Source organism: Podarcis filfolensis (genome assembly GCF_964270895.1).
Source record: "Podarcis filfolensis genome assembly, chromosome: 10".
In the NCBI taxonomy this organism is placed as follows: Eukaryota; Metazoa; Chordata; class Lepidosauria; order Squamata; family Lacertidae; genus Podarcis; species Podarcis filfolensis.
Window position 1 is genome coordinate 65,174,072 of NC_139612.1, and position 72,089 is coordinate 65,246,160.

Sequence of the window (72,089 nt, forward strand, 5' to 3'; positions counted from 1 at the left end):
AATCAATAGTGAGCTTGATGGAACATTTGACTCTTTATAAGACAGCTTCCTATGTCTCTAGTTGCAGCTTACCCCTTAGTCCCCTGGGAATTTAGGATCTTTATGTAATAATCTCTCACTCCTGGCCATCCATACAAATCTGCCCAACCCTTGAGATCATCTGCTGAGGCCCTGCTCCATGTCCCCCAGTGCCTGAAATAAAACTGGGATGCATAAGAGGCAGGGTCTTTTTGGTGGTGGCAAAATGACAGTAGAGCATACTGTTGAAGCAGGCTCAAAAGACTCCAGGAGCTGGTGGTGAGTCCCTTAGTAGGGTGCGGGTCTTGGTGGGTGTACAACACTGCTAACCTGTTTAGACTATTGGAGTGCACTCCATGTGGGGCTGCCCTTGAAAACTGTTCCATGGCTGAACAGAAGGAAAGTCTTGCTAGATCTAGCCCATCTAGTCCAGCATGGCTTGAGAGCAGTACATGTGAAAAGGATCTAGGAGTCTTGGTTGACCACAAACTTGACATGAGCCAACAGTGTGACGCGGCAGCTAAAAAAGCCAATGCAATTCTGGGCTGCATCAATAGGAGTATAGCATCTAGATCAAGGGAAGTAATAGTGCCACTGTATTCTGCTCTGGTCAGACCTCACCTGGAGTACTGTGTCCAGTTCTGGGCACCACAGTTCAAGAAGGACACTGACAAACTGGAACGTGTCCAGAGGAGGGCAACCAAAATGGTCAAAGGCCTGGAAACGATGCCTTATGAGGAACGGCTAAGGGAGCTGGGCATGTTTAACCTGGAGAAGAGGAGGTTAAGGGGTGATATGATAGCCATGTTCAAATATATAAAAGGATGTCATATAGAGGAGGGAGAAAGGTTGTTTTCTGCTGCTCCAGAGAAGCGGACACGGAGCAATGGATCCAAACTACAAGAAAGAAGATTCCACCTAAACATTAAGAAGAACTTCCTGACAGTAAGAGCTGTTCAACAGTGGAATTTGCTGCCAAGGAGTGTGGTGGAGTCTCCTTCTTTGGAGGTCTTTAAGCAGAGGCTCGACAACCATAAGTCAGGAGTGCTCTGATGGTGTTTCCTGCTTGGCAGGGGTTGGACTCGATGGCCCTTGTGGTCTATTCCAACTCTATGATTCTATGATTCTATGATCCTGTTCTCACAGTGGTCAACTGGATGACCACCAGAAGCCACCAAGCAGTGCCCTGAGCCCAACAGCATTCTCCCCATTTGTGAGTCACAGAAACTGGTAGTCAGAGGCACTGGTAGTCAGAGTGGAGGTGCAACTTAGCCACTTTGGCTTGTTGCAGGTACTGCAAAGTGCATTGTGGTTGCAGCTGGTGAATAACGCAGCTTCCAAGGTCTTGAACAGTGGCCATGGAACATGGGCCTTCTAAGATCTTCACTGGCTGTCTATCTTCAACCAGGCAAATTCAGGTCTTTGGTCTTGACACATGAAGTCCTTATTGGCTAGGGAACAAGTTCCCTGAGGCAGTGCCTTCTCCCACACTGCCCCATGCCGAAATTGAGATCTGCTGGGATTGTTCCAGTGAGAAGTTGAAGGGTGCACTTCTCAACCATTGTGCCCCAGTTGGGCGTTTAACTGGCACCAGTGTTGTCTAACTTAAAGTGCTAATGAAGACTTGCCTTTTTAAAAAATCCAGGCCCTTTAACAATGGGAAACTTTCTTGTACATTAGAAAACAGGCAGCTTTCTGACATGTTACTGTGTTTTATTATTTATCGTTAAAGGTATTTATTGTTGTGACACCGCCAGATATTTTCTGAAGGGCAGGCAAGAAGAAGAAGAAGAAGAAGAAGAAGAAGAAGAAGAAGAAGAAGAAGAAGAAGAAGAAGAAGGAGAAGAAGAAGAAGGAGAAGAAGAAATAGCCCCTAATGGGAGATCTGAATTGAATGGACCAAACTGAAAACCTCAGCACAATTCTCCCTCCTCCAATTTTCAAATCATTTCAGACATTTTCTAGCATGAAACAGAATCCAGAAAGCCCAGTATGCAGAGCACACTGGAGGAATGATAACGACACCCAACAGGGGAATTCCCCTTATCTCTAAAACGGGGTCGTTCCAATCCATCTTGGCACACATGCAACAATATTATAAGATTGGCTATGTATTTAATTCACATAAATTTAGAGGGTATGGCCACGAAAGAAAAGAAGGAAGAGATTGACACTACTCCAAATTATGTGAGACAAAAATCTTTAGGCAGCGCCTCTCCTCATTTATCTCTTGTAACTTAGCACGTTGTCAACACTTAATAAATAATGTTGAAAGACATGCTTGTTTTCACAAGTCCCTTTTGCAGTGCCGGCCAGGACTTGGAAGATGGTGGATCCTTTCCAAATGAAAGCAGAAGGATGAATGCCAACTCAACTCAACCGTGTTGCAGATCATGCAAGGCAGCCAACTTGAGTAACACCATGCAGGTGAGTTTCATAACTCATAAGGCTTAGCTGTGGCATTTTCCACCGAGCACTATTGTTTGAACTTCGCCGGATAGAAAATGCCAAGAGTATCTCTGAACCCATGTCCACATACTAAACTGCAGGGATCTGGCTATCCCTGTCCAAGAATGGCCACAGCTGGCAAAACAGATAGATTGATAGAATCCTAGAATTGTAGAGTTGGAAGGGACCTCGGGGGTCATCTAGTCCAACCCCCTGCAATGCAGGAAAGTCAGCTAAAACATCCATGACAGACGGCCATCCAACCTCTGCTTATTTTATTTTTTTATTAAAAAAATTGTTAGTTTTTTAACATATCATTTTGAAATAATTAAACATACTTTTAGATCTTATACATTATTTTTGGGCTTCCATCAATCACATCTGAAAAATTTCCAATCTAATCACTTAGTATACATTTCTTACTTTCATTATAACCTTTAAATCTCATAACTAATCTCTCTTCTTTCTCTATTTTGCAATATTTCATATATTTCTCCTTACAAAACTTCTTGTAGTACTACTAGTGTAATTTGTTGATTACAGTCACTCTTCAAATAGCTCATATATTTCTTCCAACCTTCTGTAAATCTCTGGTCCTGCTGGTTTCGAATCCTTCCAGTCATTTTGTCTAATTCTGCGTAGTCCATTAATTTTATATGCCATTCTTCTTTCGTTGGGATTTCTTCTTGCTTCCATTTCTAGGCTAACAATACTCTTGCCGCTGTTGTTGCATATAGAAACAATTTAACGGGGTGAAGATTTGACGTTTTCTCCCCCCCCCCCAAAACAGTTTTTGATCTGGGCTTCCACTGAAATGAGGCTGCATTTTAAGTTGTATTTTAATCAATTGTTTTTATACTTGATGTTAGCCGCCCTGAGGAGGTCTTGGCCAGGGAGGTCAGGGTATAAATAAAATTAAACAAACAAACAAACAAATACAATAAGCAATTGGTTCGAGTCCTACTCTCCAGATAAAGTGAAAACAGGCTTTCTCCCTCTTCCATGTGACAGCCCTTGAGATATTAGAAGATGGCTATCGTATCTCCTCTCCCTCTCCTCGTTTCCAGGCTAAACATACCCAGCTCCTTCAACCATTCCTCATAATGGTTGCTTTCCAGACTTGTGATCATCTTTGTTGACCTCCTTTCCACACATTCCAGCTTGTCAACCAGATGAAGCTGGTAAAAGGCACTTGTGGCCATGGAGGACTTTTGTGCCTTCTCGGTAGTGGTACCCAGCCTGTGGAACGCCCTCCCACCAGATGTAAAGGAAATAAACAACCACCTGACTTTTAGAAGATATCTGAAGGCAGCCCTGTTTAGGGAAGTTTTAAATGTTTGATGTTTTATTGTGTTTTAACTATCCTGTTGGAAGCCGCACAGAGTGGCTGGGAAGGCCCAGCCAGATGGGCAGGGTATAAGTAATAAATTATTATTATTATTATTATTATTATTATTATTATTATTTAATGTTGATGTATTCTCCTTCAGAGGTACAGAACAGGTAACTTGCCTATTTCCCAAGCATGGAAACCACTTACTCATTGAGCCTTCATCTTTACAGGATTCAAGCAGTTTATTGGGCCTCATCCTATCCACCACTACATTCAGACATTGGTCCAGAGCTTTCACAGCATCTCCTGATTCAGATGTTGTGGAGAAGGAGAGCTTCTCTTTTACTCAAGTATATGCATTTTTGAAAACACAACATGAATGGAGAACTGCCTTGCAAAATTCAAACAGTAGGGTACGCTTGTCCTCAAATGAGAACTAGATTTAAATTCTTCCCCCGTCCACACTCACAAAGAGGGTGTTGCCTATAATTGAGATGCTTTTTAAATGAAAATTAAGAACAATTTAAGTTACCTCATCTCAACTGTAAAGGGCTCCTCCTCTGTTCCATTGTGAGAAAGACAGCAGAACCTGAAGGCATTTAATAACGCATTCTAAAGAAAAATAATAATAATCTAAGAAAATACAGTAGCACTTGACATTTCGAAAGCATTGTACAAAGATTAACTAATTAATCCTCACAATATCTATTTGAGGTAGACAATTAAGTACTAGAGATGGAGAAAATGAGATAAAAGGGAAAGCTACAGGCAAATGTTCAGAAGCGGTCTCTCATTTGGGCTGGCTGGGTTGGTGGCTGAATGATGTAGATGGAACAAACGCTTAATTTGGCAAAAATAATCTCAGGGAAAACTGAATTTTGGCTTGCATGAGGGAATCTCAGCTTAAGAACATTGCTGCCTTGAAACAACCTGAGGGAAGGGTGGGCAAAAAGTAGCTGTGCATCTCCTGGAAGATCTCTGCATGATTTGCAGCAGAACGCCAAGAAATTTCTGACTCCTGATTAACAACAGCGAGAAAATAACTTTCCCGCTGCCCTAAACTATGCTGCTGAAATGAAGGGAGGAAGAAAACTTGGGCTAACCAGGAGTGGATATTTGCATACAAATGCTGTGAACTTGGTTCAGTTCTGGTACTTGAAATTCCTGGGCTCAGAAAACTTCAATTCAAGTGTGCCTCTTTTGCACCAGGCTGTGGCTGTTGGATTTCAGGGGCCTAGTATTTTTTTAAACAGCCAAAGTAGATTTAAAGTCTGTCCCCCATTGCCCTGGTTTTAGGAATTCACAGCAAGCTTCCAATCTGACCTGCTAGCTTGTGTATCTTGTGTGTCCAGCGAGTGTTTATACTGAGTGATATAGTGCGTGTCACTCAGTCACTCAGTATAAACTCTCGCTGGACAGACAATAGTGCGTGTTGGACCCGGGTGGCGCTGTGGGTTAAACCACAGAGCCTAGGACTTGCCGATCAGAAGGTCGATGATTCGAATCCCTGCAACGGGCTGAGCTCCCATTGCTCGGTCCCTGCTCCTGCCAACCTAGCAGTTCCAAAGCACGTCAAAGTGCAAGTAGATAAATAGGTACCGCTCCGGCAGGAAGGTAAACGGTGTTTCCGTGAGCTGCTCTGGTTCAACAGAAGCAGCTTAGTCATGCTGGCCACATGACCCAGAAGCTGTATGTCGGCTCCCTTGGCCAATAAAGTGAGATGAGCGCCGCAACCCCAGAGTCGGCCATGGCTGGACCTAATGGTCAGGGGTCCCTTTACCTTTATAGTGTGTGTCTGGATGAGCCCTTAGAATTGCCACCAAATTTTGCCTGAGGAAAACGTCTCAGGTTTGGAGAGAAGCTCAAAGCATTTCAATATGGCTAGCAAAATGGGAGTGGGCATTATCTGCTCCTTCTTGCTTCACATTTTGTTCACACCAGGACTGAGGTGGTGCAGAGCAAAGTGATTTCCATTGTTATGTACTAAGCTTGGATCCTAGAACAATAGGCAGGTAGGGTCCTAAGAATGCAACAACCTGATTGGCCTGCAGGAGCAACCCAATCAGACCCCAGGAGGAAGTTAAGCAACCTATTGGGCTGGTAGGATCCTAGAATGCAACAACTGATTGGCCTGCAGGAACAGCCCAATCAGGCTCCAGGGGGGAAGCAGAATCAGCCAATCAGACGGGACTCATTGTGTAAATAATGTATATAAAGCCTGAGGTTTTGGGGAAAATTCATTCACTGTTTTACGAGCTGCAATAAAGAGCATGAAATCACTACGCAACTGCAAGTATATTTCATCCATCTTGGTGCACTCCCTCAGTAAGCTTGCCAGGCGTGGGCAAAGACATTCCACTATCAGCTGCTATGTGTCAACTAAGGGAGAAAGAGAAGTCCCAGCCTGACCTTTGGGTGCTGGGTGGTGATGGAGGAGGGAGGAGAGAAGTCCAGTTTCAAGGCTGAGGCAACCCATGACATAGTGGGGTCCACTGAGTCCACTTTTCAATGACTTACATTGATCTTCCCTAGTATTAATATAGAGCCCTAAAGGAGCTTTTGCTGTACATCGACAGATCCAGGAGCCAGCCGTTTCTCCTCTCCACAATGCCCTGGAAATTTAACATCCATTCTGGGAAAACTGGTGCAAAACATCATTAAAGATAGACTTGCTAGATAGAGAGATTTGGTCTCCTTTTTTCTCTTTGACTGAAGAAGGACAGGATTTTTTAATGTCCTCATCATAGAGGAGGTGTTTTTGGAGGGGATATATTAACTGAAAATTAATCAGATCAGTACTGGGTATTGGTACTATTGAGGGTACTTGGCGAGCCAAAATGACAGTGATGAGGGATTGAGGACTGGAGTGATCAATCTGTGATATTCTAGCAGTGGACAAAGCTGTACTGTAACATTTGAATAAATGTATTTTAATAAAAATAAATAATAAATAAATAAATAAATACTTTCTAAGCCTATAGAGGACAAATCTTGCTCAAGAAGGGCCAGCTAATGAGTTTTCCACAACCAGAGGGATTAGATGGTTTTTTCCCCCAACCTGGTTCCCTCCCCCCAGAAGTTGTAGACTATACTCAGGGCTGGTGCTATCATTAGGTTGGTGCTATCATCTAGGGCACTGATTCCTTTTTGTTATATCTTATAAATTTCTGCTAAGAGTTTACTTCCATATTTTGAATGCAGGTTCTCAAACTTATAAGAGCTTACTTAAGCTCTGGAGATGCTGGACCTTGAATCTTGAGATCTGAACTTTGGACGTTCTGCATACATGGCAAGTTCCTTGCCACTGAGCTCCATCCGCTCAAAGTTCTGCTGCATCTCTCTTTTTTGGTGTGATTGAATTATTCCGCCACTTCTGCTGCAAAGAGGATGCCGCTTGTGTGTCTCTACACAAGTCTTCGTCGCTGTGCTTTACTCCTTCCAGTCAGAAGGTTCAAAACAGTGACTCACGAGGAAAGGACCATAGGGTGTTGGTTGTCATAAAGTTTTTAATCCACCCTGAGCCCTCAGGGAATAGGACATGTAGTAAATAAAGCAAAGCAAAGCAAAAGCCGACCAAAATCTATTTTAGGGATGCATCTTGGTTCCCAATTCAATGCAAATCTATCGACTGTACAATTCCCAAAAGGAAACTGAAATGCAGCCATCTTTCCAAGCCCACACTTGTCTGAACCTTGCAGGGCAGTTCTCCAACCCCAAAATATGTACAGTGGTACCTCTGGTTACGTACTTAATTCGTTCTGGAGGTCCGTACTTAACCTGAAACTGTTCTTAACCTGAAGCACCACTTTAGCTAATGGGGCCTCCCGCTGCTGCCGCGCAATTTCTGTTCTCATCCTGAAGCAAAGTTCTTAACCCGAGGTACTATTTCTGGGTTAGCGGAGTCTGTAACCTGAAGCGTATGTAACCTGAAGCGTATGTAACCCGAGGTACCACTGTAAAAAGATGCATGGGCTGGAGGGACAGTGCGAGTAAAAATGCACAGAGATTTCAACATCCAAAAATGCATTTATTTGGGGGGCATTTTTATATTATTATTATTATTATTATTATTATTATTATTATTATTATTATTATTATTATTATTAATATTATTACTGAGTCATTTTTTCATTTTTTCAGACTGTGAAATCAAACACAAACACTAAAGCAAATATAAACAACAAGAATGAAACAACATAAAATATGTCTATCAGGCAAAATTGTGTAATGATGTGTGCATATCAATATCAGTGTGTCTATCTGTCTGACAGTCTCTCTATCTATTCCACATGCTAAAATGATGACTGCTTTTGGAGAGGGCTTATTCGAACAAAAGAAAACATGAACACTGATGCAGAAATATGCCAAACTGAAATTATGCCGGCAAAATGAGAAACTTAAACTCTGATGGGAGCCTCTGCGACCCACTAACTCAAACAGAGCATGCCAATTTAGTATAGGGGCCACCCCATACAACTTCCATGAGGACCCCTGAAACAGCAGCGAGGCCCATGACTGGAGATTGGGAAGAAAGAAAGCAATAGGCTTCTCCCAGCCAGAGTCCTTGGACTTTTAGAGGGCAGGTTCCAGAGGCAGAAAATGCAAACATGACTAAAGAGCTGGGAATTCTGAGTTGGCCATCCACAATGGGCTGCCTGCTATTGGGTCAGGAGGAGGCCATTCCTGGTGGAAGGATCTCAATGGCTGGCGAGCCACATCTACCTGGTTTGGTGGACCGCTTGTGTAGATCTGAACCCCTTTCTCCCTCCAAACTTGAGTTTCTAGTGTTGCTACACCTTTTATTTTTATTTTTTTTGCAGAACCCGCCGCAAATGCCTCATGCTATTTCCAAATCTTAGTCATTCGTCACTGGGTGTGTGCATTTCCCAGTGAGTTCTGGAGAAGTTAGGAGGAGGGTTGGGGAGAGAAGAAAACGAGGGGGGAAGGAGGGGGAAGATGAGAAGCATACATAAAAGGATTGTTCTTACTAAAACAATGAGGGTTTTGAGCCTAAATTGCACCAAGCGAGAGATGCAGCCCAAAGCAATGTAGAGAAAGTGCATGTGTGTGTTGCAAAACACTACTGTGCCCAGAATATGTGTGTTTTTTGGCAAAGGGGAGGCAGTAAATTTTGTAGCTGCGATAAGCCAGTAAGCAATATAAACCATGCATGCATTTTAGAGCAGAAACGTTCCTACATTAATCTTCTTCAGAATCTTCTTCATTTTATTATGGTACAGGTGGATGCTTAATCATAACAGGAGATAAGTATGTGATGTCATTATATGAAGATGTAGAGATAAATCCAGGGGGTTTATCCAATGTGGTAAATTGGTTAGAGTGTTGGTCTAGGCAAACCCCCCCCCCCTTTGGTCGTCCCTAATTGAAGCCGGCTTTTTGAAAAAAACTAAACGTGAGGGAGAAATCGGGCACATAAAGAGATTTATTATGCTTCAAGGGGGCTGGATGTAAAATGAAAAGTCAACAAGAGACACAAGAATAGATATCAGACTGGTTTCAATATCAAGTGTATGGTACAAAAAAAGGGGTTTTTTTGGGGGGGGGTCGGATTTTGAAAGGGAATTACTGCGTGGGAATGAGAAATTGATTCCTAAGGTGTATAAAATGTTTTGTAGGAAGGCGAAAGCTTTCCTGTCTTCCACTGCCTCCCGCAGTTTGGTCAAACTCATGCTGGTAGCTGCGAGAACACTGTCCAACCATTTCGTCCTCTGTTGTCCCCTTCTCCTTGTGCCCTCCATCTTTCCCAACATCAGGGTCTTTTCCAGGGAGTCTTCTCTTCTCATGAGGTGGCCAAAGTATGGTGGACTCTCCTTCCTTGGAGGTTTTGAAGCAGAGGTTGGATGGCTATCTGTCATGGATGCTTTAAGCCGAGATTCCTGTATTGCAGGATATTAGACCAAATGACCCCTGAGGTCCTGTCTATGCCTACAGTTCTAGTTTAAGGAGGATAAAAAGAAAAACGGTTTTGATGCAGAAAGATCTAGGTTGGAGATAGATTTATTGGATGAAAAGAGGAAAATATTATTGAAACTGTATAAATTATTATTGGAATGGCACACTAAAGATGAAGAGGTTAAAGAGGTGATGATACAATGGGCTAAAGATCTTGGATAAAACATTCGGTTAGAATCTTGGGAAAGGTTGTGGAAGGAAGGTCTTAATTTTACTGCATGCAGTGCACTCAAAGAAAATGATATGAAAATGACGTATAGATGGTACCTAACACCAGCTCAACTTGCTAAAATGTATAAGACAAGAACTAAGGAGTGCTGGAAATGTAAAGAAAAGGAAGGTATCTTTCACCACATGGGGTGGACTTGCAAAGAGGTAAAGGCTTTCTGGGAAATGATATATAATGAGTTAAAGAAAATGTTTAAAAATACTTTTGTTAAAAAACCAGAAGCCTTTTTATTGGGTATAGTGGGTGAAGAGATACCAAGGGAAGATAAAAGACTATTCATGCATGCAACAGCAGCGGCAAGAACTCTTTTAGCCCCCAAATGGAAACAACAAGAAGTGCCAACGAAAGAAGAGTGGCAGATGAAGATGATGGACTTTGCAGAATTGGCAAAGCTGACAGGAAAAATCCGAAACCAGCACAATCAAGTATTCCATAAAGACTGGAGTAAATTTACATGATATCAGAAAGATCAATGTAAGCAAATAACATCACTGGCAGGGTTGTCTGAAGACCTGTAATGAGGAATTTTTTTCCTTTCTATATTTATTTCAGTTTTGAAGGATTTTGTAATGAGTGTAATTAGAACTGGAAAAAGTATAAAATGCAATGATATAAAGGTTAATTTTGAAAGCCACAGGGTGGGAGGGAAGGAAGCGGACAGGCGCTAAAGCAGGGGTCAGCAAACTTTTTCAGCAGGGGGCCGGTCCACTGTCCCTCAGGCCTTGTGGGGGACCAGACTATATTCGGGGGGGGGGGATGAATGAATTCCTATGCCCCACAAATAACCCAGAGATGCATTTTAAATAAAAGCACACATTCTACTCATGTAGAAACACCAGGCAGGCCCCACAAATAGCCCAGAGATGCATTTTCAATAAAAGGACACATTCTACTCATGTAAAAACATGCTGATTCCCGGACCGTCCGCGGGCCGGATTGAGAAGGCGTTTGGGCCAGATCCGGCGCCCGGGCCTTAGTTTGCCTACCCATGCTCTAAAGAGCCAAAGAGGTATAGTGAATACCAATGATGTGATTGTATATTATTAAATGGGAAACTTATAAAAATAATAAAAACAAGTTTACAGTTCTGTGTCTATCCACAAGGCTGGGCTAGAGATGAGCTCCTCAGCCGGGGCCTCCCTGCGTTTCTTATGTTTTACTGGGCTTGGAAGCAACTAGTAGGACTTGCCTCACATGCGTTGAAGGTTTCATTTGCCTGCCAGCACCTTGCAGCAAGACTTTCACTCCGGTCTGGCTCTCGTTATGCAATGCGCATCGTTATGCACGCCTGACTCATTGGCACAGAGTGGCAATGGAGCAATCTACCACTGAAGCAGCATCTGAAGGCACAGTCATTGCCTCAATTACTTTACTAAGCATGACCAGACCTGGGTAGGGGAGAATATTAGCAAGGAGGGCATTCCCCTGGCCTCCACCCTCTTGAGAACGGTTTCGAAGCATTTCACAAACGGGCGTGGAGCATAAATGAAAGGAAGGGTGCACAGTTTGAATAGGGATGGGGAAAGAATTCGACAGAAGCAAAGTATGATACGGAGTCGGTGAATGGACTGGACTAGTGATAGATACAATATGATAATCTTTATTGTCATTGTCCCATACAGAACAACGAAATTGGGGAAAAAAATATCTACATAAGACATTCAAAAACCAACAAGCCTGCTATCCCAGCTATCCCAACCTGGTTAGCCCCCTAAAAACTCTGATACCCCATTTTTAAAATACAGTACACTCCCATAGAGACTCTTTACACTGCATTTAAAACCCAAATCGCATTTGGATAGAAACTGTTTCTCAGGTGGCTAGTCCTAGTCTTTATAACCCTGTCCCTTTTTCCAGAAGGCAAAAGCTGAAAGAGATAATTTCCGGGGTGCGCACTATCCTGCGCTATCTCTGCAGCTTTCTTATGGCACATGGAAGCATAGATTTGATCCAAAGTGGGAAGAGTGCACCCAATTATTCACTCCGCAGTCTTTACAACCCTGGACAGCATTGTTTTTCCCCTGACCATGCAGCTCCCAAACCACACACTCAGCAACCTGCACATTGCCTGATCCCTTAGTTACTTTGCAGATGACTGCCTCTCTCCCGGGAAGACTTGGTGCTATTTTTTTTTAATTGCTTTCTGTGGACAGCAGTTAGCAGTTTGCAAGTTCCTCTTCATGCACCCTTTCCGAGGGAGATACAAAGGATGGCAACGCAGGAACCAGGAACGTGCTTTTTCCATGGTGGCTCTCCCCAGGGAAGCATGCCTAGTACCGTAGCTGTCCATTTTTAGGCTCCAGGCAAAAAGTTTCTAATTTACTGAGGCTTATGATTTCTAATTGGAAGGGTAGAAAGATGCGCTAGTGGCCTTCAGTGTGCCAAGGAAGGTAGGACTTGTTCCTTTCGAACATAATGTCCGATCAGCATTTTCGTTTTTGTGCATTGCCCCTTGTTAACTGATTTTAATGCCTCTGTTGTTTTATTTTACCGCATCAGTTGCTTTGAGGCACCTGAGTGCAAAAATGCAAAACAACAACAACAACAATAATAACCACAACAACATTTATTGAGGGACAACTCCAAGAGACTTACAACTAAACAAACAAACAGAAAAACAAAACCCACACAGATACATTTAAAGCAAGAGGAAAAGGAAAAACATTATTTAAAGGCCTGGTTATAGAGGAAAGCTTTTGTCTGGCACTTAAAGATATATATAAAGATGGTGCCAGGTGAGGCTACCTGGGGACAGCCTTACAGAAATGGGCTGCCACCACAGAAAGCAGGATATTATTATCAAAGTTTATTTACATTTTAAAAGCTAGCATGAGGTGACAGAGAGGCAGAGTGAACCAACTCATAAATGGCTAAAAAAAACCACCCAAAAACCCTCTGTGCATTTTTAAAAGATAAATGCAGATTCCTTCATTTTTCCCCCCATTTTTTTTTAAGCCACATAGAACAAGGACATTATTCTAGTCCCATATCAAACATGGATTAGCTGGAATTTGCTCTTGGGCCCATCCCTGATTTCAAAGGGCTGAAAAGGTTTGGAAAATGCTTTCCTGTTTCACCTCAGCCGTTCTGCTGTTGCGGCTTCTTTTTTCCATTTGTAGTTATTTTATTTAGCAAGATTTATATACAGCTTAATCAAAAAGATCTCTCTAAGTGGTTGACCTAAAATGTTCATTTAAAGGAGCAATAAAACGTTGTTTTAAAAGAAACTTATAAGGATTTTAAAAAGATTGTAAAAGTATGTGTAGGCTTGCCTGAATAAAAACATCTCTAACAGGTGCTGAAAATTAGTATCAATAAGGCAGGGAGTTCTGGAGAATATGTACTGCCATACTAAAAGATCAATTTCTCATATTTGTGGAATAAACAATATCTCACACTGCTCTGACTCGTCCTGCATTTTTGTTTTAGCTCTTCTTCTTCTCCTCCTCCTCCTCAGTCAATGAGGACACATAACCTCATTGTCAGACCCAAATTTGCTGCGTTGTGAACTGGGTAATGTATTCCAATTGCCATTGTTATCTTTTTGTTTGGATTTCTGTACGCCAAGGGGTTGGGTGTGAAGCACTTTCCTCTCTCTCTCTCTCTTGCTCTCTCCTTTTTCGCTTGCTTGTTTGATTCCTTAATTTATGCACCTTTTCCAACACAGGTGCCACCACCGGCATCAGAACAACTTGGCAACTCTCCCAGGGCACCATCAATCCATCAAGAGGTTGTAATGAAATTGGACTCTAAAATGGTTTCTCACCACCTGCCTCGCATCCAGTGCCCAACCCCTTGCTGTTACCGCTGCCGTCATTCCTGAGGCAGTCGGTCAGGTTTGCAAAGCACTGTGGCCTTCCCGTTCTTGCAGTGTACCGTTTGAATTCAATCCCTTGAGGCAGCGGTTCCGAATCTTCACCCACTTGCAACCATTGCCTTGAAACAGTAGCTGAGCAAGGTGGGTGCGGTGGATGCGGGCTACTCTGGGTGCCTTCCCTGAGGGGGGTGAAATCACCCCAGGCGGCGCCCTCCTGGGATGCTCCCCGGCACTGGCGCACCCCCCAGGACACGCGCCTGCACCAGTGCACCCCCTGGGAAGCACACTACTGCCGGTGCACCCTGAGGGCAGCTAGACCCGCCCCCATGGCCCTCCGCCTCTGCCTTGAAAGAATCAATGCTCAACCAGGATTGTCTGAAGAACATAAAGCTTAAGAAGCTTTGGCTGCTGGATCAGGCCAAGGACCATCAAGTCCTCTTCTCAAAGTGGCCAACCAGCTGCCTGTGGGAAATTCACAAGCAGGATTTGAGCATAACGGCATTCTTCCCCCAATTGGGCTTCTAGCAGCTGATATTCAGAGGCATCCTGAAGGCAGTGGTGTAGCGTGAGTTGTCAGCACCCGGGGCAAGGCAAGTAATTTGCGCCCCCTAACCCGTGGATTTGCGCCCCCTAACCCGTGGATTTGCGCCCCCTAACCCATGGATTTGCCCTAACCCCAGATGTTGCGCCCGGTGCGGTCCGCCCCCCCTGCACCCCCCACGCTATGCCACTGCCTGAAGGTAGAGCATAGCCAAGAATTTGTCCAATAGGTGTTGATGATCATCACTACATCTTATGGGAGAAAATTCTATAGTTAACCGCATGAAGAAGAAGAAGAAGAGTTTGGATTTGATATCCCGCTTTATCACTACCCGAAGGAGTCTCAAAGTGGCTCACAATCTCCTTTCCCTTCCTCCCCCACAACAAACACTCTGTGAGGTGAGTGAGGCTGAGAGACTTCAGAGAAGTGTGACTGGCCCAAGGTCACCCAGCAGCTGCATGTGGAGGAGTGGGGAATCGAACCCGGTTCACCAGATTACGAGTCTACCGCTCTTAACCACTATACCACACTGGCTGTCCTTTCTTTTGTCTGTCCTGAACAGTCACCAGAGCTATACATTTAAAGTAATAAATGTCCTGGCTTTCTCCAAAGAATCTTGGCAACTGTTGTTTGCTAAGGGTGCTGAGAGCTGTTAAGAGACGCCTTTTCCCCAGAGTTCCCTAGGAAGAGACATTAAACTTGGATGATTCTGAGTTTTTAGAATTATGAGAGAGGAGGAAAACCTTCACTAGCCTGAACTCCTGCTGTACTGCTTAGACTACAGCAGGTTTTCACACACAGAGACAAGTTAACTTGGGATAATACCTCATGTGTCTGATGAGCAAGATCACAGTCAGTGAAATATCATACCATACTAAATTTGTTAGTCTTTAAGGTGTCCCAAGACTCTTTGTTGTGTTTGCTGCAAGAAGCTAAGATGGCTGCCCCTCTTGAAGATAGTCTGAAGTACCACAAATCTCTCACCTCACAGGGAAACAACTGACTGACCCATTTCTAGCTTCCCAGGAACTTCCTCCCCGTAAGGGGACTGCAGTGTGCAAAATAATGTGTGACAACAATTTCCTTTCAAACTCAAAAACTACAGAAGTGCAGTCAAATGCACTTCATTTTACTTGTGTATGCTTGCAACTTGGCAACACAGACATCTTTTAGGAGACACATCTCCTATACACCCAAAGAGAACCTTCTGGAACCTTCTTCCCAACCGCTATTTGGGCCACAATGCCAAACTTTATCTCTGAGTATTTCAGCAACAATTCTACAGTGCCGAATGAGACAATAAAATAAAATAAATACTTCAATTCCTGTATTGAGCTCTAGTTTATGTTTCCCCACAGATGGATTGGGGATAGGAGTGTTAACCTGGAGTTATCTGCACGTGCTAGGTAGTATGAATTTAGCATTGCTCTACCTGCATTTTATCGCTAAATTAAACACACGTTGAAGAAAATAATGTCATTGAAACCAACGGGGGAAATGGGGGCTTCTTCAATTCCAGCGGCCTGTCACATTCTCTTGGGTTTGCATTTTCTACCCCCAATGTTTGTATTCCTTATCCCGCCTGGAGATGCAGTTTTACAGACCAGCATATTGATTTTAAAACTTTAGAATACCTTCGACACCAGACGTAGAGCACCTCATTTGTCATGTGGATGTCGAAAGGGAGATTGCGGGCCTCATTTTATTCCTGATTAATTTGGCCTTGTGCTGCATTTCCTCCTGAACTCGTAATAGGAAGTTCGGTATCTCTATATTCACTGCATTGTTTGTTGTTTGGAAAAAGAGAGAGAGAAAGAGAAAAGAGAGAGAGAAAGAGTGAGGAGGAAAGACACAGAATCACACGGCATTATTTAAATAGTTGCAAGCCTGGGCTTTCTTTTACTTTCCCCCCACTCCAACCCCCCAATAATCGGTTATCTTGTATAAACAGTTTGAAATAAATAAATGCACACAGGAGGGGGGAAATAAAACAAGATAAGAATTCATCAGGTTCTGTTCAAAAGAACGACGCTAGCACGATGCTCTTCATAAACAAGACGACAAACTCAGCCTTGAGTTTTCTTTCTCTAATTTGCCTGGTAGTCTGAATCAATGGTGTTGCTTCTGCCCTATTTGCTCAAAGAAAGGATGGCAGATATATCAATCTTTTGTTTAAAATATTAGGATATTTTTAGGGATTGTGGGGAAGGGGGTGGGTGAGTCTGGGGTGGTTGTGTGGGGAGCGTGAGATACATAAAAAACAAAGCAAAATACATCGCACGGTTAAAAAGAGTTATTAAAAATAGGCATTCTGTCAAATGGAAAATTGCTCCTCTGAAGAATCTGACATACCATCCTCCCAAACTTTCCACCTTAAAAGCACTGCTCTAAAGGGGAAATGTAAGGGGAACTGTCCCCTAAGAAAAAGCTAATCAACTGCCCAGTCAGTCTTTCACACGATAGATTTGAATCTTTGAACAAGGCTACTCTTAAGTCCTCATAAACTGGACAAAGAAGGGTAAATCTTCAGACTCCTCATTCCCGCTGTGTAACCAGCCGTACAAATGTTAAATGGAGGGGGGGGGAGCTTTTACAGATCTGCAGTTCCAGTCTATGCATTCCGCTATAGTTGAAGGAGTTTTCTGCAAACCTGGACAGCATCTTAAAAAGCAGAGACATCACCTTGCCGACAAAGGTCCATATAGTTAAAGTTATGGTTTTCCCAGTAGTGATGTATGGAAGTGAGAGCTGGACCATAAAGAAGGCTGATCGCTGAAGAATTGATGCTTTTAAATTGTGGTGCTGGAGGAGACTCTTGAGAGTCCCATGGACTGCAAGAAGATCAAACCTCTCCATTCTGAAGGAAATCAGCCCTGAGTGCTCACTGGAAGGACAGATCCTGAAGCTGAGGCTCCAATACTTTGGCCACCTCATGAGAAGAGAAGACTCCCTGGCCAGCCAATCTCCTGGCTTTGGGAGTGTGGCCTGCCCTATTTAACACAGGTGTGGCCGGGGATCTCCCTCTTTTCCTGCCTACCAGCTGTTCCTGTTTCCCACTCTCCTGCCCTTTAAGGTTTTCCTTCCTTGACCTTACTATGGACCTTGGTTGGTCGCCGTTAAGGGGCCTGGTAGGATTTTTTTCCACTTGGCCAATTGGCACCAGCCACTTGGTTTTCGCCTACCTCGTAACAAATCGTCACAACTTTCTTGGTATTGGTGGTTAGGCATTGGTATTGGTATTGTTTTGTAGATGGAAGAGGAAAGGAAGCGCCATCACCTGCCCCGCATATTGAAGGGTAGTCCGATAAAGGATTCTGGGGGGCGTGGCCCTGTCTGAAGCCTATAGAGGTGAGGGCCTAATGCACGCCCCCAATTGGTGACCCCGGAGGAGTTCCTAGTTGATGTGCATCAGCAGGACTCCCCCTACCAGTGCTTAACCCTTCCCGGACGTCAAGCGGACAGGCTGAAGTCGGATATAGTCGGTTACGACCAATGCCTAAGCAATACCGCTCATCACCTGTAACCAATAAAGCTGTGGCCTTAATTAGCCCATTAACCTTTATAATTGTGTCGTGTGTCTTTGTTTCCATTGGGGGGGGGGCGGGAACTTGCCACGCAAATGCCGATTGAGTTACAGCCCCTTCCTACCTTGACAGCATCTGGTTGCTCATTCAGAATCACAGGCGGATTTCTGCCAGAGGATCTGGTGCCCTGTCCCTCCTCTCCCCCCACCTCAAGCACACAGACATCCAATGCCCAACTTGTGGCAGGGTGTAAGAAAGCAGTGTAAGACACATTGCAGAACAGTGTTGGTAAGTATGGAATGGGAAGCCCACGAGATAATTGCATTTTAAAAGAAGATACTCCCACATTCCACAGGATGGCAGACAATCTTCTTCTCTTTATTGCCGCCCAAGCAGAATGTGTATACTGCTTTCGATTGCTGCGTTCAATGCAGCCAGATAAGCGAACTCCTGTATTCTTCACGGAGTGATTTCAGAATAATGTTCTCCAGGGACATGGCCATTTACAAATGTGATGACAGTCCATTTCCTATTGTAAAAGAAAAAGAAATCAAGTGACAAGGCAAAGTTTCTCTGAATGATAAAATAATGGTTTTAAAAAAAAACTTTCAAAAAGAAAGACTTGTTAATTCAACAATGGCTCCCGATGCTTACATTATTGTTATTAGTCTTATCCATCTAACCGGCGAAAGAAATGTAAACAATGTGTTGGAGTTTTCTCCTGCTCTCCCATTTTTCTTTTTCGAATATCTAAAGGCTTACATAGATTTGGTTGGCCCAAAGTGATCCTGGGATGTAGAGAGGGATGTTACATTTGAAAAGCAAGAGTACAAACCAATCACCCAGAAGTCCTATTGAATGAACCCATCGATCTGCAGTAAGATCCCCCAGCCTGGAAACCTACCAATGTCGTTGGGCTCTAACTGCATTCTTCCTGGCCATTGGTCATGGTGCAAAAGCTCCAGAGGGCACCAGGTTTGGCTGATATGGAGGTAAGGGTGGCAAAGTGATTTTGAGGCAAGTGAACCAGGTAATCCCCTACTTGTACTTGTACAGTCATACCTCAGGTTACAGACGCTTCAGGTTGCGGTTTTTTTGGGTTACGGACGCGCCGAAACCCGGAAGTACCAGAACGGGTTACTTCCAGGTTTTGGCAGTCACACATGCGCAGAAGTGCTAAATTGCGCTGAGGGAACACGCTGAGGGAGCCGGCGTTTGTCTGCATACAGCTTCCGGGTCATGTGGCCAGCATGATTAAGCCGCTTCTGGTGAAACCAGAGCAGCGCACGGAAACACCGTTTACCTTCCCGCCGGAGCGGTACCTATTTATCTACTTGCACTTTTTGGTGTGCTTTTGAACTGCTAGGTTGGCAGGAGCTGGGACCGAACAACGGGAGCTCACCCTGTCGTGGGGATTCGAACCGCTGACCTTCTGATCGGCAAGCCCTAGGCTCTGTGGTTTAGACCACAGCGCCATCCGCATCCCAAGTACATATCTAGAGCATGCTAAATAGGCAATAGAGCAACTGTAGAAGTAGGAGATAATCTCCAATTCAAGTGTTGCCCACGAATTGAATGCAATTGCTGGCCTTGGCCAAATGGTTGTCTATCTGACTTGGCCCCAGTCCCCTGGGGCATCCAGACAGTCATACTGACCTACTCCACAAATGTTTGGCTTCACATGGAAGGGCAGTTTCAAACAAAGATGTGCTCTCCCAAGCCCACATTCCCAGCATTTTTGCATCCCTGTCTCAGCAACATCTAAGCTCACTTGGTCACATCTGCAGAATGCAAGATGGCAGGATCCCCAAGGACGTGCTCTATGGGGAACTGGCTTCTTGCACCTGGCCCGTTGGCAGGCCAACTCTGTGTTACAAAGGTGCCTGCGAACGAGAAATGAAGGCTGGCAGAATCAGCCTTGCCTTCTGGGAAACCCTTGTAGAAGACCACAGGTGAGACAGATAGGTGACCAGAGGAGGAAACCCTTGTAGAAGACCACAGGTGAGACAGAAAGGTGACCAGAGGAGGAAACCCTTGTAGAAGACCACAGGTGAGACAGACAGGTGACCAGAGGAGGAAACCCTTGTAGAAGACCACAGGTGAGACATACAGGTGACCAAAGGAGGAAACCCTTGTAGAAGACCACAGGTAAGACAGACAGGTGACCAGAGGAGGAAACCCTTGTAGAAGAGCACAGGTAAGACAGACAGGTGACCAGAGGAGGAGTGGCCGCTGGAAGGAGCACAGAGAGAAGAAACGCCCTGGTGCATCTGCTGCAACACAACCGGACACCTTCATCTGCCCCAGCTGTGACAAAACATGTCTCTCCTGTGTTGGTCTCTACAGCCTCAGCAGGCGTTGTAACTCCCCAGCGCTTTGACCTCACCCCCAAAGGCTCACTCCTCCATTGGATGCCAACAACTTCACAGAGCTGCTGTAAGGCTTACATAAGAGAAATGCTTCACACACATAGGGAGCTGTGTTCTAGCACATTGGGCGATTTGTCAATCTACACGCGTGGTGTTCCAGTATGTGATTATCTGTACACATTACTTTGCTGGAGAAACACATTGCATAACTTGCTGCTTTCACTGCACAGTGATCCCTCTTGCTGTTCTGGCTTCTGAGATTCAGAATCTTTTCCCCCTTGTTTTCCTCCTCCAAAAACTAGGTACGTCTTGTGGTCTGGTGTGTTTTATAGAGCGAAAAATACGGTATGTCAACCCTGTGTGTGGCAGTTGTGAAAAAAGGATTAATTCGTGCTAGGGATCATTGTGAAAGGATTTGAAAATAACATTGCCAATATCTTAGGCCATTACACAAATCTATGGCGCAACCACATTTGGAATACTGTGTACCATTCTGATTGTTTCTCTATCCCCACCCCCCAAAATTGGTCCTCTTTGATCTATGAAGGTATTTTCAATCTAAAAGGATTTTGCTACCGTTTGTGAAATCTCTTGATGATCATATTGGAAGGAGGAGAATTGCCTTGTGCTGCCCGTCCACTTGTTTCAAGCCCCACGCCTTCAATAAAACCCCACTTCTTCCTATATAGCTTGGCTTCCTGCCCCACAAATCACACTGTTACGCGGATCATTCAAAAAATATAGATGGCGGAAAATCTCCAAGCATCCTCCGATACGATTTGCAAACTGACAGATCACTCTCCCTTTCACCTCTAAATCTGCCCAGTTTTTTTGTTTTTTTATATAAATACCCTCTTGTTATAAATCTCAGAGTTTTAGCAGGATTCGCTTTGTCCATTTATCAAAAACACGGAGCTAAATGGTTTCAATGGGGGAAAGAGCAGACTGCCTCTTTTTATTTTCTTCCTCCCCCTCCCCACCCCCTGTAGAAATGTGATCTCCGAACTCCACAAATCAAAATTCTTATCTCATGTTGATGCCAGCACATAAAGCACAAGCCCTGCGGTAGATGAATGTCTACCAGCAGAAAGCATTATTAGTCTCTTTAGCTTGCTGGCTTCTGCTGACCTACTTTTAACTTGCTCGCAATAATGTACCGTACCCGAGTAATATTGACAGCCCATCTGCTGTGATGAATTAATAATATCACTACTTTTCCTCCTTCCCCCTCCCACCTTTGCATCACAAAGTGCTGAGATAGTTAATTCGAATAGACCTGGGTTTTACTTGAAACATGGAGAGAATGTTCAGATTATTCCTTTAAAAAAAAAAATGCATCAGAACCGATCTATTAAATCCACTTTCCTGCTACCCATGACACTGGCTAGGCTTGTGGTTGGGTATCCTACAAGGCACAAAGACTCTTCCTTCCTCTGATCATCATAGCATTCGGAACCCTTCCGTTCAGTCCACTAGAGTGGAATATGGGAAAGGCTGGGTCACAATGGACCAATGACTGTTGATGGGTCAGAACCCATTGTTTACCGTTAGAAGAAAAACAGATTTGTACTAGGGCAAACAGAATGTCTGGAGAGGGAAAATTTGAGGGATGTAGAGGGGTGATTCGGGGCTCAGACACACTTGTGTTGGGTTTGTGGTTTCTTCCATTTGTCCCGAGACTTCTGCGTGATAACCGCCTCATATAACCAACACGCTTCAGTCTAATTCATGCATGAAGGGGTTAATGCCATAGAGTAAGCTGGCCTGCCAGGCTTAGTTAGGTCACTCTCCCTCACCTTGGGAGGGATTAGGTAATCAACCCTTTATTCCCCAGCGTATCTGAGAAGGTCAATGCATGAAGAGCTTTTGAGCTAGTTGCTTGCAGCTCAGACCGCATGCCTCTTACAAGCCTTTCTTGTGTTCCTATACCCCTGATTTAGGGACTTTCACCACTGAAACTAAGCAAAGTTTTATTGCCCATGTTTTCTGAATGTTGTATGGAAAACATTGCACAAACAATAAAACTTAGCTTCGTTAAAATGCTGAAGGTCCCTAAATTATTGGTATGGTAACACAAGAAAGGCTTGTAAGAGTCATGTGGTCAGAGATGCAGCACACACTGAGCTTCTCGGCTAGCCGCTTATATGAGTCTGGTAATCCCATGGGTCTGAGAAGCATTTCTTTAATCCTGCCACATTCCCTGGGAAAAACTGTGGTTTACCATTGAATAGGAACAAACATCAACCAGACTGGGAAGGAAGCACACTGGAAAGCTTGGATGTCTCCTCCTGTGGTGACAAGGACCCAAGCAGCTGCATTTAACCCTTTAATGAAGTGCAGGAGAGCTGATCAGAGATCTCCAGCCATCAGATCTAGTTTTCATTTCCTTTTGCTACTAAGGAGTGGCAACAGCACCTCTCACTTTTCAGAGTTCCCCGGGAAAGAGGGCTTGATTGCTAAACCACTCTGGGAATTGTAGCTCTGGGGGTGGGGGAACAGGCAAACAACTCTCAGCACCCTTAACAAACCACAGCTCCCCAGAATCTTTTGGGGGTAAGGCATGGTTGTTGAAAGTGGTAACATAACCATTCAAATGTGGCCTTAGCTAAACCAGATTTCAGGAAAAACAAAACATAGGACTGACCTACTGGCCAGTCAAGGAAAGGATCCATTCATCCCTCTTTGCAGCAAGGCCAGGCCAAAGGGAATCAATGGAGGATTCAGTCATGATGCAGCCTGGAAGGAAAATACTGTGGCTTCTTCTTCCACTCCAGAGTCTTCAGAAACTCATCAAAATGGACCCCATTAGGCAAGATCTCATTCCAGCTTTAGCCAAGCCTGGTAGAAGGGCCCTTCAAAGACAACTGTTCATAAAACTTTGTAAACTGCTTCGAAGCCTTTTTTGCATTAAGCCATACTGTATATTTCCTGCCAACCTAGCAGTTCGAAAGCACATCAAGTGCAAGTAGATAAATAGGTACCTCTCTGGCAGGAAGGTAAACGGCGTTTCCGTGCTCTGCTCTGGTTCGCCAGAAGTGGCTTAGTCATGCTGGCCACATGACCCGGAAGCTGTACGCCGGCTCCCTCGGCCAATAAAGCGAGATGAGCGCTGCAACCCCAGAGTCGGTCACGACTGGACCTAATGGTCAGGGGTCCCTTTACCTTATACTGTATATTAATTCACAATTTATTTAATAATATCAACAAAAACAGCAACACAGTCTCTTGGATGTGGAATATCCAGATGGCCACTTGCACGCTGCCCTCGCCTTTTTAAAAATCGGGTATGTTTTGACCCTGTGTACAAGGCCACGTGACGGATTGCCTCATAGACCCTTGAGATCAGACTCCGTGACCCACTTTTCTTGAGCGTTCTTGAAGATGGGAGGATAGTTCAGCTTCTTGCCTCCTACAGACATACGCCATACCATCCAGGTGCTTGCTACAGCCACCTACTCTGTGGTATTTGTTTAATTACATTCCCCATTTGCCAGAGGGTGGTGTAAGGTAGTTTTAAAAGTGTCTCATTCCGTATTCTGCAGGGGTTTTTTAATTAACACGGGTTGAAGCATCTACCCACATCTAAAGCCGGGAAAAGAACATCTATTTCTCAGGGTTACCTCACGAGTTCTGCTCCCATGACCATTAAGGATGGATTTCCTCTCCACACAGTTTGTTTACGCAATAATAATGACTCAAAGGCATGTGAGAGCAGCACTGTGTTGTGGTCAACAGACTGACCTGCAAACTTAGGTGTCCCAGAGAAACTCCCTGCTCAGACCAGGACATCTTCCAACCTCCTCAACCCTTGTCTGTCGCTGTGGTTGTTCTTCCTGTGTGTTCCCACAGGAGATACTGAGGCACTCCATTCTTCAGGACCATACATCTGCCCAGACCCTTCATGAGTTCTTCCAGTTCAACCATCTTGCTTGATCAGATCCAGGATACTTGCTTACTGGAAGGTTGTGTTCAGACATAACAACTTATATGAGGTATAAAATCATGCACGATGGAGAGAAAGTGAAACATGACTTATTCATGCAGTACAGTGGTACCTTGGTTCTCAAATGCCTTGGTACTCAAACAACTTGGAACCCAAACACTGCAAACTCAGAAGTAAGTGTTCTGGTTTTAGCGAACCTTTTTCGGATGCCGAATGTGCTCCATTTTGAGGGTTACACTTCCGATTTGAGCGCCACATTTCCGTTTTGAGTGCCACAATTCTGTTTTGAGTGATACACTGAGGTCTGTCTGTTTTTGCTCTTTATTTTGCGTTTTTGTGGCTCTTTTTGTTTTGTTTTTGTGATTGTGTGGAACCCAGTTCAGCTACCGATTGATTGTTTGTGTGACTGCAGTACATGGTTTATTGCTTTCATTTTATGGATCAATGGTCTCGTTAGATAGTAAGATTCATGTTAAATTGCTGTTTTAGGGGTTGTTTTTGAAAGCCTGGAACGGATTAATCCGTTTTGCATTGCTTTCTATGGGAAAGTGCACCTTGGTTTTGGAACGCTTTTGGTTTTGGAACGGACTTCTGGAACGGATTAAGTTTGAGAACCAAGGTACCACTGTACATAGTTAAACTATGGAACTCTTCCCCACAAGATGCAGTGATGGCCACCAACTTGGATGGCTTTAAAAGGAGGTTAGACAGATGCTTGGAGGGTAAGACTAACACTGTCTACCAGCATCACTGGCTATGTGGTACCTCTACTGTCAGAAGCTGTATGCCTTTGAATGCCAGGGTCAGCTTACCATCAGCCTGGCAGGGAGCAGTGATTGAGGTTCAGCACGACTGTGGCCAAGCCAGGGTGGTCTTCTGCTCCCTGCATGGCCGGAGGATGATGTCATACCCTCCTCCACCAACCACACAGGTTGCTGGAGCTTTTCCGTGGGGAAGATGAGGGTGTGGCTTGGGTAGTGGACCAAAGGGAAAACTTTCCCTCTCCGTTCAGCTCTCTGGCTATAAAGCCAGCCATGCCCAGGACTTTGTGTCCCAGTCAGTGTTGGATTCCCCCCTCCCCTGCCCCCCCCCATACTGCATGTTATGTGGTAAACTTGCTATGGAAATATTTGGTCACTTTATGTGGGGCCAGGAACAAATTCTCCTTCAGACAAATTGCCTACCTCACAGCAATTGTCACAACTTGTTGGCAGCTAAGGTGTTGGGTTGGATCCTTAGTCAAGACGGATGGGTGGGAAATTGGGGCACCTCCAAGAAATTGGGGCACCTCCTTAAAGGGGCAAGGGAGAGATGCTTCTGTCCTGAGGCCCAGATGGGGGCTGATGGGCCACAGCACGCACACACACACAAAATGGCAATCTTGCAGGGATTTCCCAATTTGAGGTACATCAAAGGGTGATCATTAACCCAGGATTGACCCTGCCAAATAATCAACCAGCAGATGGGCTGGATGATTCAGTACAGTATACACACCCAATTCCTACACCCAAACCTACTCCCATCTGTAATCAATAAAGTTATGGCCTGTTTAACCCCAATGTGTTTGTCCTGTAGTTTTTCGCATCTTCCATGCCTTAGCCTCCACTGGCTGTGGGCTCACTGGGCCTGAGCCTTCAATTCCTGGGAATCAAGAGTGGGGAGAATACTGTTGTAGTCAGATCCTGCTTAAGCGTTTCCCAGAGCTATCTGGCTGATCACTATGAGAACAGCATGCTTGACTAGGTGGACTTCGGTCCTTATCCAGCAGGCCCTTCTTGTGTAGATACAGTGGTACCTTGGTTCTTGAACCTAATCTGTCCCAGAAGTCCGTATGACTTCTGAAACTTTCAAAAACTAAGGCGCGGCTTCCGATTGGCGCAGGTGTCCCGGAAACAATAGTCGACAGCCACATCGGATGTTTGGCTTCCAAAAAAAGTTCGAAAACCGGAACACTTCTGGATTTTTGGTGTTCAGGAGCTGAAATGTTCGAGTACCAAGGTGTTTGAGAACCAAGGTTCCACTGTATATGGTTCTGGGTAGCCCTAAGAGTATTATGGGATTCCAAGTACCTTGCATCTTACCTTTTTCACACATTTTGGCTACTAGCGTAGAGCGCATTGCAGATATTGTGGCACTATTCACACAGCAAGATCTATTGTGACAATGTTGACATTTTCGAAAGTAGAGGGTCCATGGCTTGGCTTTTGAAAAACGGGGTACACAGCACTTAGCTAATTGCGAACCACTGTCTTAAGCTAGTATTTGAATCTATGGTGCAACCGCTTTGGAAATACAGTGCACCATTCTGATTGCCTCAACTCAACAATGGTATTACAGAGCTGGAGAAGTTTCAGAAACGGGCGACCAAAATGATTAAAGGGGTGGAGAAACTCCCCTATGAACCATGGTTACAACATCTGGTGCTGTCCCATTTAGAGAAAAGTTGAGTAAGAGGCGTGTAAATGATTGATGGAGTGGTGAGAGTGGGTGAAGAGATGATTGCAGGCTTCCCACAGGCATCTGGTCAGCCACTGTGAGAACAAGATGGTGGACTTGATGGTCTGTTGACCTGAGTCAACCGACTCATCTTACATCCTCGAGCTTTCTCCCTCACCCATAATACTAGCACTCAGGGGCATCCAACGAAATTGGATGTTGGAAGAGTCAGGACATGCAAAATTTAAAGCATTCTCACCAGGTACAGAGTTAAACCATGGAATTTGTTCCCATAAGACGGCTCCAACTTGGAGGGCTTTGAAAGAGGATTAGACTGATTCAGCAAGACTATAGCTATCAATGGCTATGTTTAGTCTTGCCTGTTGGAGGTGCCATTCCTCTAAATGAGAAAGAGGAACCATGGTACAGGTATATAAAATGATGTGTGGTCCCGATCTTGCGCTTCCCAAAGCCATTTGGCTGGTTCCATGCTTAGCAGTGCCTTGCCTTGCACTCATAGAGCAGTCATGACAGGACATGAAATTTATTACAGTCAGAGACCAGCTTGAGAAACACAAATGGAACTACAATCCCGATAGCAAAACAAACATTTAAAACAATATACAACAATGGATTTTAAGTTTAAAAGTGTGATAGGCATGTTGTTGTTTAGTCGTTTAGTCGTGTCCGACTCTTTGTGACCCCATGGACCAGAGCACACCAGGCACTCCTGTCTTCCACTGTCTCCCACAGTTTGGTCAAACTCAGGCTGGTAGCTTCGAGAACACTGTCCAACCATCTCGTCCTCTGTCGTCCCCTTCTCCTTGTGCCCTCCATCTTTCCCAACATCAGGGTCTTTTCCAGGGAGTCTTCTCTTCTCATGAGGTGGCCAAAGTATTGGAGCCTCAGCTTCAGGATGTGTCCTTCCAGTGAGCACTCAGGGCTGGTTTCCTTCAGAATGGATAGGTTTGATCTTCTTGCAGTCCATGGGACTCTCAAGTCTCCTTCAGCACCATAATTCAAAAGCATCAATTCTTCGCTGATGCTTTTGAATTATGGTGCTGGAGGAGACTCTTGAGAGTCCCATGGACTGCAAGAAGTGATAGGCATATAAACACATAAAAACTTTAAAATAGATTACCTTAGAGAAATGACCCAAAGTCGCCCATGGGTCCAGGTTTGGGAATTTTCTTAACAAACTAGATTGAGTCGGGGGATGGTCTGTGCCTACGGATCTGTGCGCAGAATCTGGCGACAATCCAGGTCATCTTGTGGTCTTTGCCTAACAGGAGAAGATCGAATTTTTGCTTTACTGGGAGGTCAGCAAGCCTCCCCAGCAGGGTGTCAATGGTTTCTCTACATGCTTCATTGTAAAAGGGACATCTAAAAAATATGTGTTCAGGGCTTCCTATATCCCCCAAAGGACAGGCACAAATTCTGCGGTCATGTGGGACTTATTTAAAGGATACTTCCAAGACCGGCAAGGGCAGAGCCAAGCTTCTGGCGAGTGTAAAAGCCCTTCTTGCATTTTTGGATACAAGAAAAAAGAGATATGCTGCTGCTGCAGCTATGTATCTCTCAATTTCTACAATTTTGTAATCGGGGCACCTTAAGAAGTCCTGTTGTCTCTCGGTGTCTATAATTCTTTGCCTAACCATTGCTTTTGCTTGGCCCGAGCCCAGCCTTAGAAGGGCTTGAGGGGCAAAACCCAGTTTCTGAAGAGTGTTCATGACTGCTGTCTGCCTCCCTGCATAGAGCAGTCACTCCTTGCCCTTTTCTGAACCTTTGCCAACTCTGCAATAGCCTATTTGCGGTGAGACCTACTTAGGCTGGTGGGCCAGAGAGTCCCTGCCCCTGCTGTTGTAAGCCTGGGACTGTGCCCTGGGGAAATTCAGTGCCCCTCCTAGAACATGACCCACAATTCTCTGTTGATGCCAGGCTTCAATTGTAGATGTTGCTTGCTTGCTTTTTCAATTTGGATACTGCCCAAAGACCACAGAGCAGTCCACAACATAAAAATACAATATGAGAACACAAAATACATAATAAACAGAAACAAACCAATAAGCCCCGCTCCTACAAACAAAAGGCCATAGATTGTTTAATCAGCCAAAGGCCTGGTTTTAGAGAAATGTTTTTGCCTGGCACCTAAAGACATGTAACGAAGGCACCAGATGAACCTCCCGGGGGGGGAGCGTTCCACAAACGGGGAGCCACCACAGAAAAGGCCTGTTCTCATGTTGCAACCCTCTGGACCTCTCACAGAGGAGGCACATGAAGAAGCGCCTCTGGTGATTATCGCAAGGTCTGAATCAGTTCAGATGGGGAGAGGTGTGCCTTGTGGTATTGCGGTGTTCTGAGTTCCTTGACAGAAAATTCAGTGTGATAAGGGCTTTCAAAAAAAAAAAAAAAACAGATATGGGGACTCCCATCAGCCCCAGTCAGCAAGGACCATGCTCAGGGATGATGGAAGGTGGAGTCCATTGTCTTTTGGGGGGGGCTTCAGATTCCCTACCCATGCTCTAAACAAGTAGGCCCTGTACCAGGTAAGGCTTAGTATACTCCTTTTTAAATTTTATTTTTTGTAATGAGAGGTGGGTGTGACTTCTGATGAACGGACCAGGACGCTGGCTTCTCTCTGAGAAAATTTCACGGCTTTACGTCAGAACCTCTTAAAAAAATTAAAAGGCAGCTTTCTCAGCTCTGCGTCGTTTCATTCCTTGTGCCTCTGATCTCCCATAGAGGGCGCCAGAGTTCCACTTCCTTGATATGGCGAAGACTACACATGTTGCCTATTCATGAGTGAGTACGCATAATGTACGGCGCGCAACATACTATGTGTGAGGCCCGGGACTTGTTAGTGACACTGACAGATCATTTCTTATCTATGAGATGTGAAGACTGGCCAAATATCAGCATCCATTTGTGTCGGCTGCATGTGCTGGTACACGATCAAATTAGATTGTGGAATGTAAAGGTCATTAAAGGTTCAGCCAATACAGCAAGGTTTAGCAAGCCGGCAAATGACTATCGGTCGCAAGTAAACAGGCAAATAAATTAGATCCCTTTTGGGGAGCAAAGAAGTAGACCTTCCGGCTAGTGGCGCAACTGAAAGACTTCTCTATCCTCTGTCCCAGAGCATGTTTGTGTCTAAGTTGTGGCTTGGAACCAAAGGTACACCATCTTGGCTTCTATGATGGAAGAAAGCTGGGGTACAAATGTAAGAAAATGCAATGACAAAACAAATAAAGGAAGCAAATAAAGTTCGGAGATCACTGAGAGCCAGTGTGGTGTAGTGGTTAAGAGTGGTAGAGTTGTAATCTGGTGAACTGGGTTTGATTCCCTGCTCCTCCACATGCAGCTGCTGGGTGACCTTGGGCTAGTCACACTTCTCTGAAGTCTCTCAGCCTCACTCACCTCACAGAGTGTTTGTTGTGGGGGAGGGAGGGAAAGGAGAATGTTAGCCACTTTGAGACTCCTTCGGGTAGTGATAAAGCGGGATATCAAATCCAAACTCTTCTTCTTCTTCTTCTTCACTGTTGTTCGGGAATGGGGTCTCCCAAGCTCAGGGGTCAAAGCCCTCTCTTCCTGGCCCTGGGGACTTCCCCCAGATTGTCCTACCTCAGAAGAAATCTCTTCAGGGTCTGGGTCATGTAAGATGCTGAGAGTAGCAGCGGCCAATTGTATAAAGCAAGGGAGGGGCTACTATGGCCGCCTGGCCCAGCCAGCTGCAAAGGATCATGGGAGCAAACCCAGCTTTTGAAGGATTCACTTGGCACGAGGCTCTGCACACACAGAATGCAAATGTTGTATATGGTTCCTACCCTCAAGACATTAGTTCCCAGGTTCAGTACTCTGGTTGTTTGTGAGTTGTTTTGGGCTGCCCTGGGCAAGATCTCGCTGTTGGCTTCCATCTGTCTCAAGAGACAATGGAGTGCTTCTCCCAAGGTGAAGTTAAATGGCTGTGTTGTTGTTGTTCTTGTTGTTTAGTCGTGTCCGACTCTTTGTGACCCCATGGACCAGAGCACGCCAGGCACTTCTGTCTTCCATTGCCTCCCACAGTTTGGTCAAACTCATGCTGATAGCTTCGAGAACACTGTCCAACCATCTTGTCCTCTGTCGTCCCCTTCTCCTTGTGCCCTCCATCTTTCCCAACATCAGGGTCTTTTCCAGGGAGTCTTCTCTTCTCATGAGGTGGCCAAAGTCTTGGAGCCTCAGCTTCAGGATCTGTCCTGTATGGAGGTCCTGGGATGCCCAGATGACAAGACCCTCTTCTTGGCTTCCCTGATGTGGTCCAAAGGAAAGCAGAGCAAGACGTTTGGCACCAGCTTGGCTGCAGGAGTTGCTGGAAGGAGGCATACAAGGAGCAATCCAGTTGTATTAGGGACTCCATTCTGGATTTGTGTAGGGTTTACTCCTGAGCCTTCCTGAAGATATCCTGCAAGGCAGTGAAGCTTTTGGATCAAAGTTCTCCTTCTCCGAGATGGGCTACCTTCCCAGGTTGACAAGACCCAGCTGCCCCTCATTTTCCTCTACAGCATGTGGAGAAATTGTTGGACCCACTAAAGCAACTAAGAAATTCTAATAATAATCAGGGTGTGGTTTTTTTTTCTAGATGGAACTCTGAATTGCAGAGGGTTGGACTAGATGACCCTTGGGATCCCTTCTCTGATTCAATGACTACCACTTAGAGGTCTGGCTAGGCATGAGGCAGCTTCCATTATTTATTTATTTCATTTATTTATTTATTTATTTACGTTCTTATGTTACATCGGTAAAGAATATCATATTACAATACAATGCTTATTATCATATAATTTTCAACATGTATACAAAATTTATATACAAAGTTTATATACCTAAAGATAACAAAAAAGGGGGAAAAAACAAGGACAAAAAACTATTTCAAAGTCATATCTATACCAACACTTTGGACTTCCTGTCTATCCCATTTGTATATTCCTTTTTTACAATTGAATGTACTCTTATTATTGTATATTTCTTTACATTTTATCTAATACATTCCTATATCAATATGTACCCTTGGTCTTATTTCTCAACTCAGTCTCTCTCCATCGTCAATCGAATGCTAGCATAGATAGCGAACCTTTACTGTATTTTTGAACATATATCTTATATCTATCCCACTTTTCCATAAATTTTTGTTTTGAATTGCCTCTCAGGCTATTTGTCAAATTTGCCATTTCAGCAAATTCTTCTAGCTTGTTATGCCAAGCCATTATTGTTGGGACTTCTTCTTCCTTCCACCCCTTTGCCACCAAAGTCCGAGCTGCAACCTGCCAACAATACTTAACAGAAATGCCTCTGGTCTTTTTAAAAAGGTTATTCCAAACATTTTTTTAACTCGTCGTGAATTAAACCTCAAAACACTTTGATCTTCCTACATGTCCACCACATATGATACATGTCGTGCATGAGGCAGCTTCCTATATCCTACTATGTCATGTAGGAGAGGACAAAAAAAGCTTGGCAGATCTGCTCAGCCTGCCTGAGACTGCAAAATAATAATAATAATAATGATGATGATGATGATGATGATGATGATGATGATGATATTGAGCTAGGGGTCCTCTGTCACAAGTTGGACAGACCCCAATGCATGGGTGGTTTGCTGTGCCAGCCTGTTGAGTCACTGGTCACGCAAGCCTGACGTCAAGCTCTGAGGGAGAAACTCTGTTGCTTTCCTCCCCACAGCTCTCCAGCTTCACAAAGGCCCGGGGAGGGAGGCGATATTACACACGGAGGTTATTCAGTAACACGTGGAATGCAAATCTACCTTGTATCTCCTTGAATCAGGAACATTAATTAGTCATGACGAGAATGCATAATTCTATTTACAGCGCAAGGCGGAAACAGCTGCCGAGGACATTTCTGCCTCCGATAGCTGCGCCTGCTGTTTGGGAGTGAAAAAGGAGCAAGGAAGAGGAGCAGTTTCATTATTCATTTGGCCTTCCTTGTTCTTGTTTCCCACGTGGACAACCCAGAAGAAGAAGAAGAGTTTGGATTTGATATCCCACTTTATCACTACCCTAAGGAGTCTCAAAGAGGCTCACAATCTCCTTTCCCTTCCTCCCCCACAACAAACACTCTGTGAGGTGAGTGGGGCTGAGAGACGTCAGAGAAGTGTGACTGGCCCAAGGTCACCCAGCAGCTGCATGTGGAGGAGCGGGGAATAGAACCCAGTTCACCTGATTACGAGTCCACCGCTCTTAACCACTACACCACACTGGCTCTCCTTTGCGCAGGGGCCAGAACATGGGCAAGCCAGTCTTGCATAAGAACATAAGAAGAAGAGCTTGCCTTGCTGGGTCAGGCCAATGACCTATCTAGTCCAGCATCCTGTTCTCACAACGGCCAACCAGGTGACTATAGGAAACCAGCAAGCAGGATTCGAACACAAGAGCAGCTCTCTTCTCCTGTGATTTCCAGCAAGTGGTATTCAGAAACATTGCTGCCTCCAACTGCGGAGACAGAACATAGCCATTATGCCTGGCAGCCATCAATATCCCTCTTCTCCATGAATGTATCTGATCCTCTTTTCAAGCCATCTAGTTTGGTGGCCCATCACTCCATCCTGTGGGAGGGAGTTCTGTAGCCTAACTAGGAAGATTTTCTTTGATCTGAATCTTCCAGCATTGGCAGGCCTCAAATGACTTCTGTGGTATGATAGATCATTATAAGAGAATATATTACTGTTGAAAATTAACAAAAGAAAATGAAAACAAACAGTGCACTAGATAGATTAAGAGGTAGATGCATGATGGGGTGACAGGAAGTCGTTAGAAATGCAAGAAGAACTTATTGTGATTGGATGTAACAAATATTACCATTTCCTTTTCCTTTTCCTGGACAAACCTTTTGTTTATTGTTTCCTTTTCATTTCAATAAAGCATTAAAAAATATGAATCTTCGGCTTCAGCAAATGTCCACAATTTCTAATGTTATGAGAGAGGGAAGAGAAAATTATATCATGCATAATTTTTATAAACTTTTATTACGCATTGTTAAGAAGAGCATATAGTCTACCATCGAAAAGGCTTCATCAGAGTTTTGGGTCCCAGAATATGGACTGAAAGCACATGGGGTCAGTGCCTGGATGCTTTGGCTTCTGTGATGGAAGAAAGGTGTGATAGAAGTGAAAGGAAATACTTCCCCCCTCAAAACCCATCTATGAGGGCACTAGAATTAAGTTCCTGGGCTGCTCCAGATATTTTGAACCAGAACTTCCATCAGTCTGGGCAAGGATGGCTGTGCTGGGCAAGGTTCTTGGGAGCTGCATTTTGAAGCACCTGAAAGGCACCTGCTTCAGAAAGCTGCCATTCACAATTCCCTAAATGAAATGCACATTGCCGTTCATGAAACTAAACCAAGACTGTCCCAATTTAAGTAAGTAACACAAAACCATTGTGGTGACGGTGTTTGAATAATTCAGGTCTTCTAGGAACAGGGGTGGGGAAAGCACATCTATTTTTCTGGTAGTCTAAACATATATGGGATGAGCTAGGCGGTTCTGTGCCATTTTCGCCTCCCCCCAATAGTCTTTGGTACCATCAGTCTTGGAGTATTGAGGGTCAGGCGAGTATTAAACTGTGCTTGATTTATAATATTTCCAAGAGCAGAAGTACTGAACATTCCTATCAGAAAATTGCATGTTGTTGTTGTTTAGTCGTGTCCGAATCTTCGTGACCCCATGGACCAGAGCACGCCAGGCACTCCTGTCTTCCACTGCCTCCTGCAGTTTGGTCAAACTCATGCTGGTAGCTTCAAGAACACTGTCCAACCATCTCGTCCTCTGTCGTCCCCTTCTACTTGTGCCCTCAATCTTTCCCAACATCAGTGTCTTTTCCAGGGAGTCTTTTCTTCTCGTGAGGTGGCCAAAGTACTGGAGCCTCAGCTTCACGATCTGTCCTTCCAGTGAGTACTCAGGGCTGATTTCCTTCAGAATGGATCAGTTTGATCTTCTTGCAGTCCATGGGGCTCTCAAGAGTCTCCTCCAGCACCATAATTCAAAAGCATACATTCTTTGGCAATCAGCCTTCTTTATGGTCCAGCTCTCACTTCCATGCATCACTACTGGGAAAACCATAGCTTTAACTATATGGACCTTTGTCGGCAAGGTGATGTCTCTGCTTTTTAAGATGCTGTCTAGGTTTGTCATTGCTTTTCTCCCAAGAAGCAGACATTTTTTAATTTTGTGACTGCTGTCACCATCTGCAGTGATCATGGAGCCCAAGAAAGTAAAATCTCTCACTGCCTCCATTTCTTCCCCTTCTATTTGCCATGAGGTGTTGGAACGTTCTTTCATATGTGGTAGACCTGTAAAAGGGTAAAAGCGTATTGGGGAATAATCCATAATGAATTGGGGGGGGGAGTGTTTAGAAGTACTTAAAAAAAAACACAACCTGAGTCCTTTTCTTTCTTTCTTTCTCAATTTTTTTAATTGATTTTCAAAAATTCAAAACAAACAAACATCCTGTTTAAATCTTGGTAACATTATTAAGTGACTTTCTCAAATCCCCTTGGTTGAATTTCATTATATATCATTTTAACAGTTTTCCAAAATCGATTTTCTCAAAAAATTAACTTGATCACTTAACATCTTTCATTCTTTCTAATTTAACTTTAAACATCTAAAATCTTATCCTTACATATTTAAATCCTAAGCCTATCTATTATTTGCAAGCTTTTCCAATTAAGTTAACATATTTAGCTAAATAGTCTTTAAATTTCATCCATTCTTCCTGATACTCCTCCTCCTTCTGGTTGATACTCTTCCTGTCAGGTTGGCCAGCTCCGAAAAATCCATCATCTTCATCTGTCAGTCTTAAAACCTGGGTTCGTTTCATTGGGGATAATTCAGACGGAAGTTCCCAGGTGTCAAAAAAGGTTATTTAGGTATGCCACCACTGTCACATGTTTTCTTAGCCCATAAATGGAAAACGAACGAGGTCCCAACCAAAGAAGAATGGCAGCTTAAACTGATGGAATATGTGCAGCTTGCGGACCTAACATATAGAATAAGAAGACAAGAAGAACATACGTTTAAAGAAGATTGGAAAATGTTCATTGAATATATGGGAGGAAATGGTATACACTTGAAAACGTTGGCAGCTTTAAGATAAATTCAACAGTGTAAATAGGTTTTGTTGCATGTAATAATGGAATACTGAATGGTTAAGCTTATGTAAAATATGCAGGGATTTATGATATGCAAAATGAACCATTCAAATAGAAGAACTGAAGTCATTGACATTTTAAGTTTGTTCAAATGAATATTCTAAAGTGTAAAACAGAAAATTTAATAAAAATGACCGTATTGGCCTGAACATAAGCCTCACTTTTTCCTCAAATTCTGACCGTGAAAAGTTCAAGTGCGGCTTAAATTTGCGACCTTTACAAAAATTGACTTTCGCAATATCGCTGCTGAAACAGACATACAGTAAAACGGAATGGGTTTGAGTGCCTGTGGAATTTTAAGTAAGCAGCCTATATTCAGGTATTTTCTCCCCCCCCCCCTTGAATTTTAAAGGAGCGGCTTATATTTGAGTGCAACTTATATTCGGGCCATTACGGTATATTAAAAAGTGGGGGGGGGGAGTTAGAAGAGCTCAGCTAGCTCAAACTAAGGGCTCGTCTAGTCCAGCATCTTGTTCTCCCGGTGGCCAAGCCGATCCCTATGGAAAGCGGGACCTGAATGCAGTAACAGTTTCCCTACTTGCAGTTCCCATCAAACTGGTATTCAGGAGCATATGGTCTCCAAAAGTGGAGGTGGAACATTACCAGTAGCCACTGGTAGCTGTATCCTCCATGAATTAGCCTGATCCTCTTTTAAAGCCAAGCAGAGTGGTATCCATCACTACATCCACTTTTATGAAGATCACCCGCTCTGAGACCCCACAGCGAATTCTCCCCTGGCCTCCTCGCTGGCCCAAGTAGGACCAATTCATCCAGCTAGCCCTGGGGATTATCTAATGCTTATTTCCCCTAAATTGATTTTTTGAATTTTGAATTTCATTGTTATTCATGTTTTTGTACTGTATTTTACGCTGCTTTTAAGTTTTTAAAATTTGTTGTTAGCCGCCCTGAGCCCGGTTTTTGAACCAGATAGGGCGGGGTATAAAATTTATTATTATTATTATTATTATTATTATTATTATTATTATTATTATTATTACCTCCTGTAGGAGTGAATCTCATAGTTTAATTGTGTGCTGCGTGATGTACTTCCGTCTGTCTGTTCTGATTCTTTCCACGTTCAACTTCCTGGGATGTCCACAAGGTCTAGTAAGAAAGGGGGCAGAACTCTTCTCTATTCCTTTTCTTTACCCCATGCATCATTTTAAACATCTCTTTTGTACCTGCCCGTGCATCTTGTCCTCTGCCTCAGGCAGCAGAATGCCTTGGACCGGCTCTGGATATTGACACCTGCTTTGATTTATATCCTCACGTCTTAATTTACTGCTAACCCTGCTGACATTTTACGCTGCTCAATTATACTTTGCTTTACAGGAAAGGCAGCAACGACAAAAACTCGTTAGTGATATAAGACAAACAAAAAAACCATATCTCTCTCCCTCCCTTGCAGGTCCCCCTCACTTCAATTAGTACAGCCAGGCAGTGAAGCCATCATTCTGTCACAACAAAAGAATGAATTATTTTGTCTTTCAGAGTACAGCCCGGCCAACTATGGTTATTACTGATATTGCGGGTCCGCCGTGACATTCAGAGGGCATTTCTTTTGGAACGGCTGGTGCTTTGAGTCACTAATTCGCCTTTGGATCACGGAGGGATTGCAGCTCAGTATGAGATCACCTTCTTTGCGTGCAGAAGGTCTTGGGTTCGATTCTCAGCACCTCCAGGCTGCGCTGGGAGAGATCCCTGCCTGAAGTCTTGAAGGGCTGCTGCTAGTCAATTTAGGCTGCCCTGAGCTAGGTGAGCCAATGGTCTGGCCTGGTAGAAAGCACACGGAACATAAAAGTATGATTAAGGGAAAAGGTTTGGCCAATGGACATGAAGGTCTCTGTCCAGGGCCGGCTCACCCATGAGGCAAGCTGAAGCAGCTGCCTTGGGTTAGCAGAAGCCCCTGAGGTGGTGTCCCTGCAAAGGCCCCACCTGCCCATCGCTGCCAAAGAAGCAGTGCTGGCATCAGCGATAATTTCAAGTAAGATCTCACCGAAATCTCACAAAATCTTGCTGAAATCTTATGAGATCTCGCCAGAAGCTGCCATCAGAGTGGCTGGGGGAACCCAGCCACATGGGCGGGGTATAAATAGTATGTTGTTGTTGTTGTTATTGTTCTTGCTGTTGTTGTTACGTGCAGGAAGGTTTTTAGTTTGCAAGTCTTTGATAATGAACTGGTTTGGAAGTCATGAGTAAAGCAAGTTTTTCTGCTTCCCTTGTCCTGCAGCCTCAAGGAACAGATTGGAAGCTTTCACGTCTGTTTTTCAGTAATCTTACTTTGTTACCAACATACTGACCAGTACGCTGAAGTTAAGTTCAACTATGGCTTGTTTGAACTGAGCTAAATTCAAACCATGGTTTGTGAAGTTGAGTTTGAACATGGGTTCACTGTGCCTTCTCTTCAAAGCATTGTAACAGCCCACAGACATAATTTCCATATTTTCTGTTTTAATGTTTTGCGTAATGTTTTTCTGGATTCTTTTTTGTATTTTGATACTATATATATAGATATATAATTGCTTGTGGTTTTTTGATTCTCCTTTGTGTGAACTGCTTAGAGACAGTGTTACGTTAAGTAGTATACAAGTTATTAAAATGAATTCGTTCCCGCCACTTGGCGCTGCCATCACGCAACCTAGGTAAGGGATGCTTTGGCGGGGTGGCACAGCAGCACTTCCCATTTTGCCTCCAGTGGGGAGACAGGAGGTACCGCCCCTGTCTCTGTGGGCTATGAATTTCACACGCATAGACATAGGAAAACAGCAGGATGTCTTATATTGTCAGGAGTCCAGGTCCCCAGCTTGATAACACAGTAAGCATAGGTAATTAAAAAGGAGGATTTATTGCAAAAACAAACAGATAGTTCCGGATGGCTGTAACAAAGCCTCCGGCATCATTACTCAAGATGACCCTTCTGAAGACTACTTCCAGTGTCGCCAGAAGATAGTGAACTTACGACCCTTACGTCTCTAGTTTTGCTTCCATCTATCAGCCCTCCCATTCGCTGACTTCAGACTTAGCAGATCAACCTCATCTTGTTCCAAGAGGCTGTCTCTGAGTCTATTTGCACCTGTTTGTGCTTCCTGCAAGCTTTGGCTGTGTTCTAGCCTGTTCTCAGCTGCTGCCTTATCAGCCTGCCCGTCAAGGTCAGGAAAAACCGAATTCTGCAGCTGCTGGCTCTCCCCTACCTGACTAACAACTAATTCTCTCTGTTCCTGGCTGCTTTTTGCAGTTGGCTGCAAACCTTTGCTTGGAGCTGGCTCTTTCCTGACATATACCAAGTGAGTCCATTGGGATCCATCCAGTTCAATATTGCCCACAGTGACTGGCAGACATGGCATCTTCCCTAGCCCAACCTGGAGATGCCATGCATCAGGGGTCAGCAAACGTTTTCAGCAGGGGGCCGGTCCACTGTCCCTCAGACCTTGTGGGGGGCCAGACTATATTTTGGGTGTGGAAATAAACAAATTCCTATGCCCCACAAATAACCCAGAGATGGGTTACATGAGTAGAAAGGAGACATTCTACTCATGTAAAAACATGCTGATTCCCGGACCATCCGCAGGGCGGATTTAGAAGGCGATTGGGCCGGATCCAGCCCCTGGGCCTTAGTTTGCCTACCCATGCAATGGACTGAACCCCACACCTTCTGCATGAAAAGCTACTTTGTCTGCCACTTGAGGGGAGAATGGCCTTGCTATGAAGCAACAGGAAGTAGCTGACATCTGCCACAGAGTCCAAAGGGAGCGCCATGTTTTCGCCTCTGACATGTGGAGATGGAGGAGAGAAGCACCCTTTTGGTTGTTCCTCTTGAGTGTGAAAATGGCCCAAGTGTGGCTCCTGTTAATATGCAAGTGTCTGCGCTCCTGGAAAGGTACTTCCCCTGCCAGGCATGATTAATTTACCATTTCTCCCACTGTCTCACTTTGATTATTAACGATAATGATTTGATTTATGAGGGTTGCCGGCTGAATATTCCTCACTTACCAAAAAAGAAGAACGCATTGTCTCCCTCCCCGAGAGAAAGAGACAAAGCGATTCACTGAAAGTAGACTTCAGTTCTGAGTGGGCCTTTGAACAGACATCTGATCAGAGACAACCTAAAGTTACTGAAATAGTCATACAGGCTATTGAGAACAGTTGGCTGTTGAGCCAGTGTGGTGTAGTGGTTAGAGTGTTGGTCTAGGATCTAGAAGACCACGGTTCAAATCCCCCATTCGGACATGAGATTCCATACACTCCAACACTTCTCCCATGAAAAGAGGGGTGTCCTATTCAATAATAATAAATATAATAATAATAATAATAATAATAATAATAATAATAATATATCCTGCCCACCTGACTGCATTGGCCCAGCCACTCTGGGTGGCTTCCAACATATATAAAAACATAATAAAACATTAAACATATTAAAACTTCCCTATATAGAGCTGCCTTCCGAAGTCTTCTAAAGGTTTTATACTTACTTACCTCCTTGGCTCAGGGATCGCATAACTCCATACCCTCCAGCATTTCTCTGATGAAATTAGGGACATCCTAGGGAAAAACAGGACATTCTGGGATCCAATCAGAAATTCGGGTGGCTTCTGTAAATCTGGGACTGTCCCTGGAAAATAGGGATGCTTGGAGGGTCTGAGATTCACTGAGTGATCTTACACCAGCCATTGTCTCTCAGTATAAGCTGCATCGCAGGGTTTTTTATGAGGGATCAAGAGGATCATTTCGTCCAACCCCCTGCAATGCAGAAATCTCAGCTAAGGCATCAGTGACAGGTGGCCATCACTTAGAAACTTCCCAGGAAGGAGAGTCCAGCACCTTCCCAGGGAGTCCGCTACACCTTGAGCTCTGTGGAGGAAAAGTGGATTATTGCTTAGGAGCATTTTGAACCCCAAAGGGCTCCCAGAATGGCTTAGATACAATCAGGTAAAACAAAAGAGGTCCTTGCCTTCAAGCTTACAATCCAAGAAAATATGAAACATAAGGGGAAAGGGGGGGAAGAGGGGGGATAAAAATCAGTGACCAGTCACTAAGATGATTTTATTTATTTATTACTTTTTATATCCTGCCTTTCTCCCAGTGCAGGACCTAAATCATAGCTTAAAATGGAAGCAAATGCAACTAAAAAGACACAATAAATGTAAATATTTAAAAGCACACAAATCAATAAGTGACCCACTTAAAAACACACACAAAGCACCCTATGATACCCACCCTTGGAAGACCCCACCATAACAGCCAGTTAGCGGCCAAAGGCCTGTTGGACCCAGGCAGATGGCGATAATGATGATTTGAAATTAACGCTACTGGTTGACAAATACGTCCCAGAATGAATCAGCTATGAATTTTAGAAATGGCTTTAACTATAGAGTGAAACACAAATGAGGAGGTCTCTGGGAATGTTCAGTGAAATGAAATAAAAACCGCCCTGAATTCCTCCGAAAAGGCCTTTCGAAATCAAGACGGCAAATATTGCAACTTTTCACATTCTGCAAAACTGTAGTTGGAAACAATCTGCGTCATCGAAATGAAGTACAGGCAAAGTACACCCCCCCCCAAAAAAATAGGGGTGGTAGTGAGATTTGTAGATAAAATCTGCAGCATACATTCTTTGAAACTCGCCCACGTGCTCGACTTAGGCAGATATTCATATTTTATCTGCAATCTTGCTGGGTGAAGATCTTTGCTTGTGAGCTTCGAAGAACGATAGCAATCTCTTTCTGGGCTGCATTGCACGGGGCTTAATCTCAGCTTGCCATCTGCGAGCCAACTCTCATGGTCTCACAATCAATTTGTCCCATAAGCAAGGTCTTCCACGCCGATCCGGAACACTAATGCCATGGGCTGGTGGGTTATTTTCTTCCTCCAAACTTTCTTAACTTCAGGAAACACATTCAAAGGATACCACTTTAAACAGTCATGGCTTCCCCCAAATAAATCTGGGAGCTGTAGTTTGTTGAGGGCACCGAGAGTTCATAGAGGTTATTCCCCTTTACAGAGCAACAGTCCTCAGAGTGCTTTAACAAACAGTCCCTCTTCCCAGGGGACTCTGGGAATTGTAGTTCTTGGATGGGAATAGAGCCATGATGCTCGCTAGGTGATGTTGTGAAAGTTGTGCTCTCTCTCAGCCACACCTACCTCATGGGGTTGTTGTGTCAAGTGTGTGGGGGAAACCATGTACAGAGGGAGGGGATAAAACTCCCCTCCACACTGCAACTTCATATACAGTGGTACCTTGGTTCTCAAACGCTTTGGTACTCAAACAACATGGAACCCAAACAGTGCAAACCCAGAAGTGTTGCAGCATGCAAACCTTTTTCGGAAGACAAACATGCTCTGTTTTGAGTGTTACACTTCTGATTTGAGTGTTACGCTGAGGTCTGTCTGTTTTTGCTATTTATTTTGCGTTTTTGTGGCTTTTTTGTTTTGTTTTTGTGACTGTGTGGAACCCAGTACAGCTACTGATTGATTGTGTAACTACAGTACATTGTTTATTGCTTTCATTTTAAGAATCAGTGGTCTCATTAAATAGTAAAATTGCTTTTTTAGGGGTTGTTTTTAAAAGTCTGAAACGGATTAATCCATTTTGCATTTCTTTCTATGGAAAAGCGCACCTTGGTTTTGCAAAGCTTTGGTTTTGGAACGGACTTCTGGAACGGATTAAGTTTGAGAACCAAGGTACCACTGTATCTAAAACCAACCTGTGCTCAGATACCTGCACAGGTTGCCACTTGCAATCACACTGAATTTGAGGTGTTAATATTCTTCCTTAGCAGCTTGGGTGCAGTTTTCTTGTCGGATCACCTTGCCATAAAACACCTGTTCTGTATTTGTAAGAAAGTGAAGGCAGGTACATTTGCTGTATCCTCTTTGGTGCCTTCTCCAAACACCTTTGAATAGGACGGCATATCCAGAAATGCAGAATGTCAATGTGCATTTTAATCCAGTTTTTAGCTTATCGTTCATTTTGATTACTTTTTTTGAATGTTGTAAATAGTTGCATTTAGCTATTTTTGACTTTCTTAAGGAAAGAGCTTTTAACAGTGCTGCGCTGTTTTTTGTTATCTGCATCTCATAGATTGGTTGGTTGGTTTTCAGATTATTTCAATTCTGTTAGAAAACGAATTGCTTTTCAACAGTTATCTTTGAGGTGGTTTTCGCTTTTTTGCCATTTATCTGTGTTGCTTCAAATTGTGTAAAGTCCCAGCCTGGGAAAAGGAAGGCTTAGAAATATAACAACAACAACTTCAGGAATTGTTGCAAATCACTTTGTTTGTTTGTTTTCCAAACTAGAGGTGTATTAATTTTATGAACTGAACAAATAAATACGGAATAAACAAGGTGCTTTTTTACTTGTGATTTTATTGCAAACTGCCTTGAGGTTTTATTGCAACCCAGCGGCATGTATGTCTTGTTAAGTGAAAGAAAGGAAAACGCTAACCCCTGTGTATCAAGAGAGTTTCACGGCTGAGCAGGGATTTGAATCTGCTCAGAAAGCCAACACTCTTTCTGCTACCTCATGCAGCCTCTGTCTTCATAGAGCCGATGAAGTTATAAGTATGTAATGTGACCACAAACTATTTAGGATAGTTTAACGTGGAACTGGAAGGCTTCCAAGCAGTGCCGATGGATTTAATGGCCTGACCTTCATTTTATGCTTAGTGCAATGTACCATTAATTGAAGGTAATTGTCGCAAGGAGACTGTGTTTCAAATACAACATAGCCCTCGACTGTGGATCCCCTTTCTCCAGTGTCCAACACTGTGTTCGTCTTGTCACACAATTCCCTGATTGTGTCCCAATAAATAGTCGCTCTGTCCTCTTGCGGCAGATTTCTTAACCAGTCGGTAAAAACCAAGCAACCGTGAGGAGGGAGGACGCAGGCACTGCCTAATGGAGAGGGAAGGAAATGAACGGTCAACACTTTGCTTGGCTAGACTGAGCTATTTAAGGGTGGTTGGAAATCCGCTGATGAATTTCACTGGCGTTATCAGACATCTTTGAGACTTCCTCAAGATTCCTTCAGTGTTCAGTGCCTTGATGTTTTGCTGAAGGTGAAACTTGATGGCCCACTCCAGCCCCAGGCCTTCTTAAAAATTACCTGTTGTGATGGAGAATTTATTCACTACTCCCTAGACATTTCAAGAAGACCCTCAGCAGCCCCTCCAAGTGTTCCTATTTTCCAGGGACAGTCCTGGATTTACAGAAGCCATCCTGGTTTCTGATTTGATCCCGGAATGTCCCACTTTTCCCTATTTTCATTAGAGAAATGTTGGAGGGTATGGAGTTACACGACCCCTGAGCCAAGGAGATAAATAACTATACAATCTTTAGAAGACATCTGAAGGCAGCCCTGTATATGGAAGGTTTTTTAATGTTTCATTTTTTATTATGTTTTTATATATGTTGGAAGCTGCCCAGAGTGGCTGGGCCAACCCAGTCAGATGGGCGGGGTGTAAATACAAAATGGAATAAAAAAAAAAGGTAAAGGGACCCCTCACCATTAGGTCCAGTCATGGCCGACTCTGGGGTTGCGGTGATCATCTCGCTTTATTGGCTGAGGGAGCCGGCGTACAGCTTCTGGGTCATGTGGTCAGCATGACTAAGCTGCTTCTGGTGAACCAGAGCAGCACACGGAAACGCTGTTTACCTTCCCGTCGGAGCGGTACCTATTTATTTACTTGCCCTTTGACTTGCTTTCAAACTGCTAGGTTGGCAGGAGCAGGGACCGAACAACAGGAGCTCACCCCCTTGCGGGGATTCGAACAGCCGACCTTCTGATCGGCAAGCCCTAGGCTCTGTGGTTTAACCCACAGCGCCACCCACGTTTCATTGGAGAAATGTTGGAGGGTATGACCCAGGAGGAGGAACACAGGAGGCTCTCTTACACCAAGATCATTGGTCCATCTATTTCAGTATTCTCTACACTGGCTGGCAGCTACTCTCCAGGGTTTCAAGCAGGGGACATTCCCAGTCCAGCTTGTAGATGCTGGAGACTGAATCTGGGACCTAATGCATGCAAAAGAGATGTTTTGCCTCTGAGCTACCCCATCCCAAGTATTAAACGGCCTCGGCCCAGTATACCTGAAGGAGTGCCTCTACCCCCATCGTTCAGCCTGGACACTGAGGTCCAGTGCTGAGGGCCTTCTGGTGGTTCCCTCACTGTGAGAAGTGAGGTTACAAGGAACCAGGCAGAGGGCCTTCTTGGTAGTGGCACCCGCCCTGTGGAACGCCCTCCCATCAGATGTCAAGGAAATAACTATCTGATTTTTAGAAGACATCTGAAGGCAACCCTGTTTAGGGAAGTTTTTAATGGCTGGTGTTTTATTCTGTTTTTAATCTGTTGGGAGCTGCCCAGAGTGGCTGGGGTATAAATAAAGGATGATGATGATGATGATGATGATGATGATGATGTCGCTGTACATTATGTTGTGAGCCAGGATTAGACTGGGAGATGACTTGCAGCAGATTGGAACAAGTTCCTGACTCAATAATAGCAACGAAGACTTTTTGGGATAGTGTGTATAATGAGTCTTAAAAGATATTTAGGTACACCTTTTATAAAAAAAAAAACTGGAGGCATTTTTGCTAGGAATGGTTGGAGAGGACATTAAAAAGGAAGATCAGAAATTCTTTCTGTATGCCACAACAGCAGAAAGACTACTCCTCGCACAGAAATGGAAACAACAGGATATTCCGACAATAGAAGAATAGCAAGAGAAAGTATCGGCGTATGCGGACATGGCAAGGCTAACTGGAAGAATCCGACAGCAGGACGATGAGAAATTCCAAAAAGAATGGTCCAAATTTATGGTATACTTAGAGAAAACTGTACATAAATAAAGACACTCACAGAACTGAAATAAAACTCATAACGTTTATTGTAAACATTTGGTTAGACCACAAGATGTAATACTGTAATATAATAAGGAATATATGTCTAAAGTATAATACAAAAATTTATTAGAGAATTATAGACATTTATATATAAAATGTATATATAGTAATCATGCTTAAGTAAGAGCAATGTGGAGAAGCCAGAAGAGGGGTGGAGGGAAGTTAATTCAGATAAGATATAGATTGAAAAGAGAACAATATTGTTAAGCTGTATTGTGTTTAAGATATTTGGAAAAAATTAATAAAAATTATTGGGATGGGAGAAAACAATAAGAGCAACTAAACACCTTTCCCAGGTGTAAGAAAACATTTGTAAGAAAACAATATTTGAGTGTGGCAGCATCAACACCCTGTCTATATTATATCTTATTTCATGCAATAAATAAATAAATTTCAATTAAAGAAATAAATGGATCGAAGCACATTCTCTTTTTTTTGTTGACGGGCTTTTTTGTGGTGATGTCTTCCTTTGAGAAAAGTAACCCACTATGGAAGCCAGTCTTTCTGTTTAGGTGTCGCTCCAAAGAATTCACACCATTTCCAGCAGCAGCTTTTAGTGCTGTTTAGAGTTGGCTCTCAGCCTGATTAATGGGCAGTCCAAAAGTAGGTAAACGGCACGGTATTAGCTTGATTCCTCTACAGTAAAACACAAACTTCGCCCAATATAAACCTTTCCAAGGCTGCTGTTCCAAGTATTTCATTAGTTGGGGAAAGTAATGGGGCTAATGAATTTTGCTTTGTTGGCGTCACTGGAACAGAAGAGCAGAAAATCAAAGCGGGAAGGAAACAGGCATGAATGAGAGAAAATATTTGAGTGCCTTAGCAAGAATAATTGTTCGTTCTGCATCCTCCCCGCCCCGCCAGATTGTCGAGTTCATAGCGCCTTTCTAATAAGTTGAGAAAACGCATAAATCGCTGCATTCAAATAGCGCCTGGTAGCTGAAATACCTGTGTAATTATGATAAATATAGGTTATTAAATAGGCATGCAATAAGTGCCTGCTTTCGTATTATCTTCCTACTGTACTTATTTAGAGATTTGCATTGTGTGGTGGTGGTGGTGGGAGCTGTGGCAGAGTTGAGCATATATGAAACCCTAAGAAGGAATGTAATATCACTTCCAAAGGTAAAATCCCAGGAATGCAGCCAGGATCCTACCCAAACAATGGGCAGTGAGCAGCAGCTTTCGTATATTCACCAAGTTAATTTTCTTCCCATAGATATGTACCCGGAAAAAAGCTGGTGCAGTTCCTATATTGCAGGGGATTGGAATATGTTAAGTTGTGGGTGAACATATCAGACGACACAGCGATTCTTCAAACAGCTCTTGTTTATTCACAGGCCAGAACAGAACTGAACTGAAGGGTTCAATCAGCCTGCTTATATAGAGCTCCAGTACAACATAACTGTAACAATTTTCTAAAACTATCCAATCACTGAACTTCACTTTCAACCCCTTATTTGCCTAACTATCTACAGTATCCCCCTGCTGGCCCAGGGTGAGAACTTCAGTACATAGCAGAATACATGACCCTTTGGGTGCCTTCCATTTCTACAATTCTACGATTTGCATCATAAGAAGAGCCATGCTGAATCACGCAATCACGAAATCCCTGCTGGGTCTGTCCAGCAAATGCAGCACATCATAATAACGAAAGCTGAGACCTGTTGGGTCAGACCGATGTATCCGGTGAATCTAGCACAGGGGTCAGCAAACTTGTTCAGCAGGGGGCCGGTCCACTGTTCCTCAGACCTTGTGGGGGGCCAGACTATATTTTGAAAAAGAAAGAAAAAAGAACAAATTCGTACGTCCCCCAAATAACCCAGAGATGCATTTTAAATAAAAGGACACATTCTACTCTTGTAAAAAACACTGATTCTCATACCGTCCGTGGGCCAGATTTAGAAGGCGATTGGGCCGGATCCAGCCCCCGGGCCTTAGTTTGCCTACCCATGATCTAGCACATCATAAGAATAAAAACTGCCCTCTGTAAAGTCAGACACATTGAGATATGAAGCTGCCTTGTGCTGCCAGAACATTTGGTCTAGCTAGCCCAGTAGGATCTCTTCTGGCCAATAGTAGGATCCTCAGGAAGTCTTGCCCTCCCCCGCCATCTTAGTTCTTGCTACATTTAAACACATCTGTTATGTCAACTTTGTGTAGATGCCTATCTTGGATGGCAGAGATCAGGGCTGTCTTTAGCATATGCACCGCCGGGGTGCAAAGATCCACCCAGCACCCCCTAAATTTAGTTCAGCCCCCAAATTAACTTTTATTATGCTTAGGTCACTATTATCATTTGATAAATACCACTCACACCTGTGCGGCTCCCAAAGGAGCTTGTGCTTGTGTGTGTGTGTGTGTGTGTGTTTATTTAACACCAGCTTTTCTAATGAAGACAAAGAACACATTAGGAGTCGGTACAAAGACATGCGCTTACAGTCGTAGGGAGGTGTCTGAAAGATGAGATGGGCGGGCATTGTGTGCATGCATGGGAGAGCCATCTTGGGCAGCCTTTCATTGTGGGAGCAACCTTATTTCTAGAGGAGCTGGGAGGGCCCTTGCGAGCGCACATATACGAGTTCTTCTTGGAAAGGTTCCGGAGCCTGTACATGCTCCCATCGCTAGATAGGCTCATTCTCTTTCTGTCTGTCTCTCCTGCTTTCCTGTCACTCTCCCAGCTTTGGAGAGCGAGACTTTCCAGAGAGCTCTCCCTGAAGCAGTCTTAGCTTAGGCAGCGGCTTCAGCGGTGGGTGCCTGTTGCCCCCCATAATTTGGCGCCCGGGTGCCCTGCACCCCTTGCACCCCCGGGTAAAGACGGCCCTGGCTGAGATGGATATTAAGATGGATGTATCCATGGTTATTTTATTTTAATGTGAGGTGATGGGTTTTGTTTTTTCCTCCTCTTCCTCTCTTTCTTTCTTTTTCTTCATTGAACTGAAATTTTGAACAATCAGTTTATAAAAGCAACCACTGCAGTGCTCCTGCTGAAGCATTTGCACCATGTTCACCTCTCCAACACCTCCACCTTCTCCCTCTCATATACACTCCAACGTTTCTCCAACGAAAATAGGGACGTCCTATTCCATCCCCCTCAACATTTCTCCAATGAAAAGAGTGTCATCCCCTCCAGCATTTCCCTGATGAAAATAGAGGTGTCCTACCATACCCTCCGACATTTCTCCAGTGAAAATAGGGACGTCCTAAGGAAAAGCAGGTGGCGTTGTGGGTTAAACCACAGAGCCTAGGACTTGCCGATCAGAAGGTCGGTGGTTTGAATCCCCGCGACGGGCTGAGCTCCCATTGCTCAGTCCCAGCTCCTGCCAACCTAGCAGTTCAAAAGCACATCAAAGTGCAAGTAGATAAATAGGTACCGCTCCGGCGGGAAGGTAAACGGCGTTTCCGTGCACTGCTCTGGTTTGCCAGAAGCGGCTTAGTCATGCTGGCCACATGACCCGGAAGCTGTACGCCGGCTCCCTCGGCCAATAAAGCGAGATGAGTGCCGCAACCCCAGAGTCAGCCACGACTGGACCTAATGGTTCGGGGTCCCTTTACCTTTAAGGAAAAGCAGGACATTCAGGGATCAAACCAGATGCCAGGATGGCTTCTGTAAATCTGAGACTTGGAGGGTCTGCCTCAGTCAGCAACAGCAACCCACCTGCCAAGAAGGTAGAACAGTGGTTTCTCCCTACCTTGTGAGCAGCTTAAGAGCATAAGAACATAAAGGCTTAAGAGGAGCCTGCTGGATCAGGCCAATGGCCCATCTAGTCCAACATCCCATTCTCACAGTGGCCAACCAAGGGCCTGTGGGAAACCAGCAAGCAGGATTCGAGCACTCTCCCTGTGGTTTCCAGCAACTGGTATTTGTCAAGGAATGAACTCAGAACCTTCACGCTCCTTGGGGATAGAGCCACTCCAACCACATTCCAAATTGGTCTAGAAAAATAGCTCCCTTCGAAAAATACGGAACCGAGGCTCCAGGATTCTGGGTTCCGGATTTTGTATGAGCACACGGAAAGTCGCACGCAATCTCTCCTGTTCAGGCTAGCTCTCCAAACCAGGAAGGTTGGCAGTGTTCCCCTGCCTGTGACCTTCTTGTGCTATAATTACAAAAGTCACAATGGGTATAATTACCATATAAAACTTTAACATACCTTGGCCAAGTACATAATCATCGGGAGAAAGATTGACGGGGCCTGCACTGTCAATTATCTTTTTGTTCCTCCATTGGGTTTTTGTGTGTGTGCATGTTCCCACCTTCTGTTTTGGGACAGGAAGGCTCCAAGTCGGAAAATAGGGCTATGGCAGGTCTTTTTAGCGAAATGATTGAAGGGCGAACAGTCCCCACTTCCAATCCCGGTCATTTATAGGTGAACCGCCATGTTATTCACACCACTCAATTGCCAGTGAAAGAAGCAGGCCTCTAAGTCAATACAGAGTTTATCTATAGTTAAATGTACTGTCAGTTTGATATATGAACTCGCCGTGTGAACTGCAGAGATTGCCAGTGCTTTCCAATTTCCTTCTTTCTCAGTGGGCCCTCAAAGTTCTCTCCTTCCTTGTGGCTCAAATCTCCTCTCTCTCTCTCTCTCTCTCTCTCTCTCTCTCTCTCTCGGTTTTCAGATCTCCTGAGGGTCAAACCCTGAAATACACAGGGCAAGGATAGCGCGTGACAGTGGACGGTGGGGTGTAGCCTGGTTGAGACTATTGCAAACCCTCCAAGTGTCCAGGGGCAGTCCTGGATTTACAGAATCCATCCCAGTTTCTGATTTAACCCAGGAATGTCCTGCATTCCCTCAGGATGGATTAGAGGGCAGTTTCCAATTAAAAAACACAAAAATCCATAGCATAGTAACAAATAAAAACAACGCGACTGGTCCATCGATTGTATAATCACCCAAGGGCCTAGGCCAAGAGGAATGGTTTCACCGGTTGCCTAAGGTCTGGGGAGAGCATCCCACAAATGGGGAGCTCCCACAGAAAAGGCCCGTTCTCGTGTTGCCACCCTCCGAACCTCTCACAGAGGAGGCACATCAAATGATGTTCTCAGGATCCGGGTCGGTTCATATGGGGAGAGGTGTTCCTTGAGCAACTGGTATTCAGAACCATTGCTGCCACTGACCATGAATGCAAAGCGTAGCCATCACAGCTTGTAGTCATCAATAGTCATATCCTCCATGATATTAATATATCGCATCAGCAATATGTCCTTTTCTGTACCAACCTTCCATTCCTTGAACTTATTATTTCAGCTGAGTAATAACCTTCTCTCTCTTTTTCTAATTTCCTGCCACTATCTGTCCCCTCATCATGGTTCTCACGCCTGTGATAAGCTTTAGTGCATTTTTTATATGAAAGTACAAAGGGGGGCAGGGAATAAAATTGTACAAAATGAAAGCATTCTTATAAAGGGAGCTAGTTGAACAGAGCTGAGTGGCACATTAAAAAAAAACAACCAAAAACCCACAACATTGACTGGTAAAATATAGCTGCTCCCAATTCAACCAGAGGTTAATAACAGGGTGAGATTCACGGTATGTCAGTCCAAGGCCACACTTAAGACCCATAAGTGTGACACAGGTAGATCTGTTCATATGATCCTTGGGCATGCAGGCAGAACATCTGATTTCTAATCAGGTGTGAGTCCTGATGTCTGCTTGGTCAGAAATCTCAACTCAGTGTTTCTGTTGAGTCTACATACCGTATTTTTCGCCCTATAGGACACACTTTTCCCCCTCCAAAAATAAAGGGGAAGTGTGTGTGCGTACTATGGGGCGAATGCAGGCTTTCGCTGAAGCCTGGAGAGCGAGAGGGGTCAGTGCGCACTGACCCCTCTCACTCTCCAGGCTTCAGGAAGCTATCCGCAAGCCTTGGGAGCCCGCGGGAGTTCCCGCTGGGCTCCCACGGCTTGCGGAGAACTGCCTGCATCCCTGCGGATAGCAGCCTGTTCTGGGGACTGGGGTCAGGGGAAGCTCGGGCTTCCCCCACCCCAGCCCCATGCCTGGGGGGGGGAAATATTTTTTTTTCTTTATCCCCCCCCCAAAAAAAACTAGGTGTGCCCTATCAGCCAGTGCGCCCTATGGGGCGAAAAATATGGTATATACTTGGGCTCCATGATCACCGCAGATGGTGACAGCAGTCATGAAATTAAAAGACTCCTGCTTCTTGGGAGAAAAGCAATGACAAACCTAGACAGCATCTTAAAAAGCAGAGACATCACCTTGCCGACAAAGGTCTGTATAGTTAAAGCTATGTTTTTCCCAGTAGTGATGTATGGAAGTGAGAGCTGGACCATAAAGAAGGCTGATCGCTGAAGAATTGATGCTTTTGAATTATGGTGCTGGAGGAGACTCTTGAGAATCCCATGGACTGCAAGAAGATCAAACCTCTCCATTCTTAAGGAAATCAGCCCTGAGTACTCACTGGAAGGACAGATCCTGAAGCTGAGGCTCCAATACTTTGGCCACCACATGAGAAGAGAAGACTCCCTGGAAAAGACCCTGATGTCAGAGGATGAGATGGTTGGACAGTGTTCTCGAAGCTACCAGCATGAGTCTGACCAAACTGCGGGAGGCAGTGGAAGACAAGAGTGCCTGGCGTGCTCTGGTCCATGGGGTCACGAAGAGTCGGACACGACTAAACGACTAAACAAAAAAATAAATAAATACTGTACAGTGGCATAGCATAGGTTGCCAGCATCCGGAACCACACATAAGGGGTGGAAGAAAGGGAAAGGGATGGAGGATGGATGCACATTCAACTGCCTAATGGCGTCCATGTAACTCAGGAGCCAGAGATAGGAACTTGATCCAGTAATACTAGCTTCTCAAAGTCTGGTAGTCATTTACATTTGCAGCAACCCCCTGCTACCTCCTTGACTCTAGTTAATCCCACTGACCCCACCCAGAAGGCAAGACCACCCTCTTTGGGAACCACTGCTCTTGTTGTTGTTTAGTCGTTTAGTCGTGTCCGACTCTTCGTGACCCCATGGACCAGAGCACGCCAGGCACTTCTGTCTTCCACTGCCTCCCGCAGTTTGGTGAGACTCATGTTTGTAGCTTCGAAGACACTACCCAACCATCTTGTCCTCTGTCGTCCCCTTCTCCTTGTGCCCTCCATCTTTCCCAACATCAGGGTCTTTTCCAGGGAGTCTTCTCTTCTCATGAGGTGGCCAAAGTATTGGAGCCTCAGCTTCAGGATCTGTCCTTCCAGTGAGCACTCAGGGCTGATTTCCTTCAGAATGGAGAGGTTTGATCTTCTTGCAGTCCATGGGACTCTCAAGAGTCTCCTCCAGCACCATAATTCAAAAGCATCAATTCTTCGACGATCAGCCTTCTTTATGGTCCAGCTCTCACTTCCATACATCACTACTGGGAAAACCATAGCTTTTACTAGACGGACCTTTGTTGGCAAGGTGATGTCTCTACTTTTTAAGATGCTGTCTAGGTTGGTCATTGCTTTCCTCCCAAGAAGCAGGCGTCTCTTAATTTCGTGGCTGCTGTCACCATCTGCAGTGATCATGGAGCCCAAGAAAGTAAAATCTCTCATTGCCTCCATTTCTTCTCCTTCTATTTGCCAGGAGGTGATGGGACCAGTGGCCATGATCTTCGTTTTTTTTTATGTTGAGCTTCAGACCATATTTTGCGCTCTCCTCTTTTACCCTCAATAAAAGGTTCTTTAATTCCTCCTCACTTTCTGCCATCAAGGTTGTGTCATCTGCATATCTGAGGTTGTTGATATTTCTTCCAGCAATCTTAATTCCGGCTAGGGATTCATCCAGCCCAGCCTTTCACATGATGAATTCTGCATATAAGTCTTTGTCCATGGAGTTTTCTTGGCAGGGATACTGGAGTGGCTTGCCGGTTCCTCCTCCAGGTGGATCACATTTGGTCAAAACTCTCCACTATGACCTGTTCATCTTTGGTGCCCTGCTCAGCATAGCTTCTCTGAGTTCTTCAAGCCCCTTCGCCACGGCAAGGCAGTGATCCATGAAGGGGACCACTGCTCTAGGCACTGTAAAATAAAAAAGGTCATTGCCTTCTTTTAACATGAATGCTACAGCCAAGAGCGTTGATCCCTTGCTCAGCATCTTCCTAGTTGCAGCTGGAGAAGAGCCTCCCAAAGAAGATCTCGAGGCATGGGCAGGTACATGTGGGAAAACTGTCTACCTCAAATGATCCAGGATAAACACCAGCACTTTGTATTGTGCCAGAAAGCAGAGCAGCAGCCCATCAGCATGGCTTGCAGCCTGCAATGAACCTATCCCCCATGAATTTCTAAATCAATATATATATGTGTTTTAGTGGCAATAATGCCCAAAATGGTAACAATTAATGGTCACTCCAACAATTCCATCTATTCCTGATGCTCAGGTGTGAGTGTCATTGTTTATATAGCCAAGACGCACAAGAAGAGAGTATTGGCAAAGTTTGAGGGAGGTCAAACATTTCCAGAAGTCGGGGCGTGGGGACCTCTTAAGAAAAAAATACTGGACATATTAGCATATGTAAAGTATCTGAGGGAAGGTTAATTAGTAAGGAAAGATAATAAGAATATATAGAAGATTTGAGAAGATTGTAAAATGCAAAGATAAATGTAATCTCAGAATGTAGAGGAAATTGAGTGGGGGCGGAAGGAAGTGGGGGGAGGGACAAAAGAATATTAGGTTTGATTGATGGATAAATGGGGGGATGGGAGGGTGTGGTGATGGCTTTGGTTTATTTATATTGTGATGTAATATGGGGGGAAAAAACCAATAAAATATTGTATTGATAAATAAATTAAAAAATACTGGGGGAAGGAGCCAAAAACAGACTTATGTGCAGTGAGCATGCTCAGTGGCCATGAGATGGAATGGAGGAGGGATGGGATGGAGGACTGCTGCAAAGGGCCTGGCTGGCTGGCTGGAACAGTCAACAGAAGTATTCAATGCTGCAACATTTAGGGACAGGAATAGTATTAGTAGTAGCCTTTCACCTGCATACAATTTAACATTGAATAAATTATAAGGTAAATGTAAAGGACCCCTGGATGGTTAAGTCCAGTCAAAGGGTTGTGGCACTCATCTCACTTTCAGGCCGAGGGAGCCGGCGTTTGTCCACAGACAGCTTTCTGGGTCACGTGGCCAGCAGGACTAAACCGCTTCTGGCGCAACGGGACACCATGACGGAAACCAGAGAGCACAGAAATGCCGTTTAGCTTCCCATCACAGCGGTACCTATTTATCTACTTGCACTGGCGTGCTTTCGAACTGCTAGGTTGGCAGGAGCTGGGACAGAGCAATGGGAGCTCTCCCCATTGCGGGGATTCGAACCGCTGACCTTCTGATCGGCAAGCCCAAGAGGCTCAGTGGTTTAGACCACAGCGCCACCTGCGTCCCAACTTAACACTGAATAGGATGAAATGACGCTGATTTCCCTTAGAGTGAATCTCAAAGCAAAACCCCTTCGTTCTTCTGCAACACTGCAGCTTATCTAATTCTGACTTTGTAACAATTAATGTGTAGGAACTGAATTCGTTTTCTGTGTTGCTGTTTTAATCTCTCGATGACTGAAACTTTTGCCAGAAAACCAGTGATGAGTTCTTGGCGGTGGGGGTGGGGTGTAGTTTTCTTTGTAATAGGCACAACACCCACAGTCTTTCTTGTGCCCTGAACATATGCAAATTAATAATCAAGAAAGATGAGAGCAAAATAAAACCGTGATGATTTAATGACGCCTAAAGCTGATCCCCGGATGCTGCTGATAACAAGTTATGGGCGGAGGGATGGAGGAAAGGGTTAGGAACTCCCCGCAAATGTTATCTGCAGCGTACGTCAATTTCCATGCTCATTGCATGACGACCTGCATCTGTGCAAAACCATCTGTCATGCTAATCAGAAGCTGAAACACCCCATCGGTTTCGTGAGCTCGCAATACCGCACTCGGCTCTGCATGGGCATCTGCTAGCTGTACATCTGAGTAACTCTGCTGACTTCAACAGCGCCATTTCTGATTAGCGCCACTGAAAAGGGAAAGGGAAATAATTGGCTTTCATTTCGGTCGCAAGTTACTTGTGTAATCAATTTGTCTGGCTGCTCTTTTTGATCGCTGTGGATAGCTCTGCGCCCAGAAAGAAGCAATTTTTAAAAACACATTCAGATTGAAAGCCTCCGTAAAAGGCACTTGCGTTTCCTTTATACTATCGCTCTTCATCTCTGCAGACCAGGGGGAGCCAACAGGGTGCCTTTCGGATAGTGATGGACTACAACTCCCATCAGCCATATCCAGCACGGCCAGGGGGAAGTCATGATAGGAACTGTAGTCCAAGAACATCTGGAGGGCATTACATTGCTACCCTTGTAGGGATGATCCATTTGAGATAAAGCAAACATTCCCAGTGCTCAGGGATGGGGATAAAATTATTATTTTTAACTGGCTCCCACATGAGGGCCACCAACCTAGATTGCTTTAAAAGAGGATTAGACCAATTCAGAGTTCTTAACTTATAGCTCTCCAGATGTTGTTGACCAGCAATCAGGAATGAAGGGAGATGCAAGACGTCTCCACACCAAAGGCATTTTTTTCCAGAAGGGATTCAAACACTTACCAGAACTTCAAGTTTGCACAATTAAAGTGGATTAAAGAGCTCTGTCGATCCTAGCAAGACAAATCCACTTAAACCACTTGTGGTTTGGAAATTGATGGGGAAATGCATCAAAAAGTGTGGGGTGAATGATTGACTAATGGGAAGACGTGTAAAAACATGGCAGGCAAATCAAAACAAATGTTCATTGTCATATGACTGCCCGGTAAACAAATCTGAACAAATGCGCAGTGAAGACTGGACGCAGTTTAATCACCATATAAGTATTGCTCAAGCAAATCAGGGTGCATGTTGAATATGTAGTTTAGAAGTATCCAGAAAGCCACAGATTAATTAGCCGGCCCTGCTTTACCTGAAGCAGAATTTTCGTGTGTCCTGTTTATATTTGTTGTTGTTGTTGTTTAGTCGTTTAGTCGTGTCTGACTCTTTGTGACCCCATGGACCAGAGCACGCCAGGCACTCCTGTCTTCCACTGCCTCCCGCAGTTTGGTCAAACTCATGCTGGTAGCTTCGAGAACACTGTCCAACCATCTCGTCCTCTGTCGTCCCCTTCTCCTTGTGCCCTCCATCTTTCCCAACATCAGGGTCTTTTCCAGGGAGTCTTCTCTTCTCATGAGGTGGCCAAAGTATTGGAGCCTCAGCTTCACGATCTGTCCTTCCAGTGAGCACTCAGGGCTGATTTCCTTAAGAATGGATAGATTTGATCTTCTTGCAGTCCATGGGACTCTCAAGAGTCTCCTCCAGCACCATAATTCAAAAGCATCAATTCTTTAGCGATCAGCCTTCTTTATGGTCCATCTCTCACTTCCATGCATCACTACTGGGAAAACCATAGCTTTTCCTATATGGACCTTTGTTGGCAAGGTGATGTCTCTGCCTTTTAAGATGCTGTCTAGGTTTGTCATTGCTTTGGATATCAGAGAATTCCAACAAAAACAGAAGTGGATTTTGCTGGTGTTAACGCATTCCTCCTATGTTTGTAATGGAAATCAATTTGGGAAATGTGCTTGTTACTCGCCATCGCCGTTGCTTTCAGTCCGCAAATGATTCGCAATTGATTACATCTCCCCACACACCAGTTTTCATGGAGTTTCCTTTGCATTGAAATGTGAATTCAATGGCTGTGCACAGCAAGACAATTAACATAGCTTTGGGCAGAAGACAAACTGCAGCAGAAGAGAAGCAACGCCGCATGCAAAAGAAAAAATATAGAGCAAAGCAGGAAAAAATATGCCTTCTCGCATCCCTAATTAAGAGGTGAGCTCAAGCTGTTTGGATTGAATGAGTTCAGTCCCAAACTGGTGCAGTTCTGGCGGCTGAAAAAGAACCCAGATTCATTAGTCACCAGGCTGTGAGACGATGGCTTCGCTGGCATGCATCCCTTTTAATATTTCCAAAGGAGAAGCAGCTTATAACATCCATATGAAAATCTATCATCAAAAGTATGCTATGTGACAAATATGGCAAGCATTTGTTTTTTGTTTTTAACAGCAACTCTGTCCTCCTTTTTTGCCCTGCTGCTAAGTTTAGCCAAGATTTATCTGCTCCTTGGGTCTTTCATTTTTGGAATTAATTTGTTTTAAGGCTGATGTGTGAAGGAGAAGAATCAGCCAGATCTAGTTTTATTGATGTTTTTGATGTAGGTGAAAGGCCAACAGAACGTGGGGCTATGAAGGTGGTGGAAAGTCTAGCCGACAGTCATTTCCAAGCGAGGAAGTGTGTTTTGCTTCCTCTTTGAAAGCGTGAGTTTTTACAGCTGCCTTATTTGATGTGATTCGTCAGATTAGCAGGAATTTAGCCATCTTGATAAAAGTGTTTTGTGTGCCTTGTTGAAGCTTACAGCAAATCTGCTGGTTGACAGTTTATGGGGAAAGCCTCCTTATATAGGCATTGTCACCTGTTTGTTTGTTTGCCCTTCCATCCATCCATCCCTCTCTATATATCTGTATCTATCATTTTCAGGATAGCTCTGAAACACAAGGCATGGCCGAGCCCAGACTTTGCACACTCACAGTGTAGCTGGACTACAACTCCCATCATCCCTCACCCTTGGCCATACTTCCAACTCCAACTTGACCTTTTTTTGTGGCAGTGCCTAAACTTTGGAACTCCCTGCCTGTTGATATCAGACAGGCTCCTTCGCTTTACTCTTTTTGGCATCCACTAAAAACATCACGCGGGTGGCGCTGTGGGTTAAACCACAGAGCCTAGGACTTGCCGATCAGAAGGTCGGCGGTTCGGATCCCTGCGACGGGGTGAGCTCCCGTTGTTCAGTCCCTGTTCCTGCCCACCTAGCAGTTCAAAAGCCAGAAGTGGCTTAGTCATGCTGGCCACATGACCTGGAAGCTGTACGCCAGCTCCCTCGGCCAATAAAGCGAGATGAGCGCCGCAACCCCAGAGTCGGTCATGACTGGACCTAATGGTCAGGGGTCCCTTTACCTTTACTTTAAAAACATCATTGTTTAGACAAGCCTACCCAGATGTTTAGAAACTTGACACGAGCTTTAATCCATTTTAGGCCTGTTGTCATTTTAACTTTTCGAACGTCATAAATTATTGTTCTTCATTTTTCCTGTTGATAATTTTATCGTTTCAACTTTTTTGTAAACTGCTTGGGGATGCCGTTGCCTTATCATCAAGTGGTGTATACATTTTATGAAATATTTTTTTAAAAAAAACGTGCAGGGACCTGCCTTCTTTTGGGTAAATATTATTATTATTATTATTATTATTATTATTATTATTATTATTAAAAATTTCCAAAAAATTCCACCTATAATTCCAACATGTTTTTTTTTTTAAAAAAACTTTTATATTGCTGACTTCCCATCCCATTTTCCACGATGTTTTTCTTACACCCTGTTGCTGCGCACTGTCTTCCCTCTTTTTTAACATAGTCATAACACAATAATCTTAAATTCTTTCTGTTGCTCATAGTTCAAAACCTGCTCACAGATACTTCATGCTGTAGTATTTCTTCAAGTAATCCAATAATAATAACAGCAGCAGCAGCAGCAGCAGCAACAACAACACCACCACCAACAAATTATTTATACCCCGCCTCTTTGGCTGGGTTTCCCCAACCACTCCGGGCGGCTCCCAACAGAAGACTAAAAACAGAATAAAACTTCAAACATTAAAAACTTCCCTAAACAGGGCTGCCTTCGGATGACTTCTGAAAGTCAGATGGTTGTTTATTTCCTTGGCATCTGATGGGAGGCCGTTCTACAGGGTGGGCGCCACCACCGAGAAGGCCCTCTGCCTGGTTCCCTGCAACCTCACTTCTCACAGTGAGGGAACCACCAGAAGGCTCTCAGCGTTGGACCTCAGTGTCCGGGCAGAACGATGGGGCTGGAGACACTCCTTCGGGTATACAGAACCAGGGTTTTTAAGGCTTTAAAGGTCAGCACCAACACTTCGAATTGTGCTCGGAAATGTGCTGGGAGCCAATGTAGGTCTTTCAGGACCGGTGTTATATGGTATAAAAGGCTTCCATTCTCTCTCTCTATATATATATATATATTAGTTTCTCTTACTTTAGTTGTTAACTTTGCTGATTCAACATAGTCCATTCCTTTGCTTACTTCTTCTTTAGTAGGAACTTCTTCGTCTTTCCATTTCTGCTTTCAGGTAAAGATTATGTCACATGAAAATGAACAAACGCCCTCAAGCTTTCGTGATCTGTGCAGGCTGGCACTGAGTAGGGTGAGATCTAAATGTAATAACTGCCCCTTCTGGACAGAACAAAATACAATATTGAGAGCTGAGGCATCCCTGACAGTTATCCCCCTCCCCTCCCCCCCCAAAAAACCTCCTGCCCATACCTGCCGCCACGATCTCCTTTGCCTTTGCTTTCTGCTCCAGGCTAGTTGCGGAGAAAGTAACTGGGATATTTGAGATCATAAAGGGTTTTGGATGAGTGAACCTGGAGTGACTAAAGCTTTTAGCAAAGAATGGGATGGATCGCCAAGGCCTGCCGTCACATTACATAAACATATGCTTAACGGTACGCACCGTATGTGGGGGCCTGGCGCCACCGTTGCATTAAGTGAAATTTTAGACTGAAATTGGAAGGTGCTCGGCTCTTGGCTCCGGGTACCTGCTTCTCTGTTCCCTTTCAGAGTTCAAGTAAGAAAAGCCAAAGTAGCGTCGGAGAATGTGGATGGTGCCGAGGAGGTCTTGACCTAATGTGAGCTAAAGGGGAGAGAGGAGTTTGGGGGCCTCTCTTCTCCCCCCATACATGCAAGCATCCAAGTTTCGATTTCATCCAAAGAGCTCAAAGCTCTTTTTTGTTTTCGTTTTAAATATACATTAATGGGGACTGAGATTTCTGCACGCTGCTGACATCCCATTCATTATCACGGTTGGGACGAAGGCATCCTGCTTAACGTTCCTTGGATGCCCTGTTTTTATACCTCTTTACTAGATTGTCAGATGTATGCTATTTGAGATGTATGCTGTGGTCTTAACCACAGAGCCTAGGACTTGCCGATCAGAATGTTGGTGGTTCGAATCCCCACGACAGCGTGAGCTCCCGTTGCTCGGTCCCTGCTCCTGCCAACCTAGCAGTTCGAAAGCAGGCCAGTGCAAGTAGATAAATAGGTACCACTGCGGCAGGAATGTAAACAGTGTTTCCATGCACTCTGGTTTCTGTCATAGTGTCCCATTGCACCAGAAGCGGTTTAGTCATGCTGGCCACAAGACCCGGAAAGCTGTCTGTGGACAAAGGCCAGCTCCCTCGGCCTGAAAGCAAGAAGAGCGCCACAACCCCATAGTTGCCTTTGACTGGACTTAACCATCCAGGGGTCCTTTACCTTTTACTTTTTTACCTTATTCAGTAGCTCCACACTGATGATCAGTGCGTTTTTTCTAAAAAAATAAAATAAAAATGAGTCTCATTTTGCATACCATAAAGGTAAAGGGGCCCCTGACCATTAGGTCCAGTCGCGGACAACTCTGGGGTTGCGCGCTCATCTCGCTCTATAGGCCAAGGGAGCTGGCGTTTTTCTGCAGACAGTTTCCGGGTCATGTGGCCAGCATGACTAAGCCGCTTCTGGTGAACCAGAGCAGTGCACGGAAACGCTGTTTATCTTCCCGCTGTAGCGGTACCTATTTACCTACTTGCACTTTGACGTGCTTTCGAACTGCTAGGTGGGCAGGAGCAGGGACTGAACAACAGGAGCTCACTCCATCGTGGGGATTCGAACCGCCGACCTTCTGATTGACAAGCCCAAGAGGCTCTGTGGTTTAGACCACAGCGCCACCGCCTAAAATGTCTGAATCAGCTAAGTGCTGGAGATGTAAAGAGGTTGAGGGTACGTTTTATCATATGTGGTGGACTTGTGAAAGGGTAAAAGAGTATTGGGATATGATATATAATGAATTGGAAAAAAAAGGTTTAAAATTAGATTTCCAAAAAAACCCAGAGTCCTTTTTGTTGAGGATAATTCAGAGGGAAATTCCCAGCTGTCAAAAAAGGCTATTTCTGTACACTACTACTGCAGCCCATGTTTGACAAACGAGTGAGGTCCCAACCAAAGAAGAATGGCAACTTAAACTGATGGAATATGTGCAGCTTGCAGACTTAACTTATAGAATAAGCGAACAAGAAGAATGCACATTTAAAGAAGACTGGAAAATGTTTACTGAATATATAGGTAAAAATTGTGTTTATTTAAAAACACAGGTAGCATTCAGATTAATTCAGCAGTGTGAATAGGTTTTGATGGATGTAACAATGGATTGCTGAATGGTTTAGTTCATGTAAAATATGCAGGGATGTATGGTATGCAAAAGCGGGACACGGGTGGCGCTGTGGGTTAAATCACAGAGCCTAGGACTCAGAAGGTTGGCGGTACGAATCCACGCGACGGGGTGAGTTCCTGTTGCTTGGTCCCTGCTCCTGCCAACCTAGCAGTTCAAAAGCACATCAAAGTGCAATTAGATAAATAGGTACCGCTCCGGCGGGAAGGTAAACGGCACTTACATGTGCTGCTCTGGTTCGCCAGAAACGGCTTAGTCCTGCTGGCCACATGACCCAGAAGCTTTACACCAGCTCCCCCAGCCAATAAAGCGAGATGAGCACCGCAACCCCAGAGTCGGCCACGACTGGACCTAATGGTCAGGGGTCCCTTTACCTCTATGGTATGCAAAATGAACCATGGAAGGAGAAGAAGGGAAGTCATTGGTTATTAAATGAATATTTTGAAATGAAATTTAGAAAATTTAATAAAAACTATTAAAAAATAAAGGTGGAGATCCCATTATTCCTGAAAATGCCTTGCTCGAAGCTCCATCTCTCCTTCTCTTCCTGCCGGCTCCAAGAAGATCACGCTGGCTCCGAAGTTTTGATGAAAATGCTTTGCACCCCTGGATTCCATCCGAGTTAATCAACTCGCATTGGGATGAAGCAGTCCTTCCCCACCACCACTCCGTCCCCGCTGTGACACCGAATTTAACAGATAGGTGGCTGAAGGAAACATTGCATTACTCTCGGAGGAGGGGGGGAATAAATGGAAAGCACACGAGGAAATAAAACGGTTGGCGTTCTGCTTGGAATTGAAAAGCGCTCAAGGTTGAAGCCTTTAATGTAGGGAGTTTATCAACAGAAGCAACATCTTGGTTTTTTATCTGAAGTCTGGGCAAGGTACTTCCTATTGAGGAAATTTATAGAGTTGGAGATTCGGGGAGCAGATTTCGGGGCCAGAAAGCCCTTCGGGGGAGAAAACCATTTGCTGCTTTCAGAATCTGCATGCAACAGCAAAGACCATGTAGCTGCAAGAGGAACGGGGAGAGGCAGAAAATCTTCCATTTCCCGGCATGGGGACAGGGTGAGAATGCTTGGTTTAGTTAGAATTAATGAATTGAAGAGTTGGAAGGGACCCCAAGCATCATCTAGTCCAGCCCCCTGAAATTCAGGAATCACAACTAAAGAATCCCTGACAGATGGCCATCCAACCTCTTCTTTAAAAACTTCCACAGTCCCTCACTCTCTGAGGTAGTCCGTTCTATTGTCAAACAGCTCTTACCATGCTAGGAAGGAGTTCGGGATTGTAAGGGGCAACTGAGAAACAAAGGTGGGGGTTGCCATATTTCAAAAGGCGAAAATCCGGACACAAAAGTTCTTGAGCTTTTTTAGTTTTGCTCAAAATCGCAAAAAACAAACAAACCACCTATTTGGAGCTATTTTTAAAGCAAAAACAACACTGCTGACATGGGCTGCCATATACAGTGGGACCTTGGGTTACATGCGCTTCAAGTTACATACGCTTCAGGTTACAGACTCCGCTAACCCAGAAATAGTACCTCGGGTTAAGAACTTTGCTTCAGGATGAGAACAGAAATCGTGCTCCGGTGGCGCAGCAGCAGCAGGAGGCCCCATTAGCTAAAGTGGTGCTTCAGGTTAAGAACAGTTTCAGGTTAAGAACAGACGTCCGGAACGAATTAAGTTCTTAACCCAAGGTACCACTGTATCTGGATTTTCCCTGACATTTTGCCGATTTCCACCCAGACACTGCTTCTGACTGCAATATTCTGGGTGTGTCCAGCCGTATGGCAACCCCATGCAAGGTCTTCAGAAGGCAACAATATTGTCACTGCAGAAACTAATGGAGCAAGCTTGAAAAAACAGCCCAATGAGGAACGAGTGGATTCAGTGACGCCAGAACAATTAAGGGGGGGGACCAACTGGAGTGAAGGGAATGGTATGTGGCTTGCTGGAACTCTGAAAATAAGCACTCCATGCTGTAATATTTTGTTGCAGATACCCACCCACCCAGTGTGTATGTGTCTCCTGAAACCGTGATGATCGGATCAGTCAATGGGAGTGGAATGAAGGGGGCATTTGGAACATGGTCATTTGGGGTAGGTTAATTCTGGTTAATAGCTGGAGTTTGTTCAAAATGTTAACTCTTGAAATCAGTTGTATGTGACAGCCAATCTGCTTTTTGAGGTCTCCTATCCAGGGATCAGCAAACTTTTTTAGCAGGGGGCCGGTCCACTGTCCCTCAGACCTTGTGGCGGGCCGGACTATATATTTTTTCTTTGGGGGGGGGGGAGAAATGAGTGAATTCCTATGCCCCACAAATAATCCAAAGATGCATTTTAAATAAAAGCACACATTCTACTCATGTCAAAACACCAGGCAGGCCCCACAAATAACCCAGAGATGCATTTTGTTATGTACTGAGTTGAATAGGATCCAAAATGCAGCAGTCTGATTGGTCCTAGAGCAATAGGATTCAAAATGCAGCAGTCTGATTGGTCCTAGAACAATAGGATTCAAAATGCAGCAGTCTGATTGATCCACAGGAGCCACCCAATCCAACTCCAGGTGGAAGTAAATCCGCAACCTGATTGGCCTACAGGTGAATCCCGGAATTAGTGAATCACGTGCAGCCCATTGTGTAAATAATATATATAAAGCAGACATTCTGGGGGAACTTCCATTCCTCCTCACCACTAGGAGCTGAATAAAGAGCATGAAATCCACACTCGACTCCGAGCATATTTCACATTTTAAATAAAAGGACACATTCTATTCATGTAAAAACATGCCGATTCCCGGACTGTCCACAGGCCGGATTGAGAAGGCGATTGGGCCGGATCCAACCCCCGGGCCTTAGTTTGCCTACCCATGGCCTATGTTCTTCCCCCAGAAATTACCCAAGAGGTTCCTAAGAAACAGACCAGCGACCAAATACTGAATGGTGATGCGCTCTTTTCATTATAATTATTTGTATCTGTTAAACAGATTTTATATATGCATATGGTTTTGATTCTATCAGTGTTTAATTGTTTTTTAATGATGGCTTTTTCTTTGTTTTTAGCAATCCTTTTATCCATAAGCTACCTTGAGGAAAAGGTGGGATATAAATAAATAAATGAAGAAGAAGAAGAAGAAGAAGAAGAAGAAGAAGAAGAAGAAGAAGAAGAAATTGGTGTCAGCATATTTCAAAAAAAATTGCCAAGCAATTAATAGACACTTTTCTGTGATGCTGCTCTTTTTTAAAAAAATAAGTAGCTGAAGGACATAGAATTTGATGGGGGGAAGAAAGATATTGAATTCCAGCCCTTTCCCCCATCCTTCACCCTGCCATCCATCACTGAGGACATTGCCTCAGGCAGAGCACACCTGCCCCTAGCCCAGGGGTCTGCAACCTTTAAGACAAAAAGAGCCACTTGGACCCGTTTCCGAAGGAAAAAAAACTGGGAGCCGCAAAACTCGTCATTATAAAAATAACTTTTTTGTCACTTTTTTATTATTTCTTTGTTTGACCCCTCAGAATTACTCCTCCTCATAGAAATAAATGTTAAATTAACAAGTTACCCTTTTTGTGTGTGTGTTCTTCACTCCCCTTCAAAACAGTGACCAGCGTACATGCCCCTTACAATGTAGCGGGCGGGCGGGCGGGAAGGTGATGTCGGGACAGTGCGTGACTAACGCACGCACCGCCCCCATGCGACGTCACAGCCAGTACAGCGCTCGCCACAGTGGGGAGTGTCAGGGCGCACAATGCGCCTCCTCCCCTCGCTAGTATCTGCCCCGGAGCCGCGGCAAAGGTGTAAAAGAGCCACATGCGGCTCCGGAGCCGCGGGTTGCAGACCCCTGCCCTAGCCCCTAGTTACCCAGCTAAGAACAGCTTCCAAATATCGAAGTGAATGTTGCTTTCCTTCGCTGTCCAGTAGTGGCATTTGCAATTGGAATTAACCTAGCCAACCTCGTCTGTATAGCCTTGTCAGCTGTTTCTGTTTCTTGGTGGTGCTCAAAATAGGGTGGTCATGCGCTCTTCTTCTTCTACTTCTTTTTTTAAAAAGTTACCCACCCCCCGAACCCTGCAATTGGGCACACTGATACTTTATACATAACTAAGGTCCCATCTGAAGTATACATTTAAAGCAGTATTATACCACTTTAATCCACCAGAGAATCCTGGGAAATGTAGTTTTGTTAAGGGTACTGAAAGGTGTTAGGAGACCCCTATTCCCCTCACAGGACTACAAATCCCAGAGCTCCCTGGGAAGAACGATAGGCTGAGAATTGTAGCTCCGGAGTCTCCTAACAGCTCTCAGGACCCTGAACTACACTTCCCAGGATTCTCTGGGAGAAGTTTCAAATGGTGTGGTAACTGGTCTAAATGGATAGCATGGATCAGGCCTCCAGTGTTGTAGGGGTGCCATATTTCAAAAAGTGAAAATTCGGACACAAAAGTTGTTGAGCGTTTTTTTGGCAAAGTTGTTATGCTTTTTCTGGCAAAACCTCCAAAACATAATACTAATGCAGTCATACCTCATGTTGCGTTTGCTTCAGGTTGAGCGTTTTCAGGTTGCATCCCGCGGAGACCCGGAAGTACCGGAAAGGGTTACTTCCAGGTTTCGCCCCTCGCGCATGCGCAGACGTGCAAAATGACATCGCGCACATGCGCAGAAGTGACAAATCGCGACCCACAGATGCGGGTTGCGTTCTGCTCATGTTGCGAACGGGCCTCCGGAACGGATCACGTTCGCAACCAGAGGTACCACTGTATGTTTTTTAGCTTTTATTTTTTGAAATTTTGAAGAAGAAAAAATGAAATTTTGAAATTTGAAATGGACTGGTCACCCCCAGCATCTCCAGCTAGAGCTAGGAATACAGTGGTACCTCGGGTTAATAACTTAATTCATTCCGGAGGTCCGTTCTTAACCTGAAACTGTTCTTAACCTGAAGCACCACTTTAGCTAATGGGGCCTCCTGCTGCCGCCGCGCTGCCGGAGCACGATTTCTGTTCTCATCCTGAAGCAAAGTTCTTAACCTGAAGCACTATTTCTGGGTTAGCGGAGTCTGTAACCTGAAGCGTATGTAACCTGAAGCGTATGTAACCTGAGGTACCACTGTATCTGCTGTCTGAAATCTTAGAGAGCTCCTGGCCATCAGTGTAGTTAGTGCTGAACTAAATGGACCAAAAGTCTGGCTCACTGCAAGGCGCACCCCCCCCCCCATGTTCCTATATGTGCCATCTTTTTTGTGTGTAAGAACATCAGAACTGCCTTCCTGCAATTCAGATCCACCATCTAGTCCAGCAGCAAGCAAGTGAAGGCAAGCCATCAGAAACGTGCCAGCATCCCATCAGGGAGCCACCGCCCACCTGAGTTAGACAAACCAACTTGCATCCAGGGCTGGCCCCACCATTATGCAACCTGAGCAGATGCTGGGGGGCAGGCAGGGGATGAGGCATTCAAGGACAGAGCTGTGTGTGCCCTTGACTCCCTAACCTAGCCTGCTGCTCTCAGATGCGCTGGAAGATGCTGTCCAATCTCCCCAAATGAAATAACACTGAACTGCCAGTACGTGGAACCGGGACAGGACAGCATCTTGTTCTTTGCCTCAGGCGGCAAAATATTTTGGGCTGTTCCTGCTTCTGTAACATGATGGGTCTCTTCTGGCAGATGGGTCTTCTTTTCCTAGCTGGATGGTGTCCACCATAGTCTATCTTCTGGCAGTGTGCTGCAGCATAGTTGGACGTTGGGTGGGTGGCATGGAATGTTGGCATGGAAGGAACATAACATTTTCAACATGAAGGAACAGCCAGTCCGCAATGTTGGTAGCAGAAAGGAACTCCAACGGGACATGCTGGCTTGGGGCTGATGGAAATTATAGCCCAAAACTTCTGGAGAGCAACATGTTGGTTGTGAACAACCACACAATACGATTAAAGAACTATGACTCTACTTTAAATGGCCATGGCTTCCCCCAAAGCATTCTGGGAGCTGTAGTTTGTTAAGGGTGCCGACAGTCGTTAGGAGACCCACATCTGCTTCACAGATCTACAATTCTCAGAGTTCCAACAGGTTATATACAGAGTGGAATAATCACAGTATTTTTCAAGGGTGAAGCTAAGCTATTTGCTTGTTTTCTGACATTTTGGAACTACATCTTAACAATGTATCAAGGGGTTGATTTGGAGTGGGATATTTGAGGATGATCTGTGCCAAATTTGGGGAAAGAGGTGGCTTAATTGGAGTTATTTCAACCGTGTGATGAGCCCTTCGTGAGGAGACTCCTTGTTCCAGAGCTACAGTTGTTGATAATAATAATAATAATAATAATAATAATAATAATAATAATAATAATAATATTTTATATCCTGCCCTCTCCAGCCGAAGCCGGGCTCAGAGCGGCTAACAACAATAAAAGTAACACAGCATTCTAAAATCAATTCATTCTAAAATCAATTCAAAATCAAATTAATGGCAACCATTGGGCTAGAGTTCTGTGAGGATTACCAAAGGAGGGGGTCAGACTGTGCCTTGGCCAAAGGCCTGGTGGAACAGCTCTGTCTTGCAGTCCCTGCAGAAAGATGTCAAGTCCCACAGGGCCCTAGTCTCTTGTGACAGAGCGTTCCACCAGATCGGGGCCACAGCCGAAAAAGTCCTGGTTCTGGTTGAGGCCAGCCTAACCTCCCTGTGGCCCGGGACCTCCAAGATGCTTTTGTTTGAAGACCATAATGTCCTCCGTGGGACATACCAGGAGAATTCCCTGGGAAGAGGGATTGGTGGGTAAACTACTTTGGAAACTGTAGCTCTGGGGTGGAAATTGGGGCTTCCTGGACCCTCTCCTCGCCTTTGACAAAGGACAGGTACCAGGATTCTTTGGGGGAAGTCAGGACTGCTTAAAGCACATCATAGCATTTTAAATGAATAGTGTGAATCACAGAATCTCAGGATTGTAGAGTTGGAAGGGACCTTGAGGGTCATCTAGTCCAACCCCCTGCCATGCAGCAATCACAGCTAAAGCATCCATGATAGATGGCCACCCAACCTCTGCTTAAAAACCTCCAAGGAAGGAGAAGGTGCCCTAGGTCTGTTCCTTTGTTTGTTCAATCAGGACCTAGAGAGAAGCAAGTGTCAATAAATCCAGGGCAAAGGGAAAGTCAGCCAAGAGCATTCTCATTCAGAAACCTTTCCTATTTTGAAAGCCGTTCATTCAGCAGCCTGCATGTTATCACCCCCTCCATTGCATTCCACCCCCTGCCTCCCCCCCACACACTTCAGCCAGCCTTGCCGGTTGTCAACTTGCCGCGGTCTCTGTTTTGATTAGGTCATCACCGGAGCGAAAGAAAAGCCCTCACCGACAAAGCCAGGCCTGCCTCCCGTCTCCGGGCAGGACTTAATTGCAAACCTCACTCCTTGAACGGCCGCCACAGTCCCTCGCTCCGCTGCGAAGACTTTGAAATCCATCTAATGCACGGGGAAGATTACAAGTTGTGCACTTGGCTACTTCTGGCCAGCTGCGTGCACAGCGGAACGGGGGAGATGGGAAATTGCTTGCCACACCGCAGAGGAGAGGAAGCCAGTGAACGTCTCGATTGCCACATTAGCTAGGCTTTCGGAAAAGCAACAAACGAGGGGACACCGTCTGGTGCAGGAAGGAAGAGGTGCAGCCTGGGTAAAGGCAAAGAGTATTTGAATACAAGTTGTGGGGAGAGGGTTGTTGTTGTTGTTTAGTCATTTAGTCATGTCCGACTCTTCATGACCCCATGGACCAGAGCACGCCAGGCACTTCTGTCTTCCACTGCCTCCCGCAGTTTGGTCAGACTCATGTTTGTAGCTTGGAGAACACTGTCCAGCCATCTCGTCCTCTGTCATCCCCTTCTCCTTGTGCCCTCCATCTTTCCCAACATCAGGGTCTTTTCCAGGGAGTCTTCTCTTCTCATGAGGTGGCCAAAGTATTGGAGCCTCAGCTTCAGGATCTGTCCTTCCAGTGAGCACTCAGTGGGGAGAGGGTTGTTGCACTCAAGTCCTACTTGCAGGCTTCTTGAGAAGACCCAAATAATAAGAGAGGACCCAAATAATTACCGCCCAGTCAGTCTGACATCAATACCAGGGAAGATTCTGGAGCAGATCATTAAGCAAACAGTCTGTGAGCACCTAGAAAGGAATGCTGTGATCACCAATAGTCAGCATGGATTTCTGAAAAATAAGTCATGTCAGACTAACCTGATCTCGTTTTTTGACAAAATTACAACCCTGGTAGATGAAGGGAACGCAGTGGATGTAGCCTACCTTGATTTCAGCAAGGCATTTGACAAGGTGCCCCATGATATTCTTGTAAAGAAGCTGGTAAAATGCGGTCTTGACTATGCTACCACTCAGTGGATTTGTAACTGGCTGACTGACCGAACCCAAAGGGTGCTCATCAATGGTTCCTCTTCATCCTGGAGAAGAGTGACTAGTGGGGTGCCACAGGCTTCTGTCTTGGGCCCGGCCTTATTCAACATCTTTATCAACGACTTGGATGATGGACTCAAGGGCATCCTGATCAAATTTGCAGATGACACCAAACTGGGAGGGGTGGCTAACACCCCAGAGGACAGGATCACACTTCAAAACGACCTTGACAGATTAGAGAACTGGGCCAAAACAAACAAGATGAATTTTAACAGGGAGAAATGTAAAGTATTGCACTTGGGCAAAAAAAAATGAGAGGCACAAATACAAGATGGGTGACACCTGGCTTGAGAGCAGTACATGAGAAAAGGATCTAGGAGTCTTGGTTGACCACAAACTTGACATGAGCCAACAGTGTGATGCGGCAGCTAAAAAAGCCAATGCAATTCTGGGCTGCATCAATAGGAGTATAGCATCTAGATCAAGGGAAGTAATAGTGCCACTGTATTCTGCTCTGGTCAGACCTCAGCAGGAGTACTGTGTCCAGTTCTGGGCACCACAGTTCAAGAAGGACACTGACAAACTGGAACGTGTCCAGAGGAGGGCAACCAGAATGGTCAAAGGCCTGGAAACGATGCCTTATGGAGGAACGGCTAAGGGAGCTGGGCATGTTTAGCCTGGAGAAGAGGAGGTTAAGGGGTGATATGATAGCCATGTTCAAATATATAAAAGGATGTCACATAGAGGAGGGAGAAAGGTTGTTTTCTGCTGCTCCAGAGAAGCGGACACGGAGCAATGGATCCAAACTACAAGAAAGAAGATTCCACCTAAACATTAGGAAGAACTTCCTGACAGTGGAATTTGCTGCCAAGGAGTGTGGTGGAGTCTCCTTCTTTGGAGGTCTTTAAGCAGAGGCTTGACAACCATATGTCAGGAGTGCTCTGATGGGGTTTCCTGCTTGGCAGGGGGTTGGACTCGATGGCCCTTGTGGTCTCTTCCAACTCTATGATTCTATGATTCTATGATTCTATGATTCTATGATTGAGAAGAGGGTGCTGCACTAGATGGACCTAGCAGTAGTGGCGTAGCATGGGGGGGCCCACAAGGACAGTTGTCCCAGGCACAAAATTGTTATGGGCGCAAAATTTCAACTGCCAGTGCTGCCTCAATACAGTGGTATCTCGAGTTACATACACTTCAGGTTACATACACTTCAGGTTACAGACTCCACTAACCCAGAAATAGTACCTCGGGTTAAGAACTTTGCTTCAGGATGAGAACAGAAATCGTGCTCCGGCAACATGGCGGCAACAGGAGGCCCCATTAGCTAAAGTGGTGCTTCTTGTTAAGAACAGTTTCAGGTTAAGAACAGACCTCCGGAACGAATTAAGTACTTAACCCGAGGTACCACTGTACGCTAGTAGGTTTGCAAGAAGTTTTGTAAGGTGGATTATTTGAAATATTGCAAGAAAGACTATGAAAAGAGTTGTTAGTTAAGGACATTTAAATGCAATATAGAAATTTAAAAATGCAGAATAAGTGATAAAGAATTGAAAATCATCAGAGGTGTTGACGGAAGTCTAAAATAGTGTATAAAATGAGAAGATATGTTGTATGACTGTTGGAACTTA

General features: G+C 44.6%; 1 long non-coding RNA gene across 2 annotated transcripts; it reads right to left on the minus strand.

Moving 5' to 3' along the window:
* Window positions 1-14,125: 14,125 nt before the first annotated feature.
* On the minus strand, window positions 14,126-49,216 carry LOC310743160. 2 transcript variants are annotated; one of them, XR_014538835.1, is made up of 4 exons: window positions 49,104-49,216; window positions 18,008-18,412; window positions 15,994-16,128; window positions 14,126-14,280 (listed from the first exon to the last, which is right to left on the minus strand). It is a non-coding gene; the product is annotated as an uncharacterized lncRNA (long non-coding RNA). The 2 variants fall into 2 exon arrangements; XR_014538836.1 differs by lacking the exon at window positions 49,104-49,216 and adding an exon at window positions 22,897-23,142.
* Between the last annotated feature and the right edge of the window lie 22,873 nt (window positions 49,217-72,089).